Source organism: Emydura macquarii, unplaced genomic scaffold, assembly GCF_026122565.2.
Source record: "Emydura macquarii macquarii isolate MOO-44397 ecotype Brisbane River unplaced genomic scaffold, CSIRO-AGI_Emac_v2 contig_629, whole genome shotgun sequence".
Taxonomy (NCBI): Eukaryota; Metazoa; Chordata; order Testudines; family Chelidae; genus Emydura; species Emydura macquarii.
In genome coordinates, this window is record NW_027130766.1 from 4,990,709 (window position 1) to 5,061,604 (window position 70,896).

The 70,896-nt window shown below is 40.3% G+C and overlaps 5 protein-coding genes across 7 annotated transcripts; all 5 read left to right on the forward strand.

Annotated features, from left to right (window-relative positions):
* The first annotated feature begins 23,335 nt into the window (after positions 1–23,335).
* On the forward strand, positions 23,336–28,760 carry HOXB9 (homeobox B9). Its single transcript, XM_067541113.1, has 2 exons — positions 23,336–23,969; positions 27,121–28,760. Exons 1-2 carry the CDS (start codon positions 23,462–23,464, stop codon positions 27,354–27,356), a joined length of 744 nt encoding a protein of 247 aa, XP_067397214.1. The 5' UTR covers positions 23,336–23,461; the 3' UTR covers positions 27,357–28,760.
* Positions 28,761–35,541: 6,781 nt separating this feature from the next.
* HOXB8 (homeobox B8) lies at positions 35,542–37,811 on the forward strand. Of its 2 annotated transcripts, none has more exons than XM_067540901.1 (2): positions 35,542–35,962; positions 36,583–37,811. In XM_067540901.1, exons 1-2 carry the CDS (start codon positions 35,542–35,544, stop codon positions 36,888–36,890), a joined length of 729 nt encoding a protein of 242 aa, XP_067397002.1. In that variant the 3' UTR covers positions 36,891–37,811. The 2 variants fall into 2 exon arrangements, with proteins under 2 accessions (XP_067397002.1, XP_067397003.1); XM_067540902.1 differs by having other exon boundaries at positions 36,586–37,811.
* Positions 37,812–38,997: 1,186 nt separating this feature from the next.
* Positions 38,998–43,879, forward strand: HOXB7 (homeobox B7). Its single transcript, XM_067540903.1, has 2 exons — positions 38,998–39,600; positions 42,599–43,879. Exons 1-2 carry the CDS (start codon positions 39,201–39,203, stop codon positions 42,850–42,852), a joined length of 654 nt encoding a protein of 217 aa, XP_067397004.1. The 5' UTR covers positions 38,998–39,200; the 3' UTR covers positions 42,853–43,879.
* Positions 43,880–45,663: 1,784 nt separating this feature from the next.
* On the forward strand, positions 45,664–55,970 carry HOXB6 (homeobox B6). Of its 2 annotated transcripts, XM_067541118.1 has the most exons (3): positions 45,664–45,987; positions 52,296–52,669; positions 53,913–55,970. In XM_067541118.1, the coding sequence occupies exons 1-3, from the start codon at positions 45,974–45,976 to the stop codon at positions 54,170–54,172; spliced, it is 648 nt and encodes a 215-aa protein (XP_067397219.1). In that variant the 5' UTR covers positions 45,664–45,973; the 3' UTR covers positions 54,173–55,970. The 2 variants fall into 2 exon arrangements, with proteins under 2 accessions (XP_067397219.1, XP_067397218.1); XM_067541117.1 differs by lacking the exon at positions 45,664–45,987 and having other exon boundaries at positions 50,368–52,669.
* Positions 55,971–56,866: 896 nt separating this feature from the next.
* Positions 56,867–58,692, forward strand: HOXB5 (homeobox B5). Its single transcript, XM_067541115.1, has 2 exons — positions 56,867–57,595; positions 58,381–58,692. The coding sequence occupies exons 1-2, from the start codon at positions 57,046–57,048 to the stop codon at positions 58,626–58,628; spliced, it is 798 nt and encodes a 265-aa protein (XP_067397216.1). The 5' UTR covers positions 56,867–57,045; the 3' UTR covers positions 58,629–58,692.
* The last annotated feature ends 12,204 nt before the right edge of the window (positions 58,693–70,896 follow it).

Genomic DNA, 70,896 nt, shown 5'->3' on the forward strand with positions numbered 1-70,896 from the left:
TAGATATGTTGATGTGATGTTGACAATTTGTCTTGTCACAGTTATAAATAATAGATTTGAATCTCAGTGTCCACTGTTATTAAATAATTATTGTCTGATCTCCAGGTGCATGATCTCCCCACAATTTTCCACAACGGTGGAAATTTAAATAGATGAAAATTGGGAGGGAGGGGGAAATTCTTAAAACCTATAATTTTGTGCAACTGTGGATATTTAAATATTAAAAAAAAATAAAAATAAACATAATTTATCCACTGGAATCATACATGAAATAAAAATTGAATTCTGCCAAGCCTAGACATCAAACGTAAAGGAAAGATAGAGACTGGAGGCTGAATACAAGAATCTGAAACCCGCGAAGGAATAGCAGGGTAGTAGCAAAGCAGAAGATGGGATGTAAATGAAACAACCGTGCACACATTATTTTACACTATAGAATAAACATGGACAAAAATGCTCCTTACACGTATTTTCCTCCAACTCTGTATTTGTAAAATCAATTTATCTGAATAGTAAAGGCAGGTAGAAGGACTCTGTGTGTGTGTGTGTGTGTGTGTGTGTGTTTGCATGACTATATCTTTGTGCACCTATGTGCATGACTTGATACTAATCCAGGCTCAGTGCATGGAGGCTGGACTAGAGGACCACTTGAGGTTCCCTTCCAGCCATACATTTCTATGATTTCGATGACTCTGTGTGTACCTAGGAACATAGGAATTGTCTTCCTGGCCAGACCGCAGATCCGCTTAACCTAGTGTCCTGTCCTCTAAGGGGCCAGTGTCAAACTCTTCAGAGGAAGCTGTAAAAGCCCACAGTAGGCAGGTGTGGGGCAATCCAAGGAGGCGGTAGAGGATTGCACCCTCCTAAAGGGAATATTGTGGGGGGGGAGGGGAGGATCTATGTTTTCACCCCTGCACCAATTGTTTCACACGCTCAGGCCAGGCGGGACTGGGCAGCTGCTGGGGGCAGAAGGGAGAGTGGCACCCGGATGGGTAGGGTGACCACACCTCCGTTTTGGCCGGGACAGTCCCCTTGTGTGTGTGTGTGTGTGTGTGTGTGTGTGTGTGTGTGTGTGGCAAAACTGGACATTTGTCCCCTGTGCTCCTGCTCTGGGGGGCCGCGGAGGAACGTTGGGGGCAGGAGCAAATGGGAGGGACAAACGCGCACTTTTGACCCCCTAAAGTCACGCGGTCCCTGGTGTGGGCTCGGGCCAGCCCCGCGTGGCGGGGATCCGGCGAGCGGCGATTCCCGAGGTCCCGTTTCCAGTGGAGGGAAGTGGGGTCACCCCACGGACGGGCTGGAGCTAACCACGTGGCGCCCAGGAGCAGGTAGGCAGCGGCGTGGCTGGACCGAGGCTGGGAACAGCTCCCCCGCCCCTCCAGTGTGAACCACCGGGAGCTTCCCCTCACCCCTCGGCCCGTGCTTCCCAAGTGGCTGGGGTGGCGTCCCTCATTCCCCACGCAGAGCACACGCTGCACATCTCTTCCCTTCCCAGACTTCCCGCTCTGCCCCGACTCTCCCTGCTCCGCGAACGGAACAGCCGCCCCAACTTCCCCCAACACCCCTGTCTCCCCTCCACCCCGGTCCCCGCTCCTCCCTGCGTCTTCACCCAGTACCGTAGCACCTCCAGATTTCAGTATGCAACTCGGTCCCCCCAGTTCAAAGCGAGTTTCTTTAGGTCTCTCACAGAGTTTGGCTTAAACATCAAGGTTACGCAGTTTAATCCGACTCAGAGTTTTACCCCCCTCGCAGTTATCACCCTGGATATGCAGGTTACCCATGCTGCTGTCCAATCCCACTTGTAAACGTGCTCAGTTATTTTGGCGTGTCTGTCTGGGTGTGCGCGTGTGTGTAGCATGTGTATGCACGACTCTCTGTGTCTGGCATGTGTAGACATGATTCTATCTGTGTGTGTGTAGCATGTGTATGCACGACTCTCTCTGTGTCTGGCATGTGTAGACATTGGTCTATGTGCAGCTACCAGGGGCTTCCTGCAGGAGAAAGGAGAGTGAAATTAACTTTTTCAAATATGTTTCCTCAGTTGACGTCCATAAGTAACCCACTATAATGTGCTGACTGATCTTTGGAAACATAGCCCCTAGCATTCCTTCCCTTCCCTTGGTAAACAACATGATCAACTCAGGGACCTCCATGGCACCAGCCTGAGTTACATCATCTGAGAAGCTGGCCCAGTCACTTCTGGGTCACTGCCATTTCCAGTTGTACTTCATGCTCCTTCTCGGAAAGTGGCATTTTATTTCTAGCTAAAGAAGAAGCAAACCCCTCATTTCTTCTCCCAATAATTCAGCCTGCAGTCCGAATAAAGGTAGGCGATAGGACTCCACAATTCCAGTTAGCATCTGCCGCAGTTAAAGATATCACAATCTCTCCCTCCGGTCTGCACTTGCGTTGAAATATAGCGAGGTAGTTTTATGCAATTCCTCAGGCCCCTTGTTCTTCATGTGTTCTGCATGTGTTCAATTGTCATTCAGTTGAACACAATGAGGACACTCACCTGCATACAATTAAGCTGCTACTTACGTAATTGCAGGAGTGAGGCCAAATTGCTTGCTTTTCAAAGGTGCTGAGCTTCTGTAGCTCCCATTGGTACACACTGGGGCTCAGCACCCCTGAAAATCAGACCATACTATTATAAAATGACTAGTTTTTAAAAGACCCTGATCCTGCACGCACTCAAGCACCTGTGAACGTCAACATATGTGAGTAGCCCCATTGAACGCCTCACCTGTATAAAGCTAAGCACACATGTAAACAGTCTCTAGGATCAGGACTGGGTGAATGGTGCTTAATTAAACAACCCTGGAGAGCAAAGTCCTCTTTGTCCTCCAACGGGTACAATTCAGGTGCTCTCCAGTCCTGATTTAGAGAGACCATCTCCAGGGATGCCTAGAGAATTCAGTTTCCTTGGCTCATTCAGTCCCTTGGCCTCTTTGCTGAGATAACACAGGAGCAGTACTTTCTAACTGGGATTTGTACACAAGAATTCCTCTCCAAGATGGTCTGGCGCTGCCAGCTCATTTTCACATAGCCATCCTACCAGCCATGAAGAAGTAACAATTTTTGGTCCTATCAGTTTTGTATTTCTGTAATCCTGACCGATCTCCTGAGCCGCTAGAACTCATGGGAACGTGCATCAGTGATGATTGAAGTAGTTTTGTGCTTCCTGTTTAACATAGGCCTTTAATCATGGAATGTCTCTGACATCTACCTCCCTCCACTTGGGAATGTTTCTGATCTTTGTAATACTTCCACGTGCAGACCTCAGAACCATTTGCGAACATGAATGAGGTTTCACCACTCTGCTGTGAAGGAGGCATGCATTATTATCCCCATTTCACAGGTGAGGAAACTGAGGCACAGAGTGATGAGGTGGTTTGGCTGGGGCAGCGCAATAATCCCATAGGCCCGTGGGAAGAGAAGAAGGGTGTTTGTGTGGTGAGGCCGTTGGACTGGAACGCCTCTCCTGACTCTGCCACAAACTTCCTGTGGGACCTTGTGTGCTTCACTTCATGTCTCTTGCCCTCTATAAGATGGCGATAATGATGCTTCCTTTCCCCTAACCATGTGTTTAAAATAAAATCAATGGGAGTTAGGCACCTTTCAGGATCTGGACCTAAACTCTTTGGGGTGGATTATCTTACTCTGTTTGTACCTAGCCCAATGAGACCCTCTTCACTGTAGGCACTAGGCCCTACTAGACTAAATAAGAAGATATTGTGGCTCCAACCATCTTTCCCTCTCCCCATCCCACTGCCAGCAAATGTGAAATAGTTCCAGGGTGATGTAGTGGGCTGGGCCTCCGTCGTTAAAGTGGACAAGCAGCCAGTCTGGAATCCGTGGCGGTTCTTTGTGCCGATTGGTTTTTGGATCAGGCTTTTATTTATTTATTTTTTTTTAGTGGACGAATAGAGGAAATCCCCAAGCCTTCCTGAACTAGAGAGCGGAAGAGATCGAGAAGCGAGATATGGCCAAGTTTAGCCGCCAGCTCTCTACTCGCCCTTCACTATCAAGGGGCCATTTCACCTTAGGTGCTGCGAAGCTTTGACAGAGCGCAGAAAGGAATCATAAAACTCCTCGGGAAGGTCCTCAGACGAAAGGGGGGGGGGGGGAGAGGCTCAAAATCTCTTCACTTTAAAGTGGACTTCAGCTATGACTTTTTTTTTTTTTTTATGGCATTGAAGAGCCTTGAAGAGAAGGATCAAAGGCACCTTTTGCAGAAGTCAGGCCACGTCCGAGCCGCAGGAGGAAACAAAAAACCGGATTACTTTCCTGCTCGAGGTGTGGACACTGTTGCGGGTGGAGGTGTTGCTCCGATTATTCTTTTCCCTGCCTGGAGGCTGAGTCGAGTGACACTTGAAAGGCTGAAAAATCCACCCAGCTGGGAGCAAGGTACCAACGCCAGACGCTCGCAAAATCCTGCGGGTTCAGTTCAAGTCGTGGGTCGACTCCCGTTGCAAGGTTTGAGCGCTTACAATTCATGCTAAATTCTAAGGCATCTGAGTGGGAAATAAAACACCCAAAGAGAGAAAATGTTAGGTTAATGAGTGATATGAGCCTGTGTCCGGTACCTTGAATCATTATCGTTACCTTGTAGGTTTCGGTATAAAACTCACGTAAAGTGACTTTTACACGAAAAATGGGTGGGTTTGGTTTTGTTGTCTTAAACAGGACTCCAGGTCTCAAGATTACACCCTTTTAAGACGAGCACCGGCTAGGATAGACAGACAGACAGACAGTTCATAAGAATAAACAGTCTTTCCAATATAGGCAAGATTTTTTAAGTTACTCTCCTAGTTTGCCGGTGAAAGCAGACTCATTTCTGAGAAAAAATCAAATCTACCTGTTGTGATGATGCCCAGTTGGCATAAACGGATCTGAGGTCTTACATTTTCGGCTGGAAATGAAGTCTTTCTCAGAAGCAACTTTGTCAGCATCTGTTGCTAATTGTTTATCATGTGATTCGGCATCCTGGGGCACCATTTTCAAAATGCAGTTACTGTACTTTCCATGGCTTCAAAGCAGCCGAGCAGAGACAGGAGGGAAAAGCGACTGTCGGGTTTACTTAAACACTCCAGGAAATAAGAAGGCTATTGGAAAATGTTCCCTGAGCAACGTAAAACAAATCGTTTGCACCCGCGGGTTACTATATGATCTATCCATATTATATCACTTCCCGTGCTTGATCCAGTAACAAGTCTAGCTCGGAGGATAATATAATACGGATCCCAGGAGTATCTGTTGATTCTCAGAAGTGCGAAGCAATGAAGGCGGTGGGGAGGCAGAGGAAGATTCCTCAGCTAAAATTAAAGAGTGTAGAATTACTGGGCGATTAACTGGCCTGGTGCAATCGGAATAAATCAGATTATTATGTATTGTATGTACATGGAACCGTCGTGTAATGACCGTCCGATGGTTTGATTCTCTGCACTCTGTTTCACTGCCTGTTGCCCGGTCAGCCGATTTGCTAAGATTTCGGTTTTTTGTCGTTCAAATGCTTAGAGAATAAGACGTTGGGAAAAAAAGTGCGTGTGTGGGGTGGGGGGGGGGGGGGGGGAAGAGACCGCTTTAAAATAAAATTACCTTCCTCTAGCCGTCTACTCCTGAAATGTATGCCCTTTGATTCATATTGATCCAGCTCCACGTCTTTCAAATGATCGATTTCTCGTGAACTTGAAGGGGATCGTTAAATTTGGAGAGATCTTCTTCTAGTAAAACCAATAGCAATGCTATGTTATAGGGTCTCCCATAATATCCCCTTTCCTGGAGCTTATCCAATTACTCCTCCCCACCTCCAGAAAACAAAAAAACCCAAAGACCTGCCTGCTAAAAATGTCTGCAACTGGAAGAGATTCGTACAGGTCTTTCAGGAAACACATCAAGTTGAATAGGCCATGAAAAGTTTGCAACATTTAGCCACACCACGTATAAACGTGCGTGGGCTGAGAACACTTAATGCTGCTGGGTACTCTTTATCATGTCGCTCCCCTTGAACCGGATTGCAATGCTACTTTGAAACACAAAGTAAGCCTGCAAAGTAACTCAAAACTTTGTTAGCAGCCAGGGCCCGATCCCGAAGGCAGAACTCCTACGGAAACACAGAGTCCAGCACCCAAGCGTTGTGCTGGGGAGGGCTGTGTGGAAAGGTCAGACCATTAGAAAAAAAAAATGTTTGCGTTGTATAGAAAATCCCTTGTAGACAGCAAATGAGGGGATATTTCTGGCACAGGAACGCCTGAAAAGTAAACTCTGTAATGGAGGGGGAAAAAAAACCCCAAAACAACTTCGACCGCGAATATATCTGTCACAACCACAATTTAAATACATATATGAGAGCCCGTTGCTAATTATCTTTAATTTAAGACCATTTCAAATCCTTCTGATTGCCAGAAGTCTATTCTAGTCCATGTCAAATGTCTGAGTACTGTATTCAGTGCTGATGCTAATAATATGTTCCCTATGCAGGCTGGGTCAATCTGAAACATTTAAAAGTGGCACTAAAAACGACTGGAGAATTCTGTCTACAAGCACGGCTATCGTAGAACCAACGCTTTGCTTCTATGCAAAGTTGTGTTAAACACTTTTTGGCGGTTCTCAAACATGGGTTAAGGTTTTCTTTCATCGAGTGAATTAGCCTCTATGATTTACTGATCTCTAAAAAGACTCATATATATATATGAAAGTGAGACATCACAAATGTTATCGCAAGATTAGCCTCCATCGATCTGTGGCGATATCTTCCCCTCAGGCTTATTCCTTAGAGGATGGCAGTACTTCAAGACGAAATGGGATAGGCCGTTTCCAAAGATTGCAAACCTTGCAGTTTGGATCACAGAGTTATAAAATACGGGACTGAGGCAAAGTGAACATTGAACCACCTGAAAATCCAAAGGTTTTTTCAATTAGAGCGGGGGGGGGGGGGCGGCTTTGCCACACAACATTTTTTCTCAATAACAGACGTAGGCTTTAAAATGTCTTATGTGGCCATTTCTCGAAACATGCCTGTAATTCATTCCAAAAAATGAACATGCAGAATCCATACTGCGGTGGGGAGAGCAGAACTTGGCTTCTTTTGTTCTTACAAGGCAAGATTTTCCTTTAAAAAAAAAAAAAAAGAAAGAAAAGAAAGAAAGAAAAAAAGGTTCAGTCTAAAACTTTATGCCAAAAATGCGTTTCTCACAGGGGCTGGTTCGGATCCAGTCTTAGTGGGTTACACCCCCATTCTCTCTCTTGATTTCATCGGCGTTACTGCTGGTTTACACAGGTCAGAATCAAACCCTTAGCGGTTGCCGTCGCTACAGTATTGAACTTTGCTCATCAAGACAATGTTCTTATTCAGCCCAGTCTCCAGCAATCGGCCAAGACCTTGAATTTCGGGGCTGAGAGGGCGGGAGTTAATTAAGAAAGTTAGCTGCTCTTAAAAACTAATGCGAACAAATGTGTAACTACCCAGTTGGATCATTTCTCTGGGTGAGTCGGTTATGTACCAAACTTTTCGTGGCGCCACCACAAATATTGATCCTGGAACTTGTTTCGTTTCACAGTCCAGCGATCGTAAATATACAATGGACCTGCCCCCAAAAGTATTAGAATATATATATATATTGCTGACACGCTGAGTCCCAGCTGCTAACGAGTAACAAAGGTGGAAAAACCCAATAAAGGCAACATAATGAAGTGCAGGATGGGTCATCTGCCTTTTCTACAGTGAAAATCATTCAGTGCTAGGAAGTTGGATTCGGGTTTTTTTAACACAATTATTTACTTGTTGGTTCATTTACATGGTCCCCATCAATATGAACGTTGAAAATACAAGATAAATTTAGACTAAGAGGCCAGCTCATCTTCTCTTTAATGCGCCTCGTCCATTTGTGTGTTCCATATGTGTATATATTTCATGTATGTCCCAGTTGTGTGTCTATTTTAATAGCTATACCATAGGTGTATGCATATTTCTCTCTTTATATGTGTGGATAAAACTAATGGCTTGGTTAGGTGACCTTCTCCATTCAATCCCTTTAACGCTAACTTCCAAATGCAGGGTTAAAGACGTGTCATTAAGAAATCAGCTTCTTGTTGTGAGGATTTAGTTCTGTGCAGAAGGGAGAGTTCTGCCTTCCATTAACCAGACATGCACGTCCGCCCCCTAACAGCTAGATACCTTCTCCCTTGCCCATCACAGGGTCTGTTCAGGGAGCCTTTCCCCCAAACAGTAACACCCCACAACACCATTGCGGAAGGTGGATCCTTGTGTTCGAGGCACGCACAAGGAGAAGCTCAACTTTAGTTGCAGATGTTTGCTCTTGGGGGGGGAGGGGAGGAAGGCACAAACCAGTAAAGTTTCCCATTAAAACTGACACCAGGGGATGGTCCTAGCGGTCACGTCCATCTCGGATTGGTTAGCTCACCGGAAATGGCTCGCAGACGCCTTTTCCAACAGATCAGTCAACTGCCGGAGCCCTTTTCCCCTTCCCCAAAAGTATGTTTTGTCACAGCCCCCAGCCCCAGAGATGCCTGAGCAGCTCCGTGTGCAGCTCACCCTTCCATAGGTGCTAGTGCACCAAGCAATCAGTGACAGCGGCTTCTCGGCCCCTTTCCTTCCCCCCCACCCCGCGCCCTCCCCTTCTTGTCAAGGCTCCCCACTGCAAACTGGGGGGGGAACATTTTCCCTACCTCCTTTGGGGGGTGAGATGAGTCGCCACCAGCCAGGACTGCGGTTCCTTCCACCTCCCTCCCCCCCGGCTGGGGGGTCCTGACGGGGCACCGTGCGCCCCAGAAAAGAGAGTCCTGTCTGTGCGCACCAAGAGGCAAAGACGAGGGGTCCAGCTTGGGATTTCTGGTTGAGACCCCCCCAGCCCTCCGGCCAGAGAAGCTCACTTTCGCCAGGCTGGAGTCCGGCTCTGGTGTCACCAGCCCGGCGACTGGACCGCGTCAAAGCATCAGCAGCTCTTCCCAGCGTCAGGTTGTCATCAAGCCAGCAGTTTCCCAGGTGCTTTCGTTGCCTCCTGACTTCGCCCCCCCGGCTGCTAATGGGCATCTGCGACACAGTCGCCCCTCGTCGTCTTGCTCAGACCCTGGAAAGAGGACCCATGAAGTGGCGATTAGCCTGAAACCCGGCTATGGATCGGGGCAGAGTACAAAAGATCCGCTTTTTGCCCTGCAGGACGCTCCCCCTTTAGACAGGTCTAAAGGGAATAAGGCGGCGCAAGAAATCCAAGGTGGGTACAGAAAGCAAAGCCAAAGCAAGAGAAGGTGACTAAGGTCAGTGGTCCGCAAGGGCAGGAAAAGCAAGAGGTTTATTTGCAGCCAAAACAAGGTGATTTCATCCAGACAGCCAAGGAATTGGGGGGGGGGGGAGGGAGGAGGGTTCCCCCGCCCCCCCTTCGCTACCATCATGACCCTTAAGTTAAAAATTAATTCACAGTACCCAGGCCCTCCCGCCAGACTAAATTACAGCCTCGTTCCAGAGTTGGGCCCAGAGGACAGATTTGCAAATAGAATAACCCAAGGTTTGGACAGAACTTTCTCGAAGGCCAGGCGGTACCATACATGAAAAAGGAGGGTCCGTGGTGCCCTGCTGTTCTTCTAGCTAAGAGATCCAAAGTCCCAGGCAGACAGGTAAGTCAGTTCTGGGCACAAGACGCTCGGATGGGCTAATTAGGAGGGTTTCTTTCATAACCTGCCGAGCGTTTGTAATTTCCCATGTGTCGATTCCAAAGAATGTTGCATTCTTCCCCTAAAAGGCAGACACCTGTGTGGAAAACTCCGAGACAGTTCAACCACCAGAACTGGCACTTAGACCTGGTTTTTTTTTTTAAATGACCATTTCATTCCAATCCCGTAAGTCACTTACCTAAATTCAGACTTGCTTTCTTTCCTTCCTTCCCCCTCCTAAATGTAAGGATCTGGTGCAAAAGCCCCCCTGCTTTTTTGTCTGCAGTAGTGTGGGTGTGTATTTGGGGGCGAGGGAGGTTATGGTTCCAGTCCATCATCAGGAACGGCTTTTAAACAAAGTTATCGCTGTCGACCATAGAAATCGAATAAAATGAAATAATAAAGTCGGGGGGGGGGGAGGGGGAAGTGGAATCATTACAACTATTTGAATGCCACAGATGACTTTTCTATGGGGGAGGCGGGGGTGTATGTGAGGGTGAAGATTTCTTAAACTGCAAACAGAATCTGCAAACAGAGCAAAATACCAAATATGAAATGGTGAGGTTGCACTTTGAATGGACTCCCTCGCTTTAAATATCACTTATCTTTTGATTTTCACAACGCAATCCTCATTTCTTTGCTTCCTTTTATTTTTCGCATTGCGCTCTCTATGTCGGTTATGTAATTCCTACTCTGTCTATTTTGTAACTTTAACTTTAGTTCCCTGGCAGTTCCCGACTCTAATAACAGAGTTGGAAACCGTGGAAAAGACCCATTAGTGCAACAGGTTTATTTCAATAAATAAATTAACTGAATTCCCCTCTGAAAGTAACCTGATGTGGCCATTTGAATATTTGCTTGAAATAAAAGCATAGTTTTGTATATTTCTTTCAGAGTCCTCACCAGTGAGCATTTCTGATTCTTGATATAGGATAATTATTAGAAAGATTTAAACCTCTTTCAAAGTATCTCTGGAGTCAATGTAAGGGATGAAATATCACGAACAAACCTTGAAAATAGTTGAGGCTGTGATCTTCCCAAGTTTTCTGGCATGTGAATGTCTGGGAAAATAAAAGGGTTTACATCCTATTCCCTTGAGGCTATATGCAACCAGACTAAACGTTTAATTGAGTAAAGTTAAATGTGCATATACAGATTGACTGCTCATTGGATCATAAAATAAGTTTGTTTAATACATTTTGGTAATTTACATTATTTAATGGCAATCAACGTAATGTTTCTTATATTGTGCTGTACCTGCTGCTAAATTACTTTTTAAGGCTTGGTCCCTCTGCCAAAATACTCTGCTTCTAATTAAAGAACATTTCCATTGACTGAGTCAGTAACTTTGCAGCATCTGCAGAGTGCAATAAAGATTTTAAAATGAAGGTCGGGGCGGGTTTTTTTTTTTCCACACTGGGGGCTCGATCCTGCCAAGCACGTGAAAGACTTTACTCACGTGAGTTGTTTAAGGGACTGTTCATGTGGCTAAGATCACTTGCTCGATGGTTGGCAAGATTTGAGTTCATATGACGATCTATCTAACCACAAATGCATTTAAAGCTAAATTCTTTTTCTTTACATATGTCTATAGTAGTCACAGGAACGGAGCTATTGATCTCTAATACAGTAAAAGCACACAAAACAACCCCACCCAAAACAACCCAAATAAAACCTGAAAAAGTTGTGGAAATATTATATAGTTTAATATTTGTGCCTTGCTATAGAAGAACATTTTCGCTTTTTTATCTTCCTTACAAAGCGTTCACTTCTATTTAGCATCTGCAGAAAATTAGAGATGTATTTTGAGAAACCTTTTAACTGGAAAGAAAACACGTCCATATTTTATTTTATTTCTTTGTGTCTGGAAACTTCTCCCCCACCCCGCTGTTGGGAGATCTGGTTCTGCTTTTAAGTACAAGGTATCCCATGGAGAATTTGGTCCTACATTTCGATTTGATTAATTCTTCAGATGCTGGGCGGGACGTGTTCATATATGGTGTGGGTCGGATACGAGGATTTTCTATCCAGAAAATGACTCCGGCTAATAATGATTGTAGTCCCTGGAAACATATTTACTGACAGCTGTTTTTCAATATGTTCAGGTGTATGATGGACGGACCAAAATGGCGCGTCGAAGGCTTCCCACTGAGTTCTTTAACTCACTTAAATGGATACCGTCGACTTTTTTTTTTTAAATCACCCTTTTCTCTGAATTAGGTTGACTTTCTGTTGTTCCACCTATCACCTAAAATAACTGAAAGAGGATAGATTGAGGTGTTGTTTTTTTTTAATTATGCTCATTTGACAGCAACTTTTATCTAGTAGGTTCACTTTTCATATTGAATTTCTCCTTTGCTTTGGGGAAATCTTTCCCACAGCAAGAGGTCAAGTATTAATAACCTTATTAATAAAATTGGTAACATGTCATTGTAAAACCAAAAAAAATGGGCAGGGGGACAAAGGACCAGGTATAAAACCTGAAACCTTTAGCTCTTTTTTTAAAAAAAAATTGACTAAATATTACAAATTGATGGTGTCCCTTTCAACTTTGGAAGGATTATACTGTATCTTTGATCCCCCTGAATTTGTTTCCAGCACTCTTTTATTCTAGAACACGCACAAATAAAGGTGGGATCTGACGTTTTATACAAGAGATGGTTTTGACTCGTCCTTCGAATCTTACATGGCCTGTGGACATTTCCAGGCAATCACTTTCTCTTCTAAATTTCCGCGAGGAAGGCAGTGTCGCTTCATTATGTCTGATCATGGTTATTTCATTCCACACCTTGAATTAAATTGCTAATCGCCATTTGTGACGCTCCGGCGTTAGTCTTTGAGTCTGTGCTGTAAAACTGGCCCTCACAAAACAGGATGCATTTGCTGACTTTAGGTATCCCTGACCATCAATGAAATAATAATATAAGAAAGTGGATTCGTTGGTAATTGCAGTTGTGATATGTAAAGGAATCTGGTTTTCATTTCGTTCCTGGATTGCTAACTCATATAAAACTGCCTGTGACTGGAAAACCTTGGTTATTCCATGCCCTGCAGAAACGTCTTTCAAAAGCATAATTCACTTTCTTTGAGCTTGAATTTACAGCAGGTCCGGTGAAAAAGGAGCTAACAGGCTTTTACTGACAGTTTAAATTCAAGAATCTTCCTTTAAAGTTGGTTCAGAGAACTGGTTTTGATTTTTAAATGGAGAAAGGAGTTGCGTTTTCTGATTTAAAAAAAAAATAGAAAATTATTCTAAGTTTTTCAAAGCTTTCTTTCTTTCTTTCTTTCTTTCTTTCTTTCTTTCTTTCTTTCTTTCTTTTTCATGTGCATCAAAACACAGTTACAAATGTTTGTCTTATACTTGGCAGAGGAAACAAAAGCTGGCAGCTGGCTGACTGCAAGGGGTGGAAAGAAAGAAAAAAAGAGAAGCTCTTATATACTAAACACCAGACATTGGAGCTGGAAAAGAAATCCCTCTTTAATATGTATTTGACCAGAGAGCGCCGCCTAGAGGTCAGCCGAAGTGTCAACCTCACAGATAGACAAAATATCTGGTTCCAAAACCAGGATGAAACTGGGGGAAAAAAAAAAAAAAAAAAAAAGGCCAGAGATAATAGGGTGCTACCAGAATTGACAGCTCCGTTCTCATTGTGACAAGAGCCTAAATACAACCAGAGCAAAGCAATTTGGGGAAAGAAAGGGAGGGGCAATATTTATCTTTTTCTTTGTTACCGCGGTTGTAACAATGTGAAGGGGGTTCAAATATCTATTTTATTATCTTCTAAACCATGTGGTTAAGAAATATTCCGATACAGGGTTCTTTGGTTTGTGTTATGTCCTTCAGGCTGACGCATAATTCAAAAGAATTCACTTTAAAGTCATAGCCCCATTGACATTCCTTTCCAATGGAGTTCCTACAATGCTACAACGGTTTTTTTAAGCCAACTTTTTAATCTTATCCATATAAATGCGATAAGCGCCTTCCATATGTAACACATTCTGGTTGAAAATATTCCACCACTCTTATGGAATTGATGCCAAATACTCCCAGAGGCTATTTCTGATTGATGGGAACTCAGACAAACAGCAGCTATGACAATATTTTAATAAAAATAGCTCTGTGAAGATCTCCATGAAGCACAAGGAAACCTACAATGAGCTCTTGAGAGTCAAAAGCATATATATACAATAGATACATATACATATATTGATATAGCCACAAACACTTTCGTTTTCCCTTGGCTGTTAATTAGTTTAGCACATATCTCTTGATGAGTGGAAGTTGTCTCATAGCTAAGATATCCTTTAACTATAGAAGTGCGTTATCTGGTCTATGACGTCTTAATTTAAGACATCTTTAAGAACTTTCTCAACAGCCAGAAGGGAAAAAAACCCATTACTTTAAAACGTTTTCCAGCTCAATATATGTAACGCGCGTAGTTTTATTATGATTATTATTCTTATTAGTAAACTATGCGTTATTTATTTTAAACCTGATCGTGAAATTAAATGGTACATGCAGTTTTGTATTTCACAGTCATCTAGATCGTTTTATTTATGTTTCAGTCTTCCATTTCCAATTTTGAGCAGCGAAAGCTCTTATAAATATATTCTTCCAGTGTGTTGTTTTGTATAAACGGAAGAGCTCTCAATAAGAACAGTCACTCTAATGTTGGAAACGTTGAAGAAAGAAAATGAAGATGACTGATCTGGTGGTTTCCATTTTTCAAAAGTATCTTTCCAGCTGATAGAATTCAATATACAAGATTTAACATTTTTAAACTTTGTATGTGTCTGTGATGGGTATACGTGTGTGTGCGCATTTGTGAGTGTGAATTATTTGTCAATTACAGGCAAATCAAGTTTTATAGTAATGGAGCTTTTTGATTATTTTTTTTTTTTTGCAGTTTGATTTAAACTTGAACCTGCACCTATCTGAGTGTCATGACTGTGATAAAAAGTGAAATGATACATTTGAAATAAAAAGTACATATTTATTTTAAATCACTATGGATGCCAACTATGTTTAATAATATTTTTCTATGTCTTGTAATTTTCAAAATTAGATCTGGTCCCGCACAAAAATAAAAATGTAGGATGCTTGATATCTTGATCCCAAATTCTTTCTCTTTTCATAATGTGTGGTTGGATGGTGTTGTTGTGGGTTTTATTTTGTTTTTTGTGTTTTTTTTTAAATCTGTGTTGTCTTCCTATTCACCGCCTGATGTGATGGAACCTGGTTGAAGTTCAACAACACGGCTAAGTTTTATTGTATTTCCGGTACAATAATTTATATACCATCCCGACCAGTCTTTTAAAGGCTTTGCAATGAAATGAAGCTAAGTTATAGTCAAGTTTCAGGCTCCTCCCTGCATCTCTTGAACTCGGCGTTGTTGTTTCGTTTTGTTTTTCTTCCAATGAACTTTTAAATGCTTGGAAAATGATTCTTTAGAAACTGGGCTATCTTTGCTTTATTGTCTTTCGAGTGAGTTTATGTGTTTATTTTATCCACCTACAGAAGAACCCAGCATACAAGGTAAGAAATTTAATTTATATTTTATGACATTTAAAAAAAAATGGGAGGGCAGCAAGAAACCTGAACCAGCTAATCTCAGTTTTATATTTTTAAAGGGATCGACCTTTAAATCGTTTTATGTGCAGACTTCATGAAAAGTTCCACACCTCTTCTCTGAAGTATTAAGGAAGTCTCCCAGAACTTTGAACCTCAGCAAAAGTTCTTTGTAGGTTGTTATCCAACCATCTTTCCCCACTGCCCCCCCCCCCCCCAGCTCGCTAGGTTTAGTTCTTCCCTTTTATTAACTTGGTGATTATTTTATATAATCACTCCCTGTTCAATGCAAAAAAGGGAGAAGTTCCTTAAAGTCGCTAGGTGTAGCTATAAAATAGATGTGGCGAATTTTTTCCCCCATTGTTCCTATCTATTCAAACTGTTTGAAAAAACTGGATCAAGTTTACTTACTTCTTTTTGGGGGAGTGGGAGAGAGAAAATTAATAATGACAATTGGATTTCCGGAATTCACTGGTTATGTCTGATTGCTATTGTCAGCAGAAAGTTATCCAAAGATTTGTTTGTTTTGTAACAAAAAGCCAATTGTCACAAAATATTTTCACCTGGGAAAAGATGCTTTCCTTTGCTTTGATTCGAAGTTTGATGAATTTTTGCGCTCTTTATAGCTGGGTTAATCGTTTCTTTCTCAAAGTCAATAGCATTTTACTGTTTCCTCTAGTCTATTTGTGGACTATTTGTAAACTCCTGCAGGAGAGATCCGTTCTAGACACTGTAAATAGGAAATAATCTGAATAGATATTTCGTGCAATCGTAGGGGTTTTTTGTCTTTGAAAAGATCCTTTTGTTGCTTTTGTTTCCTAGCAACTGTTTTCTATTATAAAAGTTCAGATTGCAAATGATGTCAAACAAAATGGCCGCCCAGGCGCCTTTCTTGGTAATTTTAGCCTTTGACCCAGGAATGAACTAGAACTGCTTTGTGAATTAGGTAGTTTCATGTTGTTGGGCTTTTATTTTTAAACACAAGAACATAAAACTACCTGCTTTACTCCAGTTATTCGCCTCGATTTTGTTTATTAAGGGCAGTTGGAGCAAAGGAAAATGATAGGTACGTTTATTTATTTATATTTTATTTATTTATTTTCAGGCCAAACCATCTGAATGACATTTCAGCATAGAAGGGCCAAGCAACAATCTCTATTGGTTTTGCAAAAAAGAAAAATTATTATTAATAATAATAATAATCAGGTCTTATGAAGACAGGGTTTGTTTTTTTCAAATTTTGTTTCAGTGCCATTTTGCAGGAAGGTATAATGATGCACAAAACAATTAACAGCTTATGAAGGGCTCCATCCTGCTAACTGCAACGGGATCAGGATCCCTTCCTGACAGGAGACTTCTTAAAATATATATTCCCTAATGCCTTTATGTATCGAAAAGGGACTGAAGTTTTTGGTTTTGGAATAAGAAATCCACATCTATGCTTAAATGATAGAATAAGAGTTCAGTGAACACACTAAAAACACTCCCTCCAGGTTTCTTCAGTTGCCCCATATTATGAAGTTATGTTCATTATAAGCCTTATTACAAAAATGCTTTATATTTCCGTTATTTCACTATGATAATACATCCTCTGAATTACAACGTGCAATCCCTTCTCTGTGATTTCCCCTATTTCTTCTCTGCCTGAATTAGAAATAGACATGATAGCTACTATGTGAGTTTAACCTCACATTGAACGTCTAAGATGCTGCTTACGTAATCCAGATGGTGTAGAACACGGAAGTGTTTTTAGAAACTGATAAATGAAAAATATTGATACAGATGGACACACACGCGCCTGCAGATCGATAACGTGCTTTCGTTTTAGTAGTAAAGCAAAAGTTTGTCGTTTCACTTAAAACATATGATCTTCAAATGAAGCTAAATAGGAATAATGGATGCAAAAGTGCTTAAATATAAGCTCTTCAACCGTGGAAGAAATATTATGATCAAAGTTATTTCTCAGTCACCTAAGATATGACGTTAATAGTCTTCTGAAAAACGATATCTTTAATATGTAGTGATATCAAAGCATGAAAATAACTTTCTGTGGATCAGTTCATGAAATGAGCATAAAAGTAAGTATTATGTAGTCTGGAAAGAGATTTTTTTTTTAAGTATGCCTGTTTCACACTTTGAGTTTCGAATTACTAAAGACTGATGCGATAGATCTCCAAATTTAGAATATAATCTGCTACTTCTTCGGTAGCCGAGAGATTGCTGTGAATTCAGTTTATGCTAGGATCGGAATGATTTAAAAAAAGCTGTTTTATGGCCTTTAACCTGGGGTATGCTTTATCCCTGCAACTGGTAATTGTTGCGGGCAATGTGCCCATCTTGCCTATTAAACTAACAGCCACTCCGAAAGGGGAGAAAGAAAAGACAGTCAGCATGAAACGATTTGGATTCTGTACTTTTCACAAGTTCTGTGAATCTTTATTATAGAAACAAAGTGATATTTGTGTTAGAACCCGAACACTGCCTGGTATCTTCCAAAATGAATAATATCCCCATAAAGCGCACACTAACCTGTCTTGTAAACGCAGGGCCTCCGGATTTTAGATCTGACTTGTCCCAGTGTAAATATAGCAGCCAGCTTCATTGAAGCTAATGGAGTTATGCTGCTGTAACTGAGATCAGAGTCAGGCCCACGTGGACTGTGCTGTTGGTTGAAAACAGAACTGGGTCTATTTTCGAAAGGAAAAAGATCCTATTTATGAATGAAAACTAGTTACCATTTTGCATCTTATTTGCCTTGCTGGTATCTGAAGGGGTTTATTTTCTTTCCATTCCAAAGCAGAGAGATAAGAGCGACTTCACCAGGTGACGCTGTATTGGGATTGCTACCCAAAAAACCCCGTATAATAATTGATTCGTCTGCAAAATAACAGCAACTCCTGCTCTTCCGCCCGCCCCCCGCCCCACGCATATCACTGAACAACTCCTGTTAATGCAACAATAAAACTCAAATTCTTATTCTTTCTCAGCGTTCCTGTCTGCCTAAAATTCTCTCAACCCCATTCAGGATGCATCTAAACTGTTGGCAAAGTGTTGTAAAAATAGCAGTTTGAAAGAAAGCCCCCCACACACACTTTTTTTTTTGCAAGGTCTCATGCCACAGATTTTATTGAAGCAATTATTTAACAACCTCATTCTACTGTGCTTTTTTCCCCCTTTTCTTTTTCTTGTCCCTGAGTGGAAGCCACCGGCCTTCTCTTACTATCACTGCTTGTTAATTCCACCCCTTGTCCCCCCCCAATAATAAAAGTTGGACAGTGTTTGGGTCCTAATTATATGCCACTCACCCAAGACCCGATTCGGATCCCACTCACCCCAGCAGCCTCTATACTGAAGTCAGTGGAGTTCCATGCGTGTGAAAATCCGTGCAAAAAGCCAGAGGAGACTCAGAACCCCACTTATTTCAGCCCATTACCATATTATTTCAAGGGGCGAAAGACTCTAGCAGAAGAATTTTGGTGCAAAACAACAATCACACTTCATTTTAATGTTCTTTCCCTTCAAAATGCAACCAAGTTTTTACTTTACAAGGGACATAAATGCTTTATTAACTGCTAAGCTTACGAACCTCCTTCGGAATTGTGTTTTAGAGGTAGTAAAGTTTCGTTTCTTGGAAAATTGCCAACATGTGTAAGTTGTTTTGCTTCTCTTCAGACCAGGAATTTCTTTGCCCCCACTCACCACTTACGGATTTTGAACAGACGGCAGTATTCATACTCAGAGAGGCAACACAGGAAATGGTAAAGGTAGATCCTTCTGCTTTTAGGCTACAGAAACGTATTTCCCTTTTGAAAAATGTTTTACTCTTCAGGACCGATCTGGTTATTATTAGTAGTATTTATTTAATTATTCGCCCTTTTCCTGCGTTTTGCAAGTACTCCTGACTGTATTTCCTTTCACAACCTCTTAGAATTGTGCAAATGTATCATGTATGCTGATTTCGGATTTCTGTTTCCTGTCTCTCTTTATTCCTTTTTAATCAGCTTTTAGATTTCTTGGTATTAGCATTTAGTGCTGAATGTTCTTCACAGCTGCAAAAGGAACACTAGCCTTTTTGGGGGGGGGGGAAGTGGGTTATCTTGGAATCTTTTCCTTCAGTCTCTCGATAGCTATGAAGTTCACTCCCAACTTTTATTCACTCTATATTTCCCTTACTTACTTAAAAGACAAACTACAGGACATAGTGAGTTTCTCTTACATGAAAGGATATGATAGGTATTGTACACAGACACCAGATTTGGCCTATTGGCTCAGAAACCCTTGATCAAATCCTACAATCTTTACCCAATTCTAATTTAAGATAAAACTGCCGTTGAAGTTTGTGTGTGTGTGTGTGCGCCTGAATAAGGAATACCGGATCAGAACTTTTGTGTCCCCATCACTTTTCCATCTTCTTCAAATGGACGATAAAGAAGAAAAATTACATGGAAAAGGTGTCATTTCCAATAAATAGCAACAACAGCTTTTGTTTTGTTTTGTTAAAAAATTGGTTAAATATGTTGCCGGTAAGAAATGGATCATCTGTTTTTTTCTGGAGCCAGATCTTATAAATCAGTAAAATGTGACTGTTACACAGAATTACGATCTGCGTATTTAAAACACACTTTATATTTAGCTGTTTGCAGCATAGAAATATCAGCCCAGCGAGCTGATTGTTCAGGGTGAAATTTGGCACATGTGTATTTCAATGGGAAAAGCTATTTAGAAATTATTTCTTCCCCTACTGGCAAACAATAATTATTATTTATAAATAGTAACTGGGTTCAAAAAGCTCTGGCTTTCCAGTTCAAACAGAAAATATTTAGCATTTTTCCTCAGAGCCAAATGCGCATGGAATGTCTGGCAGGGATTCTGAAAACAAACCTAAACAAAAGTTGCTATTTTAGATTTCTGGGAAATAACTATTCCCAGTTCCACTTCCTGTATCCACTTCATAAATGCACAGCTCTAAAATGAATCCATCTAGTAAATAAACCAAGCAGAACTTGTACACCATCTGTCCAAACATAGCGAAGTTGCACCAATGCCATTTACATTTAGAATCTCCACTGAGGTCAACTTCTCTTTTGCTTTTTCCTGTCAAAGTTATTTGCAAAGCTCTGAACTTTTCATGCAATTTCTGCTGTGTTGTTGTTGTTATTATTATTATTTTATTTTATTACATTCTCTGAAATGTACATCAAACAAAACAGTATACACAAAAAAAGTGCGTCCTCAAAAGAAATAGATTGGGCATTAAAATATAGCTGGGAAGAACACAGACCAGCCTCCACCCTCCTTCCCCACTCAAAAGGATACAAGAAGATGAAATATGGTGATGTAAATTAAAAATAAACGATTGGACAAACAGAAACCGCCAAAGGAGCCAAAGCAAATGGATTCTGCAGATCTCCTTGTGTGGTTTCCATCCACCAGGGATCACAAGACCTTTGGATTCTGCTTCATAGTCACACTCTTGGAGTCTTTTCGGTTTTAATTTATATACTACAGAAAATTATATACTCAGCGGCTGACATGTTTCATAATTATTTATAGGAGGTGCAGTAGGATATTTCCAAGAATATATTTATTACAGGTAAGACATGCCCAATTTATCTTGCAAACACAGAACAGGTGTTTTGCTCCAATTAATGTTCAATAGTTTCATACCCGCTTATTCACCACCACCACCGTGGCTGTTTATCCATCATTTATATAATAAACACCCTTCCACCAGCCAAGACAAGTTGGAGCGCCACAATTCACTTTAAGCTGTCCACTCCTTTTCAACTTATCATAACATTTGGAGAATTCCTCCGAATCCGTTATGGACTAGATTGAGTTTTTAAAATCATTTCTGTAAGGCAATAAAGCTGAGAAATATGACAGTGGCCGCAGCAAGCTCGTATTTCACTTTTAATAGCAGAGGGTATTTTCATTTCGGAAGTTTCCCGATTCTTAGGGAAGTTTAAAAAAAAAAAGTTAGAAAAAGCCAGGATTACTCAAGGCGTTTCATCCACACAACCCCTTTTTGTTAGTGGTACACACTGGAAATTGGTCCTTAAGGAACCCGGTCCCGCATACTTACCCAAGAGAGTAAATAGGCTTAGATGAGGAGCCCAAAATAACTCAATGGGTCAGAATTCTGGTTTGCCTTCGATTTATATCCAGTTGGAATGAAGTGGAGTTCGTTTGGATGTACCTTGGTGCAACGGAGAGCAGAATCTGAACCAGTGGGACTCGTCACCTGTGTAAATGTGCTCATGGCAGCGCTTCGAGATCCCAGACCAGTGGATATAAAAATATTACAGAAGGGTCTTCAAACAGTGAAAGGATTTGTGCTTTTTTGTTGTTGCTGTTGCCAGATGAATGTATTGATGTAATTAAAGATATTAAGCATAGGATGGAATATTTACTACCCTTACACATCCACTAGCCCGATTTATTTTAGAAAAGAGCCTATTTCCGAATAGGAACTCATCTAGAAGAAGACACATTCAGGAGATTTAGACACATGTCATTCTACCATTCTACAGCTGAGTTGCTGGCATAAGACACATTTTGTAGGAATTAAGGAAAAATGTAAAGGCTTGAGGATAGGTTTTTTAAGTGCCTTTAAAATTTGCCACTAGTAAAATGCTTTTGCCTTAGTGATATCTCACAGACGTTAGGTGTTTATATCTATATTTCTATCACAGAGGAGAGAGATATGTTTTGTTCGCTCTTAATTTGAAGATGGTCACGTAACACCCGATAGCTGACGACTAGTCAGCTCCTAAATATATAGCAGAGCAAATTTAGAAAATATTCTTAATGCGTTTTTTTTTAGCAAGTTAAATTCTATTGACTTTTAAACAAATTCTGTGCTAGGGAAAGAACTCGATAAGAGATGCCAAGAGGTAAATCTATCTCGGCTGAAGTCCGGGGATAATTTTGCACATAGCCACAACAGAATTTAGCCAACATTTCAAATCTCAGTGTAGCTGATAACTTGGCTGAACGGACCCTGTTTCCTCCCCAATCCTGACTAGTTCGTGGCTGTATCTCCTTAAAGCCTGTGTCACTCATTTCCTGCGCTATTAGCAAAAAGAAATCCCACCCCACCCCCGTTTTAAAACCATACAAGTGGGATTTTTTTTCCATACATGTATATGTGTGGGAGTGGGGTAGGATGGGGAGACTTAAACTGCAGCCTAAAATGTGAAAGATTCCCCCCCTCTTTCTTTTCCACAGGCAATAAATTCAAGGCTATAAAAATCAAAGAAAGCTAATGTAAGTTTTATTAAACTACTTAACCGTCACGAGCGCACGGCATTCTGTAACAAAGCAGGATCAGTGCCACACGGTATTTTATTAGCCTTGTAAAGCTTATTTCCGCGGTGTCTTTGCCTATTTCAGCCCCAGCAACACAATTCAGAGGTTGCACGGGGAAGCAGCGAGACATGCATCCTTCCGTTGCCTTTTAAGAGAAACCCTGGAACACACCGATGTACAATGGAGGTACTGCGGTCCGCTCGACAAAGTTATGGCAGCTACATTACAATGACATTTGAAATTTCAGCTCTGCTCCGGTTATGGTCCTGGGTTAAGCATCCCATTTTGGCCCATTCCAGAAGGGTCACTTCTTTATAACCAGCCCCTTCCCTGGTAACTCGGGTCCGTTTAAAAATGCACCCATCTCTCTCTCTAAGAACTAACTTTTGGGCCGAATGATACCTATCCTCTGGCTTTGTTACGATTGCACGTTGGCAACTGAATGGCAAAGGATTGCTTTCACCTATATTCCCCCCACATGACGGTGATTAAAGCCAGAGAGATCAGCGTGTTGTGGCCCCCCCTTCCTCTTTCCCTCCCCCCCCCCCATGTTTCAGAAGCAAATCTATGAAGGGATATTAGCCCCGCACTGTATGTTTCGTGGCTTTCTAAACTACTGACGTTTTGCAACATTGCATAAACATAAAACAATCCATCCCTGATATGGAATGCGAGGGCGAATGACATCTCTGCACAGCCCCCTGGCTTCGATTGATTTACGCGTCTACTGACGCTTTATCAGCGCACGAAAAAAGTTTGACCAATCATTTTGCTAGGAGCTCACAACACAGCAGCCCAACTGTACTTTGTTGGCTAGGAAGTTGGAGAAGGGGGTAGAGTACAAATCTAGATCTGTCCTATATATTTTTTTTTCCCTTCATTGAACCGTGCTTTGTATGATGTCTGAGAATGTCCATTTCTGGAACTCTTAGCAATTATTATGTCGACTCTATTATAAGTCATGAGAGCGAAGACTCGCCTTCAGCTAAATTTTCAACTGGGCAATATACAAGTTCCAGGCAATCTGGGCATAATGAGCATCTAGAATTCCCCTCGTGTAGTTTCCAGGCAAAACCTCCAGTTTTCAGCGCCTCCTGGACTCCTTTGAATCCACATTCTGCTGGTGCCCTTCCTTCGGTCTATCATCCATATATTCAACATCAAAGCGTCCCTTCTGAGAGCAGGTATCTACGAAGTTGGCTGGATCCAGTGCCCAGAACAGAGAACATACCCGGGCAGGGATCAGTTAAAACAGAACCGCTGCTGCGTCACCCCGGGGAAGTCCATAAACAGGGAGCACAGGAGTACAATTTAGAAACTTCTGCTGGAAGGGAAGAGATCGTTTCCAATCAGAGGCCCAGCTTCGAGGACAATAAAGTTTGTGAAGGAAGCGAGGACAAAGACAGGCCAGATCAAAGTAAGTTATAAAAGTGAGGAAGTAAACAGCATAAAAGCTGAGGAGGTGCAATAAACCGGGACAATGCAAAGCAAAGTTAAAATCATGTCTGAAAGAAAACTCTCAGATTACTGGTGCCAACCTAAAGGACAGGAGGCGGTGGTGGTAGGAAGAGGTGGTGGGGTGGTGATGGTGGGTGGGGGGGGGGGAGAGGGAGAGAATGGCATTGCATTTATTAAAACTCCTTAAGCAAAATATCGGCCAGAGCAAATGCAAAAGCTTTATCAAATCATCCTCTTCTCTGCCATACATTCTTCCCTGATTTAATCACAGCTCCAAAACCGGCGCTTTCCTAGCGAAGGGGGATGTTTAACTGAAACAGCGTGGGGAAGGCAAAACCGTAAATATTGGGAGGAAAGGGAATGGAGGGTGAAAAGTGGAATAAACGGAGGGAGAGAAAGGAAAAAAGGTGGAAGAGTTCACGTGGAGAAGTAAACAGCAGCAATGTCTGTTTCATGGTAGCTGGTCTTATTTACCTTGAGAGATCCAAAGCTGACGGTTAGCCTCCTTGTTTCATCTGTCACATTGCCTCTTTTTGTTTGTTTATTAAATGCAACGGTGGGGTCTGAATACTTCAGAGCCACGCTTCCACACAGTAAAGGGGGTCTGAATTTAATTAGCTTTTTTATTTGTAATGTGGCAGATTGGTGAACTGTTAAACCTAATCATGTGCCTCTTTCATGAGCTGTTTTCTGGAAATGGAGCAAACGCTTGCATTTATATACATACACACACACATATATACACACACAGCAGTAAACACACACAAACGCATATATATATATATAGATACAGCTGTACATATATATACAGAATTCGATACAAAACAAGGACATTCCAGCAAAAAAAAAAATCATGCTTGTTAGCTTCTCGCTAGTTTATGCTTCATGTTTGTACCTGAGACATCTGAAAGGTGAAACAGGGGCTATCGTCGGTCCAAAAAGAGGAGGGTGAAATCAGTCAAGAATCAGTACCATTGTAAATATTTTGCATGGAATGCACAAGTTTTTAATGCATAATATGTCCAGGAGCAGTATTCGCCAAAGAGATAACTCTCCAGAATGTTTAGAGTGTGGAATTTACACATTAATTCCCCCCCTTTAAATTACCGTAATTTTTTTTTTTGCAACGTGTAATAGATATTGCAATTGCAACTACATGATTCAAAATAAAAAATACATTTTCCCGATGTGCAAGGGTGGCGTATCATTACACCGTGCACAAAAAGAAAGTCCCATTCTGTTACACAGGGCAGAGATCCAGAACAAACTGCAACAGTGAGGTGAATAATTTGGAAGAATTACAGATCCAGGCTCTGCGCTCAGTGTCCCTGAAACTGAATAAATAGAAATATTTTCCACGACAGTGTTATTACGGTGCAGGGATCCGCCCTAATAGGCGACTCTGTGGTTTCTATGGTATGTGGTTAAGACGCAAAATTTGTTTTAAATAACAGTTTAATTTTGTCTGAAAAAAAATCTGTAACAGGACTGGAGGAGGGAGCTCTTTTCCAGAAAGCACTCACACTGGTTTCACTGACTGTTTCAATTTTTGAAAGTCTTACATAATAACGAAGCGAGGGCCACCACAAGATTTTGAATTTATTTGTTGGGTTTTAAAAGAACGCCACGCCAAAATCATTTCTCATTTGCTTTCCTGGTTAGGGGACTGTATTCAGTTAACCTATTTTCCTGTATAAAATGTCGTGTTTCTCGAAGATCTTTTATGAAGAAGAGCTCTCCATTGCCATTAGAAGATAGGTAGCAGCACTAACGGTATCAATAATTAACTGCTCTCTTCCTCTTTAATATTTAATTCTGCATATTAGATCAAGTCAATTACATTAAGGAAATAGCCGTGCAAATTTGTATGATGCAGTGCTTACAGTGGAAGATTAACAGGATTATTTTTAAAATATTCAATACATTTCATTTTACGTAGAGGAAACATTCTGTTGGTGTATTTTTTTAATATAATGCTTCATTTAATTGGTGTAAAGGTTTATGGCTTTAGCTATAATTTCAAAAGAGGCAAAGAAAGTAGAACAGAAGGATGAGTGCTGGTCATCATATTTTTATTTCATTCTCCTCCTCCCCAGGTTAACTAACGGTCAGTCAATTTCATGTTTACGTGTAATTAGCAGAAGTGTGCAAAGCATCCCCCCCCCCCCCCAAAAAAAAAAAAAAAAAATTCAGCACACCTTCTTGGTGACAAATTCACCACCGTATCTTTGGCACCAAAACTATTGTGTTGTTAATACAAGTGGTCTGGGGACCCTGTACTCACGCTTTATCATCTTTGTTCCAAAGTCTTTTTTTTTTCCCCCTCCACCTTGATAAGGTGAATTATTGGAAAGTGTTTTTAAAATGTTCTTATCTCTGAATTCACATTAGGCGGGCGGAGGGAGGAGGGGGGGGGGTTATACGTAACTTGCTCGTCTCTATTGCATGACTTAACGTTTCTAATACAACTGCAAATGCAACTGTGTTTCGGGATAACATTGACCAGATCCCACCGAAATATCCGTTCAGCCCTCGGTGATGTTTATTGTATCAAGACTATTGCTGGACACAGCAAAAATGGGCATGATTTATTGAAGCCTCATTCAGAAGTAAGCCCTGTATTCTTTTTCTGAAGTACAATGCAGCTAGGAATGGATATATTCCTATGGATACACACCTATCTGTAAAATATGCCCGTAGAGCTGCATGTTACTCTCTATTTAACTTCATACACACGTGTGTCTATTTATGCACACACACTTACATGCATCTATACACAGAAAGGCCCCGATCCTGCAAACATTTGTTACCTTTGAAAACAATGGGGGCCATTCCAGGGGGTAAAGTTGAGCACGTGCGTAATTGTTTGCGGGATCGGGGTCCTATCCATTAACCATACACACAGGTGTGTGTGTGTATCCTTTCATGAACAATTATGCTTTTCACGTTGCCTTTTTCTGCTAACTCATAACTCAGTGGCCATTTATTCACAGGCATATATATATATATATATATAAACCAAGTTCTTAAGATTTGATGGTGTTATTGATTAAATCCATTCTGAGAAACGAACGGGATACATAGTATTGATCTTGCTACTTGTCTTTCAGCCAACCCGGCCGCCAACTGGCTCCATGCCCGCTCCTCCAGAAAAAAAAGATGCCCTTACACCAAATACCAGACCCTGGAACTAGAGAAGGAGTTTTTGTTCAATATGTACCTCACCAGGGACCGTAGACACGAAGTGGCTAGACTCCTCAACCTAAGTGAAAGACAAGTCAAAATCTGGTTTCAGAACCGAAGGATGAAAATGAAGAAAATGAACAAGGAACAGGGCAAGGAATAAGATACAGAAGGCAAATGCCATGCTCTGTCTCATAGCTTATTCTATATTTATGGGTGATAGCTTCCGAACTATGCTGATGAATAGAAATTTAAAGAATGATCATTTTTTTGTTCCATCTTTCCCAGCCGGAAGTTTCTGATTTGTTCTTATTGTTGCCAGTTAGAAAGTTACTAATGTGAAGGTGCGAATTCTGATTCGGGACACGTGCTGGGTTTTGTTTCTATGCCTTGTGTTTTCAGACAGTGTAGACATAACAGATGCATGGTGCTGTGCTCCCATCAAGATGTGTTGCCTCTCTTTTCTAAATGAAAGACAAACAAACAAAAATCCAGTAACAACCACCATCGGGTCACAAATAAACATAGTCCATGCCCATGGCACATCACACTGCCCTGCTGTACGCGCGTAAAGTAGAATGATTTTGTCTCTTAACCACACATCCACACACATTAGGTGAAGTAGCAAAGAAACCAGACTATTTACTAGAAGACAGACACATTCGTAAGACTTGAGTTTAATTGCATACAACAAATCATTTTCAATTCACCAATTTTATACCGGTGTATTCGGATTAATGACGGTCAAATATCCCACTGCGCCTCTTTTTTCTTTTTTCTTTTAAATTGTTTTAATCGCTCTGTGGTGGATCAGTGACTTTGACCAGAGGATTTAGTATAATCTTAGAAATAAACCTCCCAAGTGGTAGTTTTATACTGGATCATTTGAAAAGTCTATCAGAACAAAAGTGTTAATTGTTTAGCAAAAAAACCCAAACAAACAGAAAGAAAAAAAAGACAAAAAAAAAAAGATCCCCCCAACTTATTCCTAACTTTTAGAGAAGAAAAAAATGACATTTTTCTAGTTAAAAAAGCAAACAGAAAACAAAACAAAAAACAAAAACAAAACAAAAAAAACCCTACCCTAGTATATCTGTAAGAGAAGGTAAGCTTGTGTTCTTAGTGTTAGAGTATTTATAATTTATTGTGAAATAAATTCTCCTAAACAATTAGATTGTTTGAGATAAAGAGCGAAGGCTGGTGGCTGTACATTTCTTTCCCCTGTTGTTTCAGCGGAGAAGTTTATACTTGAATGTTTTCTTCTGATCTGTTAGAAATGAGTTAATCACATTTTACACTTAACCCGTGTTTACATTTGGAACGAAAGGATCTTGCATTTACACACCGAAAACGAACACTGTTGCTGGCTGAGTGACATAAAAGGATTGTGATTGTCTTGTGGTGGGGGTTTTATTTTGAGGTGCATTTAATGTAACAAATATGTATCCTAACTGTTTACAAAAGAGGTCTCATTTCATGCTGGAAGGAATTGAATTCTCATCTGAAAGATCTCCTGGAGGTTTCTCTATATCAGTCCAACCAGGACTGCGATTCCCTTATCTCTCTGTAAGATTTAACTTTGGGGGTGGAGGGGCGGGGGAGGCGAGTAAGGGTGGGAGACGACAGGGAGGGAAATAGGGGGGTGGGGGAGTAACTTTAGTACAAGTTGACTATATGGTGGGTATTGTAAAATGTGTCTGTGATTGTGTTTCTGTGGACGTTGAAACTTGTTTTATGTTTCCAATGTGGCTTTTTAAGTATACGTTGAGATCTTTAAATTGTTACTTTTCGAAGAATGATGACCAATATTAAAATAAACGTTTCTTTTTTTTCGTGTGCACATTTGTATACCAAGCTACCCAAAGTCTTTCTAGAAATAACACAGTGTATGGTGGCAAGTTTTAATAGCAAAAAAAAAAAAAAGAAAAGAAAAAGAAAAAGAAAAAAAGAAAGAAAGAGAAAGCAATATATTTCTGGTGATGTGTGAGCAAAACAATACAAATCTAATTTCATAGACGAGTAAACTGCCTGTACCTTTACTATAAGATTTTTATACCACTTTTATCTGCTGGTAAGCGATGGCTCTGTAGAGATTCGATGGTGATATTTTCATCTTCTGATAGTGCTTCTGCTTCTCAGATTATCTGAAGATCAGAGGCAAAAGCTGTGCTTTTCTGTACACTGCAGATTACACAAGTTTAGCTTTTCCATTTTAAAAATATCGTTCGGTCGACTAGAAACCACATGTTAAATGTTTAAGACCCATCTTCAGAAACTTTTGAAGCCTAGACTTTTTTTTTTTCCTCATGTAAAACTTTCCATCATGAGTGAGCGTCTTTAAAATGTAACTGCCCAGGAACCACAGTGGGTTAAATTCACGTTCAATTGAAATTTTCCTTCCAAAGAGACATTCCAAAAAACCAGGATTTCCCACATTTGGAACTGAAAAAAGGGGAAAGGATAATTATTCTAAATTATATTCAATGAAAAGCATCCATGGGGCCTGGTGAAGTTTGGGATTCTGTGTTGGATATATTTTTCTCTTTATCAAATGAATCTGAAGTCTAGTTTAACCAACTGAATATACTTCCTAAATCTGGACTATGGTTTCAAACTGATTCAAGACAGGCTTATCTAAACACCTATTATTTAAAAACAAAAACAAACAATTGCTACCCCTAACTTAATTCAGTTGTTCAGTCTACCGGTCTCTAGGATATAGCACCCTTTTTCACTTTCCTTCTCATTGTGGTAATGAGCAGATATTTTTAAGGCAACAACGAAAATATGGTAAACAAATATTGCTTCATTCTAGTAAGGGATTTGTTCTTCTTAAAGAGAAAATTGTTGGAAAACCTGTTTTCTGTTGCACACGCCCAAATGTATTTTCCACAGATGTTTAATGCTCCAGAATAAAAATCGATTTTAGAACAACAATACCTATATCTCATTGTGTGATACTGTTTCATCTAAAATTTCAGAAATATTTTCGGTGTGTTTCCCTGAGTTCTTTAGTGACTCGTTAAGTGTATTATAAAGATCAATTTTTGCCTGTGTAGGGGGAAAAAAGTGTTCATGGGAGAAATGAAATTAATTCATTTCCAGTGTATTCAGTGTTTCGGTTTCTTCCACTCTAACCTACTCCGTTTCTAAATCAATTTTGCAAAGCATTTCTGAGACCTTCCTTCTGGGGTTAGATGCACCGTTATTTTAAGTCTAGATAGAATACAATGGCTGTAAGGTGAGTGGGGAATTAAAAAAAAAATTTGCAAACGAAAAAGAAAAATTCCAATCCTTGGTAGGAATGATCATAATATATCACATAGGATTCCCTTTTCCTAGGGCTTGAGAAGCGTTTACACTATCTCCTGACTTTGAAATCGTTTTACACTTTATGCCTCATGCAGAAACATAAGTGCTTGGAAAATAAAACAAACAAACAAAAAATTGACCCTAAAGTTCAGCTCATCAGGAAACAGTGAGAAATACAGCCACAATTCTCTGTCCCTTAACCTTGTTAACATAAACCAGAATGCTTTAAAAGGCAACATTTTACTTAAAAAAGAGGGGGGGAAATCCTCTCTAGGGTAGCCCCAAGAAAACAAAAGAAGTTAAAAGATTTTTGGAGCTTACTGGAGAAGGAGAGAAAGGGAAGTAACTTGTCATAAAAAGTACGTGCAGTGTGCCGCAATAAAAGAATATGACCGCTATAAAACTTTACAGGGTATAAATTTCTGAAGGTTAAAGAACTAAACGGCTGTAAAGCAAACAGTGCAAGAAAACTTTCAGGAGCTCCTAAATTACTACAGCGACTGGGGATGTGGGGAAACCCAACATGATGTAAATACTCTTCTTTCTGAGTCAGTCACATACAAAGTTTTTTTTTTAAGGGTTTTTTTTTACGAGGTGGTGGAGGGGGGAAGGGAGCATGTTAATTTATTCTTCTTTATTCTTCTCTTGCAGATGCCGTGAAAATCCAGCACGCTGGATGCTGCCCTTTGTTCTTTCTTTCTTAGCAATTCCAGGCGGCCAGAATCCCGAGCCATAAACTCACAACAACAACAACACACACTCACACACAAAAGTTCTGGCGAGACGTCTGGGCTTGGGAAGCTTTTTATCTGTTTACAGCCCTAACCTTCCCCCGCCGAAGGAGAATGCCCAATTGTTTAGTCTCGAAATTTGAAACAATAGCGGTTTTCAAAGCAAACCCATTCTCCCCTCCTTTCCCCCCCCCCCTTTTATTGCTACTAAAACGACTAGATGGTAGGGACACTTTGCAGAAAACTCTGCGGCTTGCTTTTACTTTTTTATAACCACCTATCCGCAAAATGTCACGAACCGTTTCCTGATTTCCAAGCTTCACCCCCCTCCCCCACCAAATAAGTACCCCCCCCCCCCTTCCACCTTTCCCCTACTCTCATTTTATTGGATTCATCTGTTTGTGTGGCGAGGGGGATTTTTTTTTTAACTCGGATGGTCGCTAGATGGCGCTGTTGCTCCATGTTAAAATCACAGGCGGGCCAGTTCCTCGGCGTGAAGGCGATTTAATAACACCTTGATTTCATTAGAAACAACAAACTGGGTATTGCAGAAGAATATGAATAATCCTGAGACATAAAATATAGGGTTAATTATAGCTATTTTGCCGATTTTATAGGTTACATCTATTTTTTCCTGCGCGTGTAGATTATATGCGATTCAAAAGAGGGTGCATCTGGAAATCTGGATGCCTACACCATGTGGGATGAAACACGCATATATTTTAAATGTTCATTTGAAAAGCAGCTTATTTTGTCTTTCACGCGATTAATTCGGTTTCTTAGCCGAGAATATTTTAATTATGCTAAAACCTAAGAGTTACATTTTCAGAAATGAAACAGAATGAATCAAGGATTTCGTAAAAAAATCGAGCGTTTTTCCTTTAAAAATGCGTCCACAGTGTTCTTTCTCATTTATTTATGTAAATTTGTTTTCATTCATAGGCACTAAATGATTTATAAATAACACGTTTTTATGGCTGTTGAGCCTCTGTATTTTTGTACATTTGCCCAACTGTTCTAGTACGTTACTGATTGCTTGTTCAACTGATGTCCATAAATATGTAAGAAAAATATAAGAAAGGCGCCTGACCAAAGTATAAAATTAATCGAAAATAGTTAATTTATCGTGCTGAAATACTTAGAAAGATTCCACTGGTCCAACAGCAACAACCAGGGAAAGTTTTGTATCTGTAAATACATTTTCACTCTGATCTTTTCCCCCTCAAAATGAGAAAGTAATAATCGTTAAAATAGAGTCACACAAATATATGTAAGACAGAAGCAAAACAAGGGAACACAATCATACAATTTTAATAAAAAATTAAAAAAAAACCAACCTTCTTGTATCAAAACACTTTCTGAATAAATACTTCTCTTCACAGAGACAACACATTAATGACTTTTTGATATATAATTTTCTGGAACAATTTTCTTATAACAAAATTAAAATGATACAGCACAGAAAGTAGTCGTTTTCCATGCAGAATTTAATATATTGTTTACAACTCCAAAATTTAAATAGCTCTAAATTGTATTTAAATGCTATAGAAACCCAAATACGTATTGAAATAGAAATACCTATAAAATTAATAGAAAGTCCATTTTATATACTCAATAAAATGTAAAATAATGAAAAGTTATGGTTTATGTAGTAAGGTTCTTTTTCTCTGTGATTTCCTAATAAATCTTTCCTCCATTGGGTATTTATAAATTATCTTCTCTCTCTCTCTTGTTTTTTTTTCTTCTTATAATAGAAACATCTTCCTTTCATGAGGAATCACTAGTACAGTATATGAATGATTTAAGGTCAGCCATTGATTTCTGATGCATTAATGACTTAATACCAGATCATGACCATACAATTCTATTGCATTTGATAAAAATGTTAACTTCCAAGAACAACCGAATTGTCTCCTTCTCTATCTCTATACCTGCATTTAAGCTTATCTGTTTAATTTATATAAATCTATACAGACACATAAGAACATAATTTCCTTTCTGAACATACTTTAACCTATTTATGTGTTTGTTTTTTGCTGAAAATCATCATCCTAATTTTTTTAACAACAAAAAAACTGTGATTTTTTTGCTCTGTTTACTCAGGTACACTATTTGTATCTATCTATCTATCAATTGATCAATCGATCGATGAAAACAATGAAAACAAACTCTGCTCAATTAACAGTAAAAGTGTCTAGAAAAATAAAATATTGACTTGTCTTTTAGAGGAAAAAAAATCTTAGTTATACTTCTGTAAGCACTCCAACAATAATAATTACTTGAAAAGGATTTTGGAATAGGATGATATTATCCCTATGCAAAATAGAGGAAAAGAAATACTAAGGGTGGGTTTAAACTGTTATTCCCTGCTCCTAAGTTTTTCTTTCTTTCTTTCTTTCTTTCTTTCTTTCTTTCTTTCTTTCTTTCTTAAAATGTTTCCATTGTCAGTTTTTAATGTAGCTTTCTAAGTAAAGCAAAGTGATTGTCTAGCTGGAACGTCTTAACTTTTTCTTATTAGGGTTTTGGAAGCAGATGATTGAAAATTGCCCCCCAGTTCGATGATAGGCATGAAATAATGTTTTATTCACCTATTGTGTGTAAATATAAGGTAGTCGGATGGACTGGAATGCAATTTATATCTAGGCAGGGCGGAAAGAAAGATACAAGATGTACAGAAGTGTCTCTTTCCATCCTACTGAAGATTGAAAGATTGAAAAATATAGCTGGAAGTATATGGGAGCCTTCGGAAAGAGGAGGGATTGTTAGGAAGGCTGAGAAGCGTTTAAGTTGGGAGGGTTTTGTGTAGTTATTAGCTGAAATATGTCTCAGCAATATTTGCTGACTGCGATAAATGATTTTCGAAATCTACCCCCTGTGTGTTTATATTGTGGAAAATTGCAGTGTTGGCGTGTTGCGGGGAACTTTGTTCAGTTGTTACCAAACGTCAATAAAACAGAAATTCTTTCTATCTCATCCACCCATCCCACCACCCCCCTCTTCTACCCAGTTTCCATTCTAAGCACCATGGTACAGATAAATAAATAAATAAAAGTTGAAGTCGGTGGGGGTGGAGATGGGGCACTAGACATCAGTTCACGTCCATAAAGGTTCTGTTCTGGATGTGATAAGCGGCACAATTCCATCATTCTCAGCCACATCTTTAACAAATCCTCGGGGGGGGGGGGGGAGATGTGATGGGGGGGGGGGGAGCCAGAAAAAGTCAATGTTACATATGAAAAACTATAATCATTTGAATTCAATATCGACACCTCAACATCTTGCAATAATGCGAAAGGTTTCCAATCGAAACCTCTGTTTTATAGCAATAGAGGAAGGAACTCGTAAAATCCTAACAGCTTTTATGTAGTGTGGTATAAACAACAACAACATCCCTGGCTTTATTGCGTTTTATAGTTTGTTAAACAGTTTACAGCCTTTTTTGGGGCTATTACAAATGCAATTCCCTTCATGTGATAGTTAAACCTTTATCAATAATAAGGAAATTGATCATTAAAATGTTAAATATGACTACCTCGTTTGTTTTAAAATATGTTTAGGATAAGAAGCTGTATGATTTGATAACTTGTATTAAAATACCAATTACATTTATAGGACCTTTTAAAACTGGTAGCAATTAAATCGTGTTCTTTTACAGTTTTCCAAAGCGACCCTGACATTTAAAAAGGCTAAAACTGCCTCGTTAAAATTTTGAAATTAACGACTGAGAGCGCCTCTCTTTAATTCTCCAACACTCCCCAAAAATCAATCTTTTGGGTGGTCTAGGTGTTTGATTTGTTGTGAGGCGAGAGATATCTCATTAATGTAGGTAGTTACACATATTTAATCCGTATATTCACCCCACCTCTCTCTCTCTCTCCCTCCCACCCTCCCTGTCTCTCTCTGTCTCTCTCTGGCTTTTCCTTCTTTATTCTCTCACACTCTTCCTTTCACAATCATGCAGTGCAGAGTCCGTGTGGAGTAAGGAGAAGCCAATAGGATGAGGTTTGGGTAATAGATGCAAATGATCATGAAAAGACACTGCAAAATATGAAACAACTCATTTGCGCCGAAGTAAATCACTGAAAACTGTTTATGAACTGGCATCTCTTCTTGGAAATGTAAAGCGAGAACTCTTTAAGTGGCTATTTTTTTTAGGGGGGGAAGCAAGAATTCAATATCATGCAGGCTTAGAGTTTTGATTATATCCTCCTTTTATATTCCTGGAAATCACAAACTGTTGTTGCTTAGCATCTCAGCTCTTTCTGTGCTAATAGATTCCCGTGATTTAAAAAAAAATCATTTAAAATGAGCTCTTATTTTGTCAACTCACTGTTCTCCAAATACAAAACCGGGGACTCTCTGCGCCCCAACTACTATGACTGTGGCTTTGCTCAGGATCTTGGAGGTAGACCCACAGTTGTGTATGGACCCAGCACGGGTGGCACCTTCCAGCATCCGACCCAAATTCAGGAGTTTTACCACGGAGCATCCTCTCTCTCCAGTTCCCCTTACCAACAGAATCCCTGCGCCGTAGCTTGCCATGGGGACCCAAGCAACTTCTATGGATACGACCCATTGCAAAGGCAAAGTCTGTTCAGTGCCCAGGACTCGGACTTGGTGCAGTACACGGATTGCAAGCTCGCTTCCAGCGGGCTTGGGGAGGAGGCGGAGAATTCAGAACAGAGCCCTTCTCCTACCCAGCTCTTCCCTTGGATGCGACCGCAAGGTGAGGCGAAATAGAAAGGGCAGCGAGGAGGCATTTCCTGAACCCATAAAGTATCCCCTTTCCACGGTTACTTTTTACTGCTTTATGGGGGGAAACTTTTGCACTTGTAAATTGCTTTATAGTTTAATTACCCTGAAGGAGACCTTTTCTTCTCCTTGTGGAGAGCGGAGCTTTCAATGTGGGGCTCTTCCCTTAAAGTTTATTGCACTTTTATAGCCTTAAAGCTCCGTCATTTGAAGGTTTTGTTGTTTGGGGTTTTTTTTTTTTTGTTTTTTTTTTTTGCTTTTGTTTTCGCCCGGGCTCCGGTTCTACCTTCCTTCCGTGCGCTGCGCCTCCGCGAGAAAGGAGTGGGAGATTTTTTGCAAGGGAACAATTTTTGCTAGTTCCGTTCTGGGAGAGCGGGTCGTGCGATTTGCCACCCCCACACGCTTTCCTTTGATAATTATCCTCCCCTTCTGTAATATTAGAGAAGAGTCGCTCTGTCTCTGTGTTTGCTTCCTGCCTTTGCTTCTGTGTCTCCTCTGCCTCCCTCCCCCCCCTCGCCCTGCTTCTATTCCCGAGCCTGGTTTATGTATCTTTCAACCTCCTTCTCTTCTCCCCCAACCTTTGCCACCCCCCAGCAGCCGCTGGACGCAGAAGGGGAAGGCAGACCTATAGCCGTTACCAAACCCTGGAACTGGAGAAGGAATTTCTCTTTAATCCCTACCTGACCCGCAAACGGAGGATCGAGGTGTCGCACGCCCTGGGACTGACAGAAAGGCAGGTCAAAATCTGGTTCCAAAACAGAAGGATGAAATGGAAAAAGGAAAACAACAAAGACAAGTTTCCCAGCAGCAAATGCGAGCAGGAAGAACTGGAAAAACAGAAAATGGAAAGAGCCCAGGAGGTGGACGAGGAAGGGGAAGGACAGAAGGGGGACAAGAAATAAGATTTTTAAGAACTGAGAGGCGAGCACTAAGCGTCTGATGAGATCCTGACTCTTACATTAATGGCAGTTAATGTAAGGGGAGGGGGGGAACAACGCATAGAAAAGAGAAAAACCTTTTATTGCTGTAAAACAATATAGCTGTAAGCACCCACTTTTCTTGATTGTCCTTTGGTACAATGAACAGTATGCAAAAGAGATCCGGAGGTCTTTCTAGCCCTTTGCCAGTTATTAACTAGTGGTAGTGTATCGCAATAGCTTATGTAAAACATGACTGTGAATTCTCTCTCTCTCTCTCTCTCTCTCTCTCTCTCTCTCTTCTTTATTGGGGGGGCGGGGGGTGGTTAACTCTGCTTTCAATGCTATAGGAGTTATGTGAAATTACATTGTGCACTTTTTAATTAGCCTCCTTTTTGTTGTGGTTAACTGTATGTACTGGAGGTAGCTATTGAAACAGACATCCCAACAACATGAAACTGCCTATTTATGCTGTAGTTATCTCTTCCTACTCTCTATCACGCTGTATTCTTTTATCACTTGCCTTGCTTCTGTTCTTGGGTTTGGTTTTTTTTTTTTTGCTTTTTGTTTCTTTTTTTTTTTTTTGCTTTTTACAATTTTGTCTTTTAAGTGTCTCTTTCCAAAAGCCTTTTCTCCCCTTTAGTTAGCATGCGCACAGTGGAGCAAGTTGTAAAGTGATCCCTAGGTTTATTGTGAAAAAGAATGTATACTGTATACGTGAATTACTTTATGGGGGAACTAATGATATATTTTGTTGTTCTTTCATCACTTTGGTCTATTGTCTAAACCTGGAAGCGGCGGAAGAAAGTTACAATAAAGTTTACATGCGAGAATCCCGTGACATCATTCTTTTACCCTGCTTCATTTCCTCCAGGACTACTTTGATAGAAAGGAAATAAAAGTCAATTGTGTCAGAATTGCAGCCCTCGCAGTCAAAGGAGTGCTTACCCTTTAGCGAGACTGAAGAGTTTAGATTGCTGTGAAGGCTGCAGAAGGCTGTGGCTGAAGCATGATAGCAGGGTTTTTCTTCTTGGGGGCGCGGGGCAAGGAATGGATTGTGTTGTTGTTGTTGTTGTTGTTAACAGTTCATATATGTTGACAGTTTAGCTGGCTGTGTGGAACTCCTTCCTCAAGGTAATTTTTTCTTTCATAGCTTACTCCCAGTTTCCCCAAGATGAATCCCAATCACTCAGAAATGAATCACTCCCCCCCCCCCTCCACCCCTAATCTGTTTGCAGAATTGTCAGTTGTGCAATTGAGTGGCTGACATGCTAACCTCTCCTGCTTTGCCTAATGATGTCTTCCACCCTGGAAATACTAACGTCTGCGTCTGGGGTTTTATTTTCCCTTTCAACATAACCTTGGAAAGGAGGAACAGTGCAAATCTCAGGCGCGGATCAATCATTATCTTCTCATTTTCCAGCCAGGCTTTGATTTCAAAATGAGAAAGAGAGAGACAGGTTACTTTTTGGAGGAGCTCCCTGCTTCCCCAGCAGAAAGCTACGCGGGCAGCTGGTAACGTTTTACTTATAGCTGCAGTTGGCTGTCCGAGAACCGCTGACATGCTAAACAAGGGATCTGTATAGTCTTTATTTTTCGCAACAAGGAAAGTAAATGCCAGCTCGTTGCGTAGCTCAACGCCTGTGGCATGGGGATAAATTAAATATACAGCTGAATGGCATTTTTTTTTTTTTACAAAAACCCTAAAGTATTAGGTATCAATGAGGCATTTGTCTTTTGAGGGCTACAGATAAGGAGAGGGGGAGGGGGGACAAGGGTGGAAATTATGTACAGTCTGTTGAAAAACTATGAGAAAGACAGTGAAATCTTATAGCGATTTTAGACAGAATCAATAAAGGGATAAACAGAACTCCGTTCATTTATTTCTCCCTGCAAAGAGAAGGACAGACGCTGTTTTATAACCAACGTGGTTCCCCCCCCCCCCCACCCTTTCTTCCTCTCATTTGAAAACTGATTACAGGTTGCTTATCGACTCCAGCACAGTCTCACCCCTTCTAGCATAGATCTTGGAGGGTTTTTATATCACATAAATTATTTATCATATTTTATAAATCCAACAGCACTACAAATTTTTTTTTCCACATTACCAGGAGCCAGTGGGGAAGCTGGCTGCTGATTGGAGCGGGCAAAATCACGTGCCCCCGAGTCACATGGTCGGGGAGGAAAAAGGGGGTCCTTTTTGGTGTAAATCTGGACTCTAATTCCGTAATATATCACGGTACCTCGTAAAACCGACACTAAAACGTCCCGGCCTACAAATCACCCGGCCAAATTATGAGTTCATTGTATTATGCGAATGCTTTATTTTCTAAATATCAAGCCGCAAGTTCAGTTTTCCCATCCGGAGTGTTCCCTGAGCAAACTTCTTGCGCTTTTGCCTCCAATACCCAACGAACCGGGTATGGCTCCGGATCCAGCGTCTCCTTCGCTGCTTCCATGCCTGGTTTATACGCCAATGGCAGCAGCATGTTCCCCCAAACCTCTAGCGTCTATTCCACCAGCTACGGCCTGGACACCAATTCTTTCAACATGCACTGTTCCCCTTTTGAGCAAAACCTCTCTGTGATGAGCCCAGGAGATGTCTCCAAGCAGACGTGCAGCAAAACGGATCAGAGGGACTCCGACTTGCCAAACGAGAACAACTTCCGGATCTATCCCTGGATGAGGAGTACAGGTAAGTCGAAAGCCTCCTTAAAGAAATACGCCTTAGGGGGAAAAAATGTAAATTATTTTATGGCGTGCGGGAAGAGGAGGGGGGGGAAGGGGAGGGGGGAATTGTCCCCAACTCCTTTTATGACGTTTCGCCGAAAAGGAAGCTCTCTTTCGCTCTCCCTGCCTTCGAGAGAGAGAAAGGGGGGGGGAGAGAAAGACCCCCTCCCCTTAAAGCCATCCTTTTAGCTTTAAATATTTATTAGGGTTGCTGGTGCTCCGTGTGTGCGATGCAAAAGGCAGTTTGTCTTAGTGAGGGAAAGGCAGGGCTGCAAAATAATGGCCATTAGCTTCTTGTCCCCCTGCTTAGCACGCTGAAGGTTTTCATTTTTAACGTTTGTTTGTGTCTGTCTGTCTGTGTTTGTTTGTCCGTCCCTAAAGAAGCTCTGTATAGGGGGCTGGCTGGTTTTTTTGTTGGCTTTGTGTTTGTTGTCGGTTTGTCTGAGGTTGCAAACGCTTTAATTGCCAGACCCTTAGCATAACGGTCCGGGCAGAACAATTCGACGTTGAATGTGCCCATTATTCTAATAGAAACTGCAACACATGATTCCGTGGGCAGTTACATCCCTGCTTCCAAAATTGTGAAATTTCTGAAGGGGGGGGGGGGGAAACCAGCCCAGCGTCTCCCTCCCGACCGGTCTCTTGTAAATAAGGCAGCGGCTGGAATAACTGATTAATCAGGGTCGCGGTGTTTATGCTTTTCCATTGCATACTGGAGAAGCCCTGCCTCGGGTGCTGATCAGCGGTAATGGAACTGCATTGAGCTTATTAGACAAAGTGCCTGGTCCAGCTTCCAAAAGTTGTTAAGCCCACATGATGCTGTCAGAGTGATGAACAAACACGCTCCGTGGAAATGTGCGTTGTTTCCTCCCAACAAGACACGGGAGAGGGCCAGGATCTCATTAAGTGAAGATGCCTACTTAGCATATGTATTTAAAATACAAATCTGTCTCTTGCACCATACCGGCTGGCAGCGGTGTTTTTCATTCACAAACACGCTTCTTCTCCGCATATTAGTGTCAGGTAACATTTTCAAATATCCTTATTCAGTCCAAGAGACAGAGTCCTGACTTAGCCTAATAAACTGGATTCATTTCAAGAGTAAAGCAATACAAGGCTTCTACGGCATGGAAACGCTGGCCTGGCTTTTTGGAAGAAATTCCTTCTCGTTCTTATCTGGTCTTTCTCCGGTCACAACCTCGAAAATTAAAATACCCGCAGCTCATTTTGACTCTAAATGGAGGTTTAAGAAGTTGCTGCTTCATTGAAAGGGGTGTGTAACATGTGGGCTCCTTTCGCTGCTCCCCAGAAACTCTGGTTTTCTTCTGACTTGCCAGATTGCAACTTTATAGCCTCATGACGAATGGGTTAACTTGCAGACGGATATTTTGAAAGTGGCTTGTTGGGAAACTTTAGGGGGGAACCAACTCCTGCCTAAACTATATGCCAATTGAAGGAAGCCTAACGCAGGGTCTTGTACAGGCAGAAGTTTGCTAGCTACTTATTTGTGGTCGGTGTTTTCCATTGCCTGATCCATAATTCATTCACTTTTACAGTTGATGTATCAAAGACCAGATATTTCTGGCGGTGAAGGCTTCGTCTCTGCTTTTCTCTGCCCCCCGGTTTAAGAATCACGCACCACTTCTTGCTAACATGAGCCATTGTGTAAGAACAAGGCGAGGAAGGGGTTTGAAATAGTGCGAACATGCTGGAGTCCTTCGAAGACAAGCCCTCGAAGATGCATGTCTGGCGGTTTGCAGTGCCTAAAACTCACCCGCTACCTGCTCCTAGGGATCCCCCCCGCCCCCACCTTTGCCCACTGTGTAATTGGGGTTGTGGAATTTCATCAGCGAAGAAAAGATAGTATAGCAATTCCCATTCAACAGCAGTTTATGGCTCTGCCCCTCAACGGATTTTACAACCCACATTCCACGGAACTGCACATTTTACTTCTTTGCCTCTTTTAATAACACAGTCTTTTCTTCCTTAAAAAAAAAAGAAAGAAAGAGAGGGTCCACCCACTGGAATGTTTTGGGTGGCTTTTGAGAGCTTGTATTGGTCATCCTGGTATCAACTGAATAGAAAAATAGAAACCGCAAACATCATGTTGCTGCATAATTATTTCCAATTGAATTCCAACAAATGGCACCAAAATGTGCTCTGGTTTCATTCCATCCCCCCTTCCCAGACAGCTAAATAGTTGTGGGTAAAGCTGGATGACTGCGGAGTCTTTGTTTTAGTCTGTTCCCATGTAGATAAAAATATTCCACAGTCCCATCTTTCTGACAGATTTTTTCTTTTCTTTTTCTTTCTTTCTTTCTTTCTTTTTTTTTTTAAAAAACCCCCCTTTCATCTGAGGAAGTAACTTTATCCATGTCAACCACTGGATGCGCGTTTCCAATCGACCAGAAGAGCAATGTAATATAGAAAATATTCCCTTCAATAATTAAGACCATTGCGCAGTTTACAAACAGGGCTTAATGATGACAGCTTTAACAGAGGACAAATAATTGAAATGGTATATTTAGCAGATGCTTCTGTCTCGCTGTCGAATTCATTTATTTATTTATTTGCTGGCTCATAGGAAATGTTCTGAGGTTAAAAATAAAAACGTGTTCATATTAACGTGGTAGCAAACTTGCTAAAGTCCTCTCCTGCCCCCACACACGCAGATACCCGACCGAAAAATAGGTACGCTTTCCCCCAGGATAAAAAAAAAATGAAATATGTGATGCGGGGAGTTTATATTAGAATGATCAAATCTTCCAAAATAAAAAAGATCAGAGTCTTAGATGGTGTAAAATTGTCAGTGCTCCGTTGATGAGATACCTGGCGATCTGTTAAGTAGCTGAGCCACTATGGACAATATCTAGAACACGTTTAAACAAAAAAACAAACACAGACAACCGATCAAACCCAACAACAACCCAGAGTTCATTTGATTCTAATTTATTGTTTCACAGGGACTGACAGAAAACGAGGTCGTCAGACCTACACCAGGTATCAAACCCTAGAACTGGAGAAAGAATTCCATTATAACCGCTATTTGACCAGAAGAAGACGCATTGAGATCGCCCATGCCTTGTGCCTGACGGAAAGGCAGATCAAAATCTGGTTCCAGAACAGACGCATGAAGTGGAAAAAAGAGAATAAAACTGCATGCACCGGGTCAAATAGCCAGGAAAAACCAGACGCTGAAGATGACGAAGAAGAGTGAAAGAGATGAGTTCGGGCGAGGGGAACTTTAGTCCAGAAAGCTAATCCAGGAAACGTGAAACCTAAACATAAAGGACTATATATGAAAAAAGTAAATGAAATCAGAATAAAAACAAGCCTAGGAATGATGCATTCTGTTTCCTGACACTGAAAAAAAAATACTACCTATATTACAGTTTTTTTTTGTACAATAGAATGGATAATAATATCTACCTATTAAATGTGGTTTTAGAGTCAGAATAGATACATTTTTCTATGTGGGTATAGTACAAGTATTTGTAAAGTTCCCTGTTTGTATTTCCTTGTGTACTTTTTTTGCTATGAAGTAATGTGGTCGTGTTAGCACCTTTAATTAGAAAATGTGATCTGAAAGTATGAAGAGAAATTATACATATCTTATATAGTACTCTCTGTACATAATATGGATTATTATTACCGCTTGTTCTGTTGTAACCTCTGTGGTTCTTTTCCGATTGCGATGCTGTTTTGTCTGTGTATATTTTTACCCGGACCACTTCCTTGTTCAAGTCGTTAGAAAAAAAATGAATTAATATTGTGCTAAGTAAAGCGGTGTATATCAAGGTAGCAGATTATTTAATGGCTGGCTCGTTTCTTTTTCCTGGTTTGTGATTATAATTCTTCAAAATAAGAATAAGAATAAGAATAAAAAGCCCACCAATAGTCTAAACCTGTGCTCAGTTCATTGTGCTTTTCCTACGTGTTTGTATTATTGTAATTCAGTTGTTTATTTCAGGATAAATAGAAAGTATCCCTTTTAATTTCCCCTGATACGTCATCCTTTTCGTACTCTCTAATTTTCAGCATAATCGTCGTATTTAGCATTTTAATGACATTTCTACAGATGTTAATACTTTAAAACATTCAGCAAAATAAAACTCGTAGTCGGGTATAAAAAAACAATTGCTAAGAATATGAATGTGTAGATTTCAGCCTTTTCCCTTCCTCCAAATATCTGCACAGACGATTCTACTGGGGAAAAGATGAGAAAGGGGAAATGTAGAAAGGCAAGAAACAATAAAAACTATATATATATGCTAAAGATCTTGTTTCCCTGGGAAAGAGTCAAATTATTTATATATATTCCTGTGACTAATTTTGATTCTTTCCTAAGGAAACAAGATATTTTGCGATGGTTTGAGGTTTGTTGTTGTTTCCCCCCCTCCTTCTGATTGCTTTGTGGTGGACTGTAATTATTTCATTAGTACCAAATAATGTTTAACATCAAAGCACACATAAAATAAATTAAACCAATTAAACTCAGGAAAATCAACAATGCAAAACAATGGTAAGCAATTTTAAGCACTTGTGAGCATCTCTCTCTCACACACACACGCACACACATTTCCAATGTGCGCAAGAAACGAACGTATTCTTCAAGTGGGAGATATGCGCAGTTTCTTCTAGAAATACGCGCGGAGTAAAAATACAAATAAAGCAGATAGCGTGGAATTAGGTGTAGCTGTTAACTGGCTTCTTTCTTTCTTTCTTTCTTTCTTTCTTTCTTTCTTTCTTTCTTATTATCTCATCTCATAAGGAAGCTAAAACATTTAATAAAATATCTTTCTTTCATTTGGCCCCCCATACACCACATATGATTTCCACTTAGTAACACAGAAGCGGGGAACGCCTTAACCAGAGTATAAAAGCATTCAGATGAAATGGTACGGCACATGAATACGAAATCACGCTGGTAAACCACCTATTGCATGTATCAAATATTATGGTGTGATTACACCGAAATCCTCCTTCACCAGTGAATAAAATAAGGGGAAAACTATTTTTTTCCTCTGATCAAATTCCCTATTGTCATTTATTTTCATACGCACTCGTTCCATAGCGAAAATTGAGTCCAAGACAAGTCCTTTTGCTCCTGAAACGTGTTTTGCTGCATTGGACCGGAGCTATTGTCCTGTGACATGTACCTCTGCAGCGACTGACATCTCTGAATTACGGATTTATTTTTTTTTAAACTTTATTATGCTAAATCTATTGAAGCAAATCTTATCAGGACAATAGCAAACCTTGGTGATTTCCACACACAAAAATTACCTGGGGTTCGCCTTTCCAATTAACATTCTGAGTGTGAGAGCTTTTTCGGAGAATGAAACATAAAGACATAGGTTCAGATCCTGCTATAGATACAGACAGCATTTGCCTTTCAATAGATCTATTTATCGGGCTCCATTTCTAAATGCTCCAGCTTTTGCAAGTGCGAACTTTGCATTTTAGCAGCAGGAGTCACAATTACACAGCCAAATAGTGTTAAAATAAAACCCACTGCTTTAACATAGCTTAGCCTTTACAAATGTTTTCAGCCTTGTGTGTAAGGTGTGATTCAGACACCTCCATTAAATCCCCCACCAGGCAAAAAAAAAAAAAAAAAAAAAATATTTGCCTATTCTTTTATTTTTGTTTAAAAAACAAAAAAGATGGCGGCTAAGAAAAAGACTGCTGTTAAAGCAGTCATGAAGAAATGCAATAAATTCCTTGTTGTTTTATGAAAATTTACAACTTTGTGATAGAACTTTATGAGTGGCTGGGTTCTGGGATTGGCCAGAGCCGGTCATGTGGACTGCTAACCGTGAACATGAACTTTTTATGATTTCCCATGTGGTTATATTGCACCATTCCTTTGGCCGCTGCACCTTGGGTCGGATCAGTGTCCTCCATAGGGCTCTTGCTTCTTTACATTTTTTTACTTTCGTGTATAAACTGGAGAGGGCTAAAAGGGGGAGGAAGTGGGTGGCTGGGTGGGCGGGGGGGGTGGGGGGGACACACATACTCACACACTCTCACCCCCCAAAAAGAGAGAGCCAGCTTTAAAAGATTTTTTTTTTTTGTTTTTGTTTTTAATTCCTGTGTCAATTTGCCTGCTGATTTTGGACTCTCAGTAGTAATGGAGGGGAAGTGGAGATTCTGTGCCGAGTGGAGGCTGATATCATTTTTCAAAGAGGGAAGTTACTCCATTTTCTATGCAAATGACAGACATGCAAGAAGCTATCACAAGTCAGAGAGACAATCGACGGCTATCAGGTTGGGACAATATTTGTCAGCTAAAAGATAAACAAACGCTATTTGTTTTTTAAACTTATAGCACAGAAATGGACGTCAAAAGGTAAGGGAATAATATATGTTTTTCTTCATTTAATATTTCTTGTTTTGAGAAAATGCAGATATAAAATTCCCTCTCTCCTCCACCTTCCCAAAGAAAGAAAGAAAGAAAGGAAAAAGCTAGATGCTACAGACTGATAGAGACTGTAAGACAGTAATATCACCTGGATTTAGTAGATATCTGACTTGGATGTTATGTACTTTTCGGTGACGGTGTCTTTTAGATACTGACTTTTTTTTTTTAAAAAAAGCCACCAACCAACCAAACCCTATGTGGGTTGATGCCTTGGATATTTTATTTTTTACCCCTCCCGAGCAGAATTAGCTTGCCAGTTTGCCTGTGTTCCGGCGAGCCCAGTAATTTGACGAAGTTTGCATTGAAGCCAGTTGGGTTTTGTGGGACTCTCCGGGGTCATTAGAACGGGGGTGGTTTCTTCAAAGAGGGCAGTCCACAGCACTCCTGGAGAATAAGGTTCTGGAAACTAGAAAAAAAAACACAATAAGAATAATAACAACACGGGGCGGCAGAAGTGCAACTCCCAAATGAATGAGGACGCTGTAAGGAAATAAGGCTGGGTGGATTTCTTTGCGTTCTTCAATGCCCCTGCAAATATAGCATGTCTGTGGAGGTGGAAATACCCAAATCTCGTTTATTATTTATTTATGCCTTGCTTTTCCTCCACTTGCTATCGTGTGGTATGAAAAGATCCTTTTATTTAAATATCTTCTCGTCTAAAGGAAATGATTGCTGTGGTTTTCAAAAAAAAAAAAAATTCTTCAGAGATGCACGTCATTTTGAATGTACCTTTTCAGGACTAAAAAAGACATGGCTACTGTTCCGTGATGCTTTTCAAATAACATAGTATGCGAGGTTTGTGCATGCGAAGGGATATTGATGAAGGAACACATCCATTAGTTAACCATTAAAAAATAGATGACATGGCGATTTATATCACTGGCGTGACTGTTCCGGAATATTTTATGGGATAAGAGTAAATTATAGCAGTGGTAGAAATAACAAGCACAAATTAATTTTCGAAAGATATGTCTGAAGAAGCTGTTACGTGTTCATACATAACAGGGGAAAAAATAACAGTAGCTGAAGTTTTTTTTTGTTTTCCTTTCAAGTCCATAAATGGTATAGAATCCTTGGTTGCCGCTGTTCTTACACGAAAGGAAATGATTGTTTTATTTAATTCAAATAATATTATTCCAGAATCTATTTCTGCTGATTGTTGTAAATGCTGTGTGATAAACCACTTGTAGAATGCAAGAGATAAATGTCACTCCAAGTAAGTCTTTTTAATCACTTTACCCAGGGCACCATTTAATGTCCGATTGTCTATGAAATCTAAATGTTTTCGCCAGAACATAGATAAGTTGCTAATTAAGGAATTCCTATAGTTTAAACATCACCTACTTGTTTATTTTGAAAAACGGAAGGTCTATTTCTCTTTATGTCTTTTCTGTTATAAATTGCTTTCCAGCCCATTTTATGCTGTCTGCTGCCATCTACCGTCCAATGCAAGAAAATTTTGCTTTGCTTAAATGTTTCGCGGTGATTAATACCCTTGAAATTGGTTAAAAAATTTCATTTCCCACATTTTTTTCAAGTGGTGGATTATAAATGCATTGCACATTTGTATGCCTCCTGGAAATGGAACAAATGTGACCTCCTATTCCTGCAGGAACCTCAGAGCAGATCCATTCTTGTTCTGAGGCCTGCTGCGGTTCTGAGGATTTCAGATTCTATATTTGTATTATCTATAAGCCATTATGTACGACAAAACCAAAAGAGGAAAGAAAGCTTGTTATTTCCCGACAGCGAACAAAGAAAGTGATCTGGTAAAGCCAGAGCCATAATTCGGTGAGGAGACAATAAGATTTGAGATCATCATAAAGTCAAGGAACTATATATTGATTGATTTATTGATGGATGAATTGATTGATTGTTTCGAATGATCGTCTTAGAGTGGGCTGTGAGAGGTAGGGCTGGTTGTGTGCACAAAACTGAGGTGATGGTTGGGGAGGGGGAAAAAATGACGGCATAGGAGGGATCCCATTTAAGATACAGTAGACTCTGAAAAGACAATGCGTCTGTTATTTTAAAAGCTCTCTCTCTGTCTCGCTCTCGTTTTCTCCTTCTACCACACAGTTTCCTGGCAACTGTTTATGTCTAGACTAGTGACATTCCCCTATATGAAAGTGAGATGCCCAGAGACCGTGTTAAAATAAATAAAAAGTTTCCTCTTTTGGCTAATAGCAACCAGGATTAACTTGTTCCATTCTGGAACTCCTCACACTCTAAGGCAAGCTGCAGGCAACCTATATGCTCCGTGTTTTGATTTCTCCTCTACCCTTTTCAGTTCCCCTATTTTTAGTTTCTCTAGCAAGACTTCTTTCCCCTTACCGCTCCCAGGGTTTCCTTTGGCGGAAATAAGGTAATATGGACACATTTTTACTGTCCCGATGTCCTTCCCGCAACCCCCTTTCACTTCTTCTTCTTCTTCTTTTTTTTTTTTTTTTGTTAATGATTAGCTGCACTCTCTAATGGAACAATGGTAGATTATTATTGCTCCTTTTCAAAGATCCCATTAACGAGGTTATTATGCACTTCACAGGAAGTCAGGTAAATTAAACTTAAATTGCTGGAAATTAAGTTTCAAATGGTTATGTGCGGACGGAGAGAGCATTTTTTTTTTAAAACACCTTCAGGGGTCATTGTTTTAAATATGCCAACAATGTAGAGAAAATAATCCTTATGTCGTTTTTCTAATATGAATTTGAGTGAGGACGTCTATTACAGAGCAATCTTCTCCGCTGGTAATAGGTTTATATGTCTAAATACAGTAACAAGGCTTTTCAAATGTTTTCTTAGTGTTAGCTTGACTTTATGGCTGCAATAAGTCCCTTGATTGGGAAAGTCCTGCTGTCTTGTGACTTCAGAGGGCTTGAGAATTCCAGCCCCACATGAAAAAGAGTTCCATTTTGTATTGGAACCAGCTCCACTTAACTTTCCACAAAGTTCTTAACTGGCTTAGCTTTTATACAAGCGCTGCTCTGTTCTGTTTGCCTTTCGAAATATTTGTGTGTTGTTTTAATCCCCTCATTTATCTGCCTCTCTCTGCTTTTGTGGAGTTGGCATTTGCTAACAGAGGAGCAAAAATGGAGAAAAAGTGCAACCAACACTCTCTAAGCTAGATAACTCTGAATGTACATACCGTAAATAAATCCCTTTAATCTTTATTTATACCCTGCTAGTGGAGTTATGCCAATCAGGGGGGAAAGCTGGATTCTCAGTGCTAAATTAAACATTTTATCCCTCCTTATGTTGTCTCTAGCAGCCACACCAACCAGTGGTTTCTTTTCTTTTTCAAAAAACCCCCCAAGACTTCTTAAGTAAATGAGGCCCAGTATTAAACGAGCAAATTTAAAGAAAATACGGTCGAAGACTCAGTGACAACGGTGCAAGCTGTCTGAGCAACCGATGTTTAGGTCTCTATGTTCCACTCCCTGTATGCCTGGGTGCCTGTAGAAACACCCTTAGACCAAATATTTTCACCAGAAAGCTCGCATCGATTTATCTTAAACGTTTAGCAAGCAACTCAGGATAGCCCACGCAGCTTAAAAAAAATGAAGATCACTTTTTAAAAAAGCTATTCAAATGACATTAGAGGCCAATCTGACACAAAACACACAATCCTATCCTGTGATCGAATGCATTCTGAATACTCTGCTACCTATTACAGATGGTAAACATGCCATCTTGTAGGTCTGAGTCCATGAATGATGACCTCTTTAAGATCTATAATTTTTTTTCCAAAATGGAACAAAATACACGTTTTATGCCAAGTTTACTTCTTTTATTTTTCTCCCACTAAAACTCCATAAATATTAAGTGAAGCGCTGTCTTCTTTTAAAGGGACACAGAATATTAGTCCAGTTTAAATAATCAACAACAAACCATTAGCAAGAGGCGAGTTTCAATGAGTGACTTTTATTTTATTTTTTTCTCCAAAATAAAAATGACTACAGCCAAAAGATAGGACAAAATAGTATAAGCCACAGGCTTGCTAAATTGAGCTGTTTCACAGAACAGCTACATCACCACATTTGGGGGGGGGGGGGACACACATTCTTTAAGCATACTTCGGGGTGAATATTTTCACAACTGTCATCATTAAAAAGAAGGAAAGAAAACGTTTTCCGCAATGTTACTCACTCATTTAATTATCAGGCATTCAAACTTCAGAGCCCAGATTCTGCACGCTGTGCAAACCATCCCAGATGTTCTTGGTTTTACTCGCCTACAAATATTGCGTAACTTTCTAATCAAATGTCTGAGCGTTTGCCTTCTTGCAAAGCCACTAACTTCATTGTGCTCAGTGGAGATTTTTCCCCCAATAGACAGTCAACTTTCTCTTTTAATCTCATGTTCCCATGCCAATAAAGCTGATCTGCGTAGGTTTGGGTCCACTCCATACACAAAGGAAAACTCTGCAAGAACAAATATAATAGATATCAGTCAGAAAGGAGGGGAGAAAAACCACTTCCTTTACATGTTATTTCCTTGAATTATAAAGATTACGTTCAGTCGAATATCCAGGGTAGTGATGGCATGAAATAGTCTTGGCTTTGCTGCTGTAAACATGATGTTTAAAGTAAATTAGTTCCTAATAAGATAATAGTTTCATAAATACTTAACCCCCGTCAAGGAGAATAGACACTGGCCGTTCTGCAGTGACCATGTAATTGTGTGTAATTCCAGACCAGGAACACACACAAACGTGTATTCATGCATGGGGTGTGTATGTTGTGTGTGGTATACATTTAATTGCATGAGATAGATAGATAGATAGATAGATAATGAGTTTGGAAATGCACCCTTAAACCAATCAATTTTCAATTGTATTGTTTGAGAAGTTTCTGAATAACATGACTATTTTCAACAGCTAAAATGTATTGCACAACATTTAAATCCAACCACATCTTCCGCTTCCAGAAATCTGAAGAGGAGGTGAATAGCCATTGCGAAACACACCTACAGCTAATGAATAAAAGCAGATCTGTGAGCCATAAATACCAGACCCAGCTCATTTCATGTGGTCTTTCGCCCCAGTCTGGAAAAAAAAATTACACGGAATTTCGAGTTTATTCCTTAAGAGGTTTAAACTTTTGTTTAAAAAATAGATACCCCGTAGTGGGGCCAGGCACACATGGAATGGGTGATAAACTATGAAAGCAAGATCATCGCCCACCTTATAGGCAATAGACAAGCCAAACAACAGCCTTTAAATAATCTCGATCGGTAACAATCAATAAAGGGAGTTCTTGACTGTAACCGAATGCTGCCTTTAACCGGGAAAGGTCGGACACATTCGGTATTAACAATAAAACGCAAGAGGGCACAATTCTGCACAGATATCTATACACGTATTTGGTCCGGGATAAAGGTAATACTTCGATTCCCATTCACCTCATAGATTGGTTGCTCTTTCGCAAAACAAATAGGAAGCATAGAATTTGATTAGGCAGGCTTGGGGTACTTTAAAAGAAGCATCTTCTCTGCCAATCTCTGATAATTAGATAAACGCGAGAAATAAGTTACCTTCTCGTCTCCCTCCTACCCACACTCCCATCCGAAACCCAAACTAATTAAACAAATGAGATCTATTTGCCCCCACACCTTAACACACAAAAAAAATTAACTAAAAGTTCAATTTTTTTTTAATGTAAAAAATAAAACGTAGCAATATTAGGCAAATGGTCTGCAATAAATAGCAGGAGCCAGGGGTTAAACTTTTCAGAATAAACAAATTTAACTTTTTTTCCCGCCCACCCTATAGATATATACGTGTATGTGTGTATGTGTGTGTCGCTCTGTGTGTGTGTGTGTGTGTTTGGTGGAGTATTTTTTTAATTATTGTTTCAAAGGATCCAAAGGTCTGGAGATTTATCTTGCGAACAGAAGATGTATTTGGTTAAGGGGGTGCGTTCTGTTGTTTGAAAGGGAGGACAAAAAAGGGGTTGGGTGGTTTGCTCTGGGGGTCCCCAGTGCGAGGCAAACCCCTCATGGGTGCTATTTTGTAATCTCAGACTCTTGCTATTGGTCAGTCCGTGATCAGATGGTTCTATTTCCTTGTGTCCCTCGCTGGCACCCAGCCATCCCCCTTCAGCTAAAACCCAATCTCCGATATACTACTAATAGCTAAACCACTTGGACTATAAAACACAACAAATCATAAAGCCAGGAAAGGACGGTTGCCGCCTCCCAATGAGTTCTTATTTTGTCAACTCTACCTTCCCGGTCAGCCTGGCAGCTGGGCAGGAGCCGTTCCTGGGACAAATCCCGTTATATGCCTCGGGATATGCGGATCCTTTAAGACACTACCCCGCTACCTATGGAGCCACTAGCGTCCAAGATAAGGGTTATCCCTCCTCTTCTTATTACCAGCAAGCTAACGGAGCTTACAGCCGGACCGCAGCCTGTGACTATGGGACAGCTGGTTTTTACAGAGAGAAAGACCCAGCCTGTGCCACCTCCAACGTAGATGACCACGTTCAGTTTGCCCAAGACCCACGGAAGTCGGACTGCGCGCAGAACAAAACTGTTTTCGGAGAAAGTGAGGACCAGAAGTGTGCTACGCCCGTCTACCCCTGGATGCAGAGGATGAATTCGTGCAACAGTGAGTTACCGCTTTTACACTGATTTGTTTCCCCTCCCTCCTCCTTTTCTGAGTTGCAAAAGACACAGGAACAGCTCAGCTGAGCTCTAGCTTCCAGCCGGCTGGTCAGGCAAGCACGGTACTGAAAGTTGTTCCTGACACCAAGCAAAACTTTATGGTGGTCTTTTCCCCTATCCCAGTTCTTTAACCAGATCCTTAACCTCCCCCCCCCCCCAAAAAAAAAAGTTTGTGCCATACTTAGACGGGCACACATCTCCTTGCTTTTTGCACGCTCCAAATCCTGTGTCACTCCGTAACAATGATTTATATAGCTCTGTGTCTTCCACGCGGACAGAGAGATATCTATTCACAATCAGAACAGGATGACTTCTCACGCGCGCGCGCGCGCGCGCGCACACTCACACACACATCCTGCCTACAGTTAAATAATGCAAAAGTGTTTAAATATTTGAAAGGAGGGAGCTGCGTTTTTAACGAAACTCGCACCTAATGAAAAGTCTGCTTGAGGAGGATTTTTCTCTGTGATGTATGGCTGGTTTAAGTGCCATCTCTTCAATCCAAAAAGAAAGAGAGAAAAAAAAAAGTAACACTGCTTCCATGTTTACATTCATTATTTGTTGCCTTTTAAGTTCCAAATTGATGTCCATTAGTGCAGGGACATAAAGTGTTGTATCCCCTTTAATGCGCAGAGTTTGTCTCGATCGATACACTTCATTATTGCTTAAATGCTCAGATCTATTACTGTTGCCGGTAGGGAGGAAAAATAGAAAGGCTGGGGGGGGGGGGCAGAGAGGGAGGGAGGAACACCTTGCGATCGTACTTGATGGAATAAGACAGATCTAGCAAGCTCTTCAAAGCACTGCCCTGGAAGAGCTGGCAACTTTTGCACTGCCCAGGTGCGAGTGGCTCTTTCTTGCCTCTGAACCAGGCAGCGGGCACTGCAGACACGCAAGGCAAGTGAGCAACTCTTTGCAAGGCGCACTAGCCCCTCGGAAGGTTTGCCAGAGGGCTGGCTTTGCAAAGCGGAGCCCTGGGCTCGCTGGGTAGATGATTTTTGTGGGGTAAAGTCTTTAGCGGGGAAGGCAAAGGCAGAGGAAGCGAAAGATGCTCCCCCACACCCCTAACCACACAAACACACACCCTTTAGCAGAGTACTACGTGGCCGGATCCCTGGCATTATTGCCCCTCTCTTAACTCGAATAAACCTTTGGGTTTTTCTCCCCCTCCTTTCCTTGCATAACAGGTTCATCTTTCGGGCCAAGTGGAAGGAGAGGCCGACAAACCTACACCCGCTACCAAACCCTGGAACTGGAGAAGGAGTTCCACTTTAACCGCTACTTGACGAGGCGACGCCGGATCGAAATAGCACACGCACTTTGCCTGACAGAACGACAGATCAAAATCTGGTTCCAAAACAGGCGGATGAAATGGAAAAAGGAAAACAAACTGCTCAACTCCTCGCAGCTTAGCGCGGAGGAGGAGGAGGAGAAAGCAACGGAGTGAAAGTATTATTTAAGAGAGAGAGAGAGAGAGAGAAAATGCCAACAGCTGGAGAAGGCAGAGGGTGGGGGAAAGGGTTGGAGTGGAAGAGAAAACACACAACAGTGGTACACGCTTTGTAAAATAACCGAGACAGTTTGAAGGTGGTATGCCACCAACAGAAATTTGCACCGTTGGACTCGTGTTCAGTTAATCTGTCGTGACAAAAATCAGGCTTTCTAGTTGAGTTTTTTTTTTTTTTTTTCCTTTCTATTCCTCCAAATATAATATAAAATAAAATAATAATAATTTGGAACTCTTACCTGTGTTTCTACCCCCGGTGTCACTGTTAGTAATCTGCTAACTCTTGTATTTAATGGAGGTGCTGCAATATATGTCATTTTTGGTGTTTCTTGTCTTAATTTTGTAAAATGTTTCATGCACGATTGACTTATAGATTTTTGGCCCCTCGGTTATTTTTCTTTTGGTAAATTAATCTAACCCTGGGGTCTTTGTAATTAGTTTCTTTTCTTTTTTTTTTTAAAGAGAAGACCTACTGAAGGAACTAGTACTACCTAAAAGGATGCAAAAGCAACAACAACAAATTCTATTTTATTAATTTTTGTACGTGTTGTGTTTGTAGTTTGTCTTAGGTATGGACATGGAAAACTCTAATAAAAACCAAGTATTCGGACTCATCGACACCCCCTTGGTGTTAGTATCATTATTATTCCTGTCTATGGAAATATGCCCTTGATGTGGAGCTGACTGGCTGAGAGTGAGGAAGGCATTGCTGTTCTCTATGTGTGACACTGTCTTCTAATCAGCAAGGACAAGGCAACTCGTAGCATACGGAAGTTACAGTTGAGAGATAAATCTGGTTTTCCCCCTTTTTGCCTAATCTTAAATGCAGGACCTTTCACCAACAATCTCTCTGAGCTGACATTCTGCTTTAATAGGGCTCTTTTTTATTGTTACAGTAAAAAGAGTTATGACGAAAAGCTCTCCATATACATAATAAATCAAAGAAAGAGGCAAAAAAATATGCTCTCATCTATCTACCAAAGATACATAACATTTGTCTAGCATCTTTCAAACATCTGGTCCGTTAGTTCACTTTAAAAAAATCAGAGAGATGTGTACTGTCCTAACTAGCTAGATTTCAGGGTTGTTGTTGTTTTTATTTTTTAGTTGAAACTTTTTTCACTCCAACATGATGGGAATTATTTAAACACGAAAAAAACACCAGGAAACTAAGCACAGTTAGATCCTTTCATATATGTGGACACACACATTCAAATGGCTCTCTTTACGGTAGCATTTGACTTACAGGTAGGAAATCTGGGCGTATTTCTCTTCTGCGCTAAAGAACCAAGAGGTGTCTTGTATTTGCACGAAGTAAACTTCTTTTTTTAAAATAAATTATTAAAAAAATAACGAAAAGAAGTGATTTTCTTCTCATGATTAGCAGATTTAAAGCAAAAGCATTGCTCAGCTCAATTCTAATACCATTTCTGAAGTTTCACAGAAGAAAAATGCTTTAAGAAATAACTACGCCCTGTCCTTCACCACCCTCAAAAAATACCTATGTATGAATGCATTCCCCCATGTCACAAGCTGTTTTAATGTCAGTCACTTTTAAAATCAATTCATGCAGAAGCTCCACAGCTGTAGGACATTTACTATTATTGCCACTCTTTTCATTGCCCGTAATTATTATAATTATATGTCACTTTCAATATGGCGCATAATTTTCAATGAGTTGCAGACAAGCATTTGAAATTCCTAAACTGCCTTGAAAAAAACAGCAGCGCTCGACAAAGCACAACGCTGGTCAAATTTTAGGTTTCCATTGCTAGCAAATATTTCTTGAAGGTTTGCAATGGAGGGAAAATAGCACAATGCTCTATTTAAAGGGGTGTGTGTGTGGATATTCAATGTCCAGAATGTCTTAAAAGCAACATTGTCAACTAATTTCAACGGCTGATCTCCCCGTCCGTCTTTTTTTTCCCTCCAGAATTACAAGGTGTTACTGTGCATTTGATAATATGATGAGGAGGTGGAGAAAGCCAAACTTTCATTGTGCCAATGAAAATAAATAAATTAAATAAATAAAGCACACGTTTTTCTTTTTAGCAGACTCCTCTTTTTTCCCCCCCTAAAATACACAAACACAGAACCGCCGGTTCCAAAGGTGACTTATTCCCACTCCCCCCCATCCACCACCAATGTCAATATTACAAAAGAGTGGCAATAATTTAGTGAAGATAACCACCCTGCAAAGAACACACAACTACAACAGATTGTTGACAATAATCCCAGCTGGCTCTGATAAGCCTTTTCCCCTCCCCCCCTCGCCACTGGCAAAATAAAATAAAACCTGAAATGAGATCCTGAGCATAAAATCGGGTCATTTGTGTATTTTTTTTTAAAAAAAAAAGATTAAAAACATGAAATTGCCACTTTAAAAAAAAAAAATGCAGGGTGGGTGAGCCGCCCTCCATGCCGGCTGAGTCACCCTGTGCCCAGTAGGTGGCGCACTCCGCCAACATGGAACGAGCTCTGTCTTCTGGGTTTCTATTTTTTTTTTTTCGGGTTTTTTTTTTTTTTTAAGGCTTGCATTGACTCGGGCCTAACGATTCTCAGATCGTCATTATTTGTAACCATAGAGCATGAATTACCTCTTGAGGTCATCAGTGAGAATTTACGACTGGTCAACAAAAGCACGTGATTACCAAACGCCCCCCCACCTCTCTCCCCCCCCCCCCATATTTGGCCGCATACATAGCAAAAACGAAGTACAGTGCATCGCCATAATTCATTAATACATCATAAATCGTCAAGCACAGGGTTATAACGACCACGAGCCACAAATCAAGCCCTCCAAAATAACCCAAATGAGCTCTTACTTTGTAAACTCGTTCTCAGGGCGCTATCCAAATGGCCCCGACTATCAGTTGCTAAATTATGGGACCGGCAGTTCTATGAGCGGGTCGTACCGAGATTCAGGCACCATGCATTCCAGCTCTTATGGCTACAACTACAATGGGATGGACCTTAGCATCAACCGCTCGACCTCCTCCGGACACTTTGGGGCTGTGGGCGAAAGCTCCCGCAGCAGCTTCCCTTCGCCCGCTCCGGAGAGCAGGTTTAGGCAAGCCTCGAGCTGCTCCTTATCCTCCCCCGAGTCCCTGCCCTGCTCCAACAGCGACAGCCATGGAGGCAAACCCGTCCCGTCCCCCTCCGACCCGGCTGCTTCTGCCAGCACCAACACAAATTTCACAGAAATAGACGAGACCAGCGCGTCTTCGGGAACCGAAGAGGGCACCCAGATAAGCAGCAACATTTCCAGGGCGCAGGCAGAGCCGGTCGCTACGTCCACAGCAGCGCCAGAAGGGCAGACACCACAGATATTCCCTTGGATGAGGAAACTTCACATTAGCCATGGTACAGCCACTTTTTTATTTTATCCCCCCCCCCCCTTTTTTTTTTGTCTTCTTCTTCTTCCTTCCTTCCTTCCCCTGGCTTTATCTGAAGAGTCGAGGAGGCTCCTGATAAGAAATCCAGCTATTGTATTTATGTATCTGATCGCTGTTTTAAACCCGAAAACCGTCTTGGGTGCCTGTTTTTTTTTTTGGGGGGGGTTGATTTATTTTTAACCCCTACCGCGAAATGTGAGGGGCTTTTTTGTTGGTGTTGGTGTTGGTGTTTTTTAAAATATAGAGAGAGAGCAAGAGAGAGAGAAGGTCATTTAAAACTGCGGGGGTATTTGCAGATGGGGGAGGGCAGGTGGAGGGGGGGGCGAGGAAAAGGAAAGGGAAGAACTGATCATTAAAACAGGCATTATATGGACAGATGGGGCTCCCAGTCTTTTCTTATTATTTTGGGTGTGTGTATTCTTGACAATCTGCTAATTGCAAAATAAAAATCACGGGTAGATACATTGCACCGGGAACAGGGATTTATTTGTTGTATTTTATTTTTAAAAAGAGGCAATCTTTAACAGATACACACACACACCCGGAGGTGGAATTAGAGTTTAAGGCTGCAGAGTTAAATGGTGACTATTGAATTGTATATGCCGGATCTGGGGAATCGAGGGGGGGGGGGATTTACATGTGTGGGGGGGTTGTTATTTTGAAATAACCAAGCGAACATTCGTGGTTGTCCTGGGAAGCTTAATCATTTGCCTTTTTATACAAACAAAAACAAATGTTGTCCATATTATTCAGACATGACTGGACCAGACGGTAAAAGGGCCAGGACCGCATATACTCGCTACCAGACCCTAGAATTGGAAAAGGAATTCCACTTCAATAGATATCTCACCCGCAGGAGGAGAATAGAAATCGCCCATGCTCTCTGCCTCTCCGAAAGGCAAATTAAAATCTGGTTCCAAAACAGAAGAATGAAGTGGAAGAAAGATAATAAACTGAAAAGCATGAGTGTAAGCTCTGCGGGCAGCGCTTTCCAACCATAAATTATAGAAAAAGAATGAATATGAAGGAAAGGAAGAAGAAGAAGGAGACGAGGGGGGTGGGGGGGGAAAGCAGCAGCATATCTTAGTTTCAGAGTACTGTATAGTAAGGCACCTTTTTTCGGCATGTTGTTGATATTTTAAACAACTCCTATGGTACTGTTATCACAGGACTGCGTTCATATTGTGTTTTTATTTTTGTTTTAATTTTATTTTTTTTTTAATTTTATTTTTATTTTTTTTTAATTTCCAGATGCTCCTCTGCGCTCTTGGTGTTCTTATAAATGTCTGTGCCAGTGCTATCTTGTTGCTTTCTGGAAAGCTAGCATGTTTTATGTGAGCCCTTTAAATGTTATAACTTATTTATAAACTGATAACAGATACGGTGGTTTATTTCCCCTCCTCCCCCCGAGTTTACAGCTGTTGGGGGAAGGGAGGGAGGTTTATTCTCTGCCTAAGCTCAAGTGGGGATTCCTGCATTAAAATAGCAGGGGGGAAAAAAATCAAAAGTCAAAGAAAAAAACTGTAAAGAAAAAAAAAAAAAACAAAAAAGCAAAAAAGCTCTTGTATCTTTTTGTCTTAAAATTGTCGAATCTGTGATTTAGTTCAAACTTCAGGCCATGCTTTCTAGTCCCAGGTTAATTCTGAGACATGTTCTTAGACGTGGGTAAACTTCACAATAAAAAAAAATGTATCCAATTGGACCAATCATAGAGTGTTCCAAAGTCTGTAAATACTAGGACTATTTCTGATGTGACTAATAGTTTGTAGTGGGCAGAGTGAATGCAGTGTTATATGTAAAATGGCATCTCTCATGTCTAGCTGCCTGGTAGTATTTTGCCAATAAGCTTTTGTATTTGTTTGTAGCTTTACTTCAAGTCAAATAAACGTTTCTCCTATTCACAAAGGCTCCCCATTTGTATTTTCTACACAACCTTTGAGTCTCATGCTGGTAGTTCGCAGTACATCCTAAACACAGAAGATATCATGCCTGGCATAGAGTTTGTGCTGTGGTAGGAGCATTTGACAAACGCTGTTTTACTCCCTTCTCTCTCCTGCACTTGGGAAACTCTCAGGAGCCAAACATGCAAAGTTCATGTACTATAAGCTCATTGCTGAGGAGGAAAAGAAATGTATTCTACAGAGGAAATGCAACCTGTCCTATTTTCCAAACTTTGTTTCGTCAAAAACATTTAAAATCCAAGGCCAAAGATCAAATAAAACAAGCTGTTATAAAGCAACTTAAGTTACAATAACAAGATATAAACGGTTTGCAAAATATATTTATGTGGATTTCAGGAACTGGCGTATATTACTTTTTAAAAAAATAAAGAGATATATCTATCTATGTATGTATCTATCTATCTATATATGCGATGGCTAATCTATAATCGTCCCTCCACCCTACACCCCCAATCTCATGCGCATACTGGTTTTATATCCTAGTCTCTGTGTCAACATGTAAATAACAGATCACAGTTCTGTAACTACTGATACTCACTACAAATAGTCATTTTCGCTGCAGATAATTTAACGTAATCAAAGGTGGCAAATGTTTCAATTTTGCTATCCAGGGATTCTTACAAACCACAAGATACTTCAGTTAAAGTCTCTCTCTTGGCAAAATGCCACTGACATATTTACAACATAGCTAAGGTTTTTGCTCGTAGTAAGTAAAGTTGGATCTTATAAACTTACCAAACTTAATCTCCCACTGTTTAGGTACTTCTTAAGTGATTTTGAGACGAATGTGAGGTGGACTATCAGATCCAAAACCATTTGCTCGCCTTTCCTTGATGTATAGCTCTCTATATACATATATATTTACCAATAGCAAACTATACCAAAAGTAGGTATGACATTTAGATGTCAAATGGATAGGGTTTTATCTAGAAGTTAGATCGTAAAAATCGCCCAGACCTCAGACAGATACCCCTCACTGGCTCTCAAAAGTCACGTGAGGTCCATAAAGTTAGTTTTATGGTTTTGGGGAGTTGACAATGTACAATATATTTCACATTCTCTAGAATGTTAAGTGACACTTTAACTGCTTGGTTTGGCTTGTAAGGGGCAGAAATGGGTGAGCACATTTCCAGATGAGATAAACCCTTGCAATTGCTGGTATCATGCTTTGCTGGTCCAGTGCTCAGTCCAGAGGACCAATAGGCTGGGCTCCTAAAAGTAAGTCCTTCTGAAATCTTATCGGATTAAACTATTTTAAGGGTTATATCGCTAAAGACTGAGCGGGGTGGTGGAGGAGGATCTCTCTCTCTCTCTCTCTTTCCAAAGCTTTATTTCTCACTTTTAAAGGGTCCAAATGCTTACACTCCCGAGATTTGATGTTTCATTAGGTCTGAGAAAAGCTCTGAGGCCCATATGTAAGCAAGATAAACTTTGTGGAACGAGGGGAAACAGAATTCTGTAACGATTAATTAGGATTGCATTGCAAACGCCAGCCAATCTTTGCCTGGGGGCATATGTACTTGAGACAAACTTTGTTTTATTCTTAGCCATATCAATAGAGACTCAGTTACTGGAGGTGGTTTGGTGAGTTTTATCCTGATCAGAGCCACGAGCAAACATGAGCCAAGCGTTGGCATTTCCAGGCTCCTGTTGTATGTTTGTACTCTTGGTGTTGCTCACACCTTTAAGAATTGTAATTCTTTTTTCACCCCGAGTTGCAAGGAAAATTATTAGCCTTTTCCGTGGCCTGGGTATGGCCCCAAATATTCTTTCTAGACTTTTTTCTTTCTGTAGACAGGATCCTAATAGTTCCCTGCTTTGTTTGTACAATATGTGGACACTGGACTTCTGCCTTTCTGTCTTTCTTCAGTTTGCCTTTAAGTGACTAGAAAAAAATAATACAAATTAAAAAAAAAAAAGATGCTGCTGTTTGCATAATGGGGGTGGATTCGAATAACTTTCAAACCCTATCTATGTCGAGTATACCTATTCCAAAGGTATTGTTTCTACTTTTATACAGGGAGGCCAGTTCTGAAAAACTCATCAAAACAGCTTTTTCTTTGAGAAAATAAACAAGTTATCAGGGAAGGGCAAGGAACAGAGCTGCAATATTTACCATTGCTGGTACATCAGACAGCAGTGTCCGAGTCCTGGAGAGGTGTCTATTTCCCTTTATGTTTATAAGTCTACAGCTCAAAACGCGTGTCACAAAGTCGCGTTCAGGTATCTTAATGTGAAACTCTCTGTTCAATTGCAGCGAGCCTGGCTATACTTAGCCTAAAAGGGCTTTTTAACTACAGGGTTTATGGGTTCCCCCCCCCCCCAGTCAGCCTGATTTTTTTTTACCAGAACAAACAAATCCTCAGAGAGATGGGGGCTGCTTTCTTTTAAAACTCTAGGTGTTTAATTTTGCATGGGAGGGGGGAAATCTATATCTGCCCATCCACGTCTGGTATTCTGTTCCCTGTATCTTTAAAAAAGTTAAAAGAAAATATACTGCGAGGAGGGATTTTTTTCTTGGCTCCCAGAATGCTGCAGCAGCTACTAAACGTTCTTCCCCCCCACCCCCCCTTAAGCAGGTTTTTTTTTTTAATGGTAGAGCAACATTTGGTGGACACATGTCCGTCTCTTTCACACAGAGCAAAAAATAACGCCACCATTTTGCGCAGTTTGGGGATAGTTTTTCCTTCCTTGGGCCGTTTTCCCTGTCCTGCTCCATGTGTCTGGAGTTATCATTATTATCACAATTTGAACTTCTAGGTTCTTTCTACTCGACTCAGTGACTGACCACCCCCAAAACTCCTGATTAATTATCTGATAGGTTTCCTGACCATCGCTGCTCTTTGGACAAATACAAAATCAAAATTCTGGCAAGGGAGACTTGGGGAGGAGGGGGGGTCATTGGGGGGCGGGAGAGTGATAGGAAGCTGAGCCGTTTTATTTTTAACATCCTATTCCTAATGATCCGACCCAGTCGCATGCCTCTTTATCAGTTTCATAATAAAGCCGTTCGCTGGTGTCTAGACGCTTGAACAGAATGGGTTTAAAATGTGAATTCTGCAACAAACGCACCGCAGATTACAGACATCTCGCCTACACGGCAAGAGAAATACTTACTGAAGGTAAACAGAGTGTAGGTGTGTTGAAACGATGGGGCGGTACCAAGTTACTGACATGAACAGTCTTTAACCATCTAATTTGTACTGATGCTAAAAAATAACGTTGACTGATACAAATCGTACCCAGCAATTTAGGTGTTTATTGTCATTCACCTACGCTAGTACCTGAATGACGATGAGACTGCAAGGAAATATATATCTATCTGACAGTGTAACTGCAGGGGAATACATATATCTGACATTAATCCAAAACTTTTATTTCATCACAATGTATACAGAGAGAAGTTTGGATTAATGTCACATTCCCATATTCTGATTCAAAAGGGGTTACACATTCGGGTTTCAGCGTTTGTATATTATCCCAGTCAAACTTTCTTTTAAAATCAGGTTTAATGACCCAAAACATTACAATATATTAAAGCAAGATACCACCATTTTTTAATGACATGGAATATGCAACATGTTAATGGGATGGAAAGAACAATTAAAGACAGAGAGTATATCTAAAAAGTCCATCTTCACTTCGAAATGCAGATTTAGTCCCAGGTTGGTTTATTCTTTCTGCAAAATCTTTTACGCTGATATTAAGGAGTTTACTTAGCAAAGGTTAAAGCAGAATGGAAAAAAAATGCTTGTATGATTTCCATTTGTATCCTAGCCAGTCTTTTCTACACCAGCAGGTAACCCCATTTATTTCAGGAACCTCAACCTTTTCCAAAAGTTTGTAGTACGTATAGGACTGGGCCTTATTACGTCACCTAGGCAAGTTTTAGAAATTATATTCTTGCCATATATTAATATCATTTTTCTTTCTTCAGCACTTTAAAAACTCCTGCTTTCTACCTACTTTGCTTTGTCTGTCTCTTTCAGGTTGGGATTGTTTGTGTAGTGCTAGTTTCCCCAGCTTCCTGTGTGGTTAGTGTGTACAACTGGCTACCACTTTATACAAGGAAGGGTTCACAAGCTCAGAATTTCCCCCCCCCCCCCCAAACGTCCTTAAAAAAAAATCTCCCTTTGCTGGTGAAGTGAGGAAGTATAAGGAGAGGAAACAGGAAAACAGATCTCTGACCGTTCAGACAGGCGAGGATTCCCATTGCATTTTTCATCCTTTCCCTCTCTTTAATGGTATGCATCAGACAGTGGAACAATTAGTTCTTCAGCAGCTGTAGAAGATAGAATAAATATGAGATACTTTACTACGACTAGGTGTGCGTGTGGGGCTGTGTGTGTGTGTGTGTGTGTGGAGGGGGTGTTTATTTCTCATGGAAATCACAACTGATTTTAAAAGAAAATAGCCCATTTATTTTTTAAAACTTCTCTTGCGGTTCTCTCTGTTCATCTTTACAGAGCTTACCATAGCACCATATATCTATATTTATATCGAAAGAATCTGGTTTTTAAAAGTACATAAAGCATATGTGGATAGGTGGTATGCCTGTCAGGAAATAAATATGTGTCTGTTTGACCAAAAACGTACAGGACCAAACGTACAGGACCAAACCCAAAGCCCATTGAAGTTAATAGAAAAATTCCCAGTGAATCCAATTGGGCCTATAATCAGCCCATTAGTTTACCACATCCACTGGAAATGCTATGAGTATTAAAAATGGGCACATGGGTCTACCTTTTGGTCTTTTGCTGTGCAGAATTTCTTTCCACTCATGAAGGATATCAACTGAGCATGGTGAACAAAGTAAAAGTGTTTCTTGCTCTTGAAATCAAAACATTCCTCATATTTTACAGATTAGCGGAGGATCCAGTGCATGAGAATATATCTATACCAGTGTCCATCGTCTGAGAGGGCAATGTTGAACATCTATATTGATTAAGATAGTCCCCCCCCCCATGCACATCCTTTCACAAGTGACTTTTTGTGTATGTAGGGAATGTTCAAAATTCTATGCCTCTCCATACTCTGTACAAACAACACAGACAACAGTCAGACAGCCTTTTCCTAGGAAAGTATCTGCTATCCAGATCAATCAGCTAGTTAAAAGAGACGTGCTATAGAAAAAAATAGATAATAAGGTGGAAAATTCAATATTAAAATATCCTGCTAACCTTCTGGCTTTGGTTAAGCAGTGAGTAGGAGACTCTGTCAGAAACAGCACTCTTAGATGTATAGGTGGACAGAGCTATTGAAACTGTTCTCACACAAAAGGCTATTCAATATCACTGTGTCCTTCCTAGACTAGAGTATCATGGCATGGGAGTCTTGATTGCTTTAAAAAATATCCAACCCCTCCCTCCCCCAGCAAACTGTAATCTAAGCCTGTTGTATGGCTTTTTAGAATTTTCCTGTGGGCGTTTTTTATTAGGGGGTAAAACAAAAACAGTAGAGAGGAAATAATTTTATTTCATCCTCGTTTTAAAAAAAAAAAACTTTAAAGAAACAAAACCAAACTTACCTAAGGTAACCTAGTTACAGATGTGTCTGATGTCTTACTTTATTCAACAAAAAAGTGATTAAAATCTGTTAAAGGATTTAATTAAGAGAATTAAATGAAAAGGAAGGAGCACAAATGAGTTGGAAGAAAGCAAAAGCTATTCTAAACGATTAAATCGCCATTTTAACAGTATAATGGGGTTTGCATACTGAAAAGAGAAATCAGAGCTCATATCTCATCAATAATTCATAGGAAACCGGGATCATTCTGAGGTCAGGAGACTAGTCAGAACAGCTTCTATATAGGAGAGCTAAGGCACCCTATCAAAATACAATAGTTATATCTCACACATACACTGGGGTCTGCAGGTCACAGTTTTAAGAACAACATAAACGGCTTAAAAAAAAAAAAAAAAAAGAGGCAAAAAGCCCGGCCACAACTCACTAATCAAATGTACTGGTTGTTAAAACTAAGAAGGTTTTGAAAAGAGCCATCAAATTGGATAGGGTCATATTGCTCCAAACCAGAGAGAACAACAACAACAAATGTGACAAGTACATTTTTTTTTTTGGCAAGCCAAACTGGTCATTTTGCGACACATCACCCCAAATTCTCCCTCTCTTTATTTAAAAAACAATTAATAAAGGTCGGCAGATGATTGTTGCTATCTATCTGGACAGCGATAATCTAGAGGGAGAGAGGAATGTGTAGGTGAAATTCACTGATTTAAAAAAAAAAAAAAAGATTATATATTTGTTTGTAATCGTCTTGTGTTATCATCCCACCCTACACAAAAATAAGGTACAGCTAAGGGTGAAGTTCTCATTATTTCACAGGAAACCAACCCCTTTTCCTACAAGCATTCTCCAGAAAAACACAACAATAGAATTTCAGTTTCAGAGAAATTTCTTATGTATCCCCACCTTTAAATGTTATTATTATTATTATTATTATTATTCGCTTGAACTGGAGAGAGCTAAGTTCCCTAATTATTTAAAATTCACGTGATAAAAGATCGTGCCTCAATTAGGAAACACGAGTGATTGAAGTGATTTCTTCGGGGTTGTGTCTTTCTTTGCGGTCTCTGTTAACTGATGGATTTAATTTAAGGGGGAAAAAAAAGGTTTGAAGAAAACTGGAAAGTTCTGATTGTTTAGATCAAATATCTGAGGGACCCTCTGCCATTTTTCTTTCATAATGGTAAGTAAATGGCAGTTTAAAGGGCACCAGAGAACTTAAATCCAGAAGCGTCTACCCTGGGCAGTTTTTCTATGTTCTGTTAGTCTAAATAGCTTTAAAAAGAAATTATTTTGACAGGAAGCGTTGAAAGAGTAAGACTGTATGAGTTTTCTTTTCTCTCTCCATCTCTTTTGATTTACGTCTTTTAAACACGTATAGCTAAACACACACATGTATATATATTAGACCTCCATGACAAAACAAATCATAGCTTTTTTCTTTTAAAAAAAAAAGGGAAGATTTAGTTAACTGAGTGGCAAATTAATTTTAAAAATCTCTCGGTTTTTTTTTTTTTTTTTTTTTTTTTGAAGAGTAAAAACAATATAAACCGGGGGAAAGGATTTGGGAAGAAAAGGTGGTTAAATCTTGGAGCGTGTAACGTCCCCAAACAACCAGCAGAGCTCGCTTCAGACCAAGTTCACAGTCATGACAGGGTCTCTTTGAGTCGCTCGCGGTGGTCGGTACAGCTTGGCGTTTGGTCTCTGTTGGTTCTTTCTGCGCCGCACAGCAGATTCCCCCCCCCCCCACGCCCCCCCCCCAGCCCCTACCCCCCCACACTTATCCCCACAGATAACCAAAAGCTCCTCTCATCAACCAGACCTCCAGCGCGGAAAACAAAAATTAGAACAGGCTAATTACGGTCCGTCAACAACTCACCTAGTCAACAACTCACCTATTTGATATCCCACTAGGCCAATAAAACAGAAATAATTCAAAATGAGATGAATCCAGCTGTGGTTTAAGGGACTTTTTCTCTCTCTCTTGTTCTTCTAAACACACAGAGAGATAAAAGAAAAGTGTAAAGGGAAAGAAGAAAAAAAATCCAACAGTCTATGGCTCTGATGGCTTGACATGGAGAAACAACATCTAATGTTTGCAGAGTGGGAATTTTGTCCCCCCCCCCCCCCGACAAAGAAGGAGCCCAGAAATGTTAAGAAGGTTTTTAAAAACAGGGAAATCTGTACAGCTTTACTTTCTGAAGACGTAGAAAGGGACTATGGCCTTTGGGGGGCTTGTTAGGACAGCATTATAGCTGGAGGGGTCAGAAAGTTGAGGGTCAAAAGTTTACGCTGTGCGTGACTCGGTCTTGTGTATAGCCTGATAGACTGGATGTCAGTGTTAAAAAAAAAAAAAAAAAGGTGGTGGTTTGGTGACGGGGGTGGGGTGGAGGGAGGAAGAATCTTTTGCTTATGGGCAGAGATGAGAGAAAATGATAGCGAGGTAAGAGAGAGCTGCCAACTTACAGAGAGCGAGAAAATGGAGTAGGGTTTGGTCATTCAGCATGAGATGCCGGTAGAAAATAGTAGGTTGGGTCTCCAGTGAGGAAATGTGTAGTGACTTCTAAATACTTTTAAAAAATAATAATAATAACCTTTGAAACACCCTATAGAGTCTAATGAAAAGAATACCAGGGCAAAATATATTTATTAAATCCCATTACATGGAAGTCCCTATAGGGTATTAACATGAGCTTTTATGCATGTTTATATCTCTATACTCTCTGTCTGTCTATCTAGATGATGTATATAATGACTGTAGAATGAACATCAGTGTGTGTGTGTGAGTGTGTGTAAAAGAACGTTCACTCTACACCCATTATATAGATAAACATATCTATAAATAATTTTCATTCTTCAGTCCTTTTATATCATTTTTACCCCCAGACTGAATGTTCTAACACTTTAAATAGTTAAAAAAAATCATGTTGAATCATAAATGAAAATACTATTTAAAAAAAATTAAAGGGCAAAATGCACATTATTTATTGGGTATAGAATAAGTGAGGGCATTTACACCGCAGCTGTATACAATCTACAATCTACTTTTGCTCCTCCTTACACTTTCCTCTGAATGTGAATTGAACGTGTTATATTTAGTGCTAGAAACGTGAATCCTTTCTGGCCAGTTACAACAGTTTAATGAACTGATACCATAAATATTTCCCTTGGCATTTCGCAGGTATTTCAACATACACGGCAGTACTTTGCCTCCCCAAACTTCGAATATAATTTTTATTAGGGCTGGGGGGTGGAGAGAGGTATTTTCCAAAAGCGTCTAAAACAAATATTGGAAGCGATGCGCACGCTTTTAAAAAATGGCATGTTTGCTTTCGTTCTCACAGCGACTAAATACTTATAACAAGCATCAATTTTTTTTTTGGAAAAGCGAGAGAAGGGAGAATGCAAGAGTCCTGGGAAAGGCAGCTTCGATAATCCATTTGGTTTGCCGATTTGGATTTGTCTGTATGGTGGGTGAAATTCGAGAGAATGTAAAGCGTTTTGTTTCGCGTGATAAGGCTGGGGTTTAATTAATTACGATGAATTTGCTTGGTATTTATAAAATATCGCTATACAAGGGCTACCGTTTAGTACTAACTTGGGCAATCCATCTCTCCGCTCTTGTAATTGCTACACTTATCTCTATAGAACAGTCATTTCAACTCCAGGTTTATATAACAGGTAATGAATAATAACCGCCATTTGTTTTCGGGTTATTAAAACAAGCAGGTATAATTTCAAGGCAATAGTACTACTACTAATAAAAACTTCCTTAGAATATTCACTCCTATTTCACAGCGTTTACTTTCAGTTTAGGAATGCAAATCTTCACGGGTTCCGGAAAACTCACTGGAAGTAACAAGTCAAATACAAACCAAACAAAACAAAACAGAAAGAGAAAGAGAGGAAATGCAGACATGAATTGCAAGGATTTTTTTTTAGCTTATTTATCTTGCTTTCCCCCTTGGAGCCGTGTCTGAGTGCCTGAATTTGTATAGAACATAAAAGCAGTCGAAATAAAGTTAAAGAAGGTTATTTCTGCGAAGACAATATATTAAGTAATCTTCGATTTACCTTTCAAATGACTTGTTCTATCACTGGAATAAACACGATGCTACATTTATACACTAACGATAGATAGATAGATAGATTAATAGATAGAGTTGTAAAGTCCCTATAGTCTGCTTTAAAAACATTCCTATGGAGACTATATGACTAAGATATCCTAGAGAGTATTAACTTTTATCCCCTTAGTAATGCATGCTACTCCTCTGGTTTCTATCTGGATATTTAAAGGATGGAGGAAAACGTTTCAGTCCATTCTTTAAAATAGAGACCTTTGTGAACTTTTGTAAATAGTTTTTAAAATAAACTTATACGCACAGTCGATCAGAAAACAGACGATTAAAATTTTCTAGGAATCGTTCGATTATAGGGGGAAAAACAGGACTGGACTGTTGTTTTCCATCTAAATTTACATTCACCCTATTTTGTATTATAATTTTTAACTGTGATCTAGATCAAGCTGCCTCTTTTATTAAAAGTCCCTTTCTATAGAATCATCTCAGACCTTCCTGGATTCGTGTTATCTGGAGGAAGTCCCAGCTTAATACGAGAAACAGACACGTTTATGCTTCCGATTGCAAAGAAAGGCGAATTGACGATCGTAATTACTGGATGACTAGGACTCTTAAAAAAAAATCTTCAAAGGGAAATTTCCTAACAAAATGAAGTGCACCGAGCTCAGTTGGAATTTCAAGCAATCGAGGAAAGGTCTGAATAAAATTCCTTGCCGGGCCATTTTTCTCCAAAGTAATGACCTGGGTAAAATTCAATATGACCGAGGGAACTATGCGAGCGTATTATAGAAATGCAAGTGGGAGCGCCCCGGAGTGGGGTGAAACGCAGGTCAGAGCGTCTAACAAATATTAAAATGTTCGAGGGACTCGGGACACGCCTAGCTGTTTAACAAAGACTGACAAAGTATGAGATTAATACGAAAACTTGCGGGTTTCCAACCCCAAAATGCTCAGAAGGGCCTGTAGCTCGCTGTCTGCCGGTAGCAGTTTTGTGCGCCTTAAAGACAATAGCGGTGTATGCTGGGGGAGGGGGAAGAAAGAGGGGTTCTTCTCGCTAAATGATCCCTATCCAGGGGGAAGATAGCAGAGAGTCACTCGGCTCTCGGGTTGGGGTGCTTTTAATGGGTTTTTTTTGGGGGTGTGTGTGTGTGTTATGTCCGGAAAGCGTTGCCAACTTTTGTGGGAGCGTCCTCAAATCCTGGGAGATTATTTTGAGCTGGGGGGGGGGGGGGAAACAGATTTTATTTTTTAAAGGTACGTATTGCTTGGTGGGTTTTTTGTTTGTTTTGTTTTTTGGGGGGTTTTTTGTGCGTGTGTGTGTGTGTCTGTGTGTGCGTTGCCCCTAGAAGAACTGGGAAGGGGCAGGACCAGGGGTTGATATTTCAGAGGCCATGCACTCAACCTGTAGAACTGAAAGGTAAGAAAAGCATCTGACTGACTCAGGGGGACTAGAGGTGTGTGGGGGTGAGGAGAGATTTGGTGCAATTCTAGATGTCTTCTTTATATATATATATATTTTTCAAGGTAGGAGGCTATTAATAGGACTGAGTCAGAACAGGGGGCGGTTTAGGCAGGGAATTAAGGATGCTTTGGGGGGATTTTTCATGGGCAGGTGTCTCACCACTTCTGCGTTCCTCTCATTTTAAGCACCTTCTCTCGGAGTCCTTATTTTAAATCGTCTTAATGGTTCCAGACTCTCTACCTCT

What these genes read in the sequence shown, in the direction of transcription:
- HOXB9 (XM_067541113.1), top strand. Translation starts at nt 23,462, where the DNA reads ATGTCCATTTCTGGAACTCTTAGCAATTATTATGTCGACTCTATTATA. An exon ending in CAAAGACAGGCCAGATCAAA is followed by an intron (nt 23,970 to 27,120) that starts GTAAGTTATAAA and finishes CTTGTCTTTCAG; the next exon opens with CCAACCCGGCCGCCAACTGG.
- HOXB8 (XM_067540901.1), top strand. Translation starts at nt 35,542, where the DNA reads ATGAGCTCTTATTTTGTCAACTCACTGTTCTCCAAATACAAAACCGGG. An exon ending in CCCTTGGATGCGACCGCAAG is followed by an intron (nt 35,963 to 36,582) that starts GTGAGGCGAAAT and finishes GCCACCCCCCAG; the next exon opens with CAGCCGCTGGACGCAGAAGG.
- HOXB7 (XM_067540903.1), top strand. Translation starts at nt 39,201, where the DNA reads ATGAGTTCATTGTATTATGCGAATGCTTTATTTTCTAAATATCAAGCC. An exon ending in TCCCTGGATGAGGAGTACAG is followed by an intron (nt 39,601 to 42,598) that starts GTAAGTCGAAAG and finishes ATTGTTTCACAG; the next exon opens with GGACTGACAGAAAACGAGGT.
- HOXB6 (XM_067541117.1), top strand. Translation starts at nt 52,258, where the DNA reads ATGAGTTCTTATTTTGTCAACTCTACCTTCCCGGTCAGCCTGGCAGCT. An exon ending in GAGGATGAATTCGTGCAACA is followed by an intron (nt 52,670 to 53,912) that starts GTGAGTTACCGC and finishes CTTGCATAACAG; the next exon opens with GTTCATCTTTCGGGCCAAGT.
- HOXB5 (XM_067541115.1), top strand. Translation starts at nt 57,046, where the DNA reads ATGAGCTCTTACTTTGTAAACTCGTTCTCAGGGCGCTATCCAAATGGC. An exon ending in GAAACTTCACATTAGCCATG is followed by an intron (nt 57,596 to 58,380) that starts GTACAGCCACTT and finishes CATATTATTCAG; the next exon opens with ACATGACTGGACCAGACGGT.